This window comes from Gymnodraco acuticeps, unplaced genomic scaffold, assembly GCF_902827175.1.
Source record: "Gymnodraco acuticeps unplaced genomic scaffold, fGymAcu1.1, whole genome shotgun sequence".
NCBI lineage: Eukaryota > Metazoa > Chordata > Actinopteri > Perciformes > Bathydraconidae > Gymnodraco > Gymnodraco acuticeps.
In genome coordinates, this window is record NW_022989894.1 from 443294 (window position 1) to 515382 (window position 72089).

The 72089-nt window shown below is 41.2% G+C and overlaps 1 protein-coding gene and 1 long non-coding RNA gene across 3 annotated transcripts; one reads left to right on the forward strand and one right to left on the reverse strand.

Annotated features, from left to right (window-relative positions):
• Window positions 1-1553: 1553 nt before the first annotated feature.
• On the reverse strand, window positions 1554-53344 carry ctif (CBP80/20-dependent translation initiation factor). 2 transcript variants are annotated; one of them, XM_034204010.1, is made up of 14 exons: window positions 53165-53344; window positions 37449-37683; window positions 37162-37233; window positions 33747-33869; window positions 33456-33529; window positions 32283-32387; window positions 32059-32137; window positions 20177-20253; window positions 16749-16829; window positions 13246-13846; window positions 11861-12160; window positions 9692-9847; window positions 4932-4985; window positions 1554-4297 (listed from the first exon to the last, which is right to left on the reverse strand). In XM_034204010.1, the coding sequence occupies exons 2-14, from the start codon at window positions 37623-37625 to the stop codon at window positions 4073-4075; spliced, it is 2124 nt and encodes a 707-aa protein (XP_034059901.1). In that variant the 5' UTR covers window positions 37626-37683; window positions 53165-53344; the 3' UTR covers window positions 1554-4072. The 2 variants fall into 2 exon arrangements, with proteins under 2 accessions (XP_034059901.1, XP_034059910.1); XM_034204019.1 differs by lacking the exon at window positions 16749-16829 and having other exon boundaries at window positions 53165-53343.
• Window positions 12045-19983, forward strand: LOC117538385. The gene is made up of 2 exons (XR_004567844.1): window positions 12045-12182; window positions 19653-19983. It is a non-coding gene; the product is annotated as an uncharacterized LOC117538385 (long non-coding RNA).
• Window positions 53345-72089: the final 18745 nt, after the last annotated feature.

Below are 72089 nucleotides of genomic sequence, written 5' to 3' on the forward strand. Positions count from 1 at the left end.
TTTTCCGACATACTATACCATCTTGTTTTTCCTCATATTTTCGACAGCCTACTCACTTTGTATAACTTTTGTATAATATGCTGTTTTTATTTCTTCTGATATTTCTCTGATATTTTTGACTATACTTTGTCATTGTTTCTCGTATTTTCCACATTATAAACTAAGTATTTTTATTTTACATTTTTCAACATGTATCGGTGCGTTTCCTTATATTTTCGACATACTATACATCTGATATTTTTTACATAATTTACCATGCAATTTTTTTCTGATATTTTCGTCAAACTAAACTATGCTATTTGTTCTCATTTTATCAACATACTATACTATATCGATTGTTCTCATATTTTCGACATACTATACTATGTTGTAGTGTATGTCTTTTCCCAAAAAATCGACATAAATGAAAACATTCTACATCAATCCATATAGACTTGATCACTCAGACTCCTTTTTTGACTATTAATTTCCCCCTTATTGTGTCTCTTTTCTCTCAGACAAATAACATCATGCTGTTGTAATGTGATCTGATTTTATGCTGGCACCACGGCTACTGTCTCTCACCAGTTTGGGCTCCAGCAGCTCAGCCAGCGAGACTTTCCTCCTCAGGGCTAACGTTCAACTGTCTGTCCCCACTGCACAGAGCCAAATGAACCGTGATGCTAATTGTCAGTCGGGGCTGGCTGTCTTTCTTCCACTATTTGCCTTTATTCCTCAATAGGCTTCTCCCACACTGTCCCAAGATCCAGCCATTTCTGTATATATCTATATGTTCTCTCACTTCATCTCCTCCTACATTTATTCCACTATCCCTCCCTCTCTTCTTCCACTACAGCTGCTGAATCTTTCTTTACGCTCTTTTTGCTGCATGGGTTGCTCTTATACTGTATATACTTTAGTGACAATGGGGAATATCTTCCCTATTGTCCCTGTTTGTAGTGTGGTTAAAATAAGCTTATAATGATAGCCGAAACGAAACCATCATCATTAATCCATCTCTGTCAAGGGCACAACTAAGCAAAAGAAAACAAAGCTTCTCAGTGTTGATGGAGAATATTTAAAGTGTGGTTCATACTGTCAAATGGATTTAAATACTCTGACGCTTGGGATTATGTTGATTGATGTGGGCGAGTGATGAAGGACTTCCTATAGGTTCTAGAGACGGGGTCCTCAGTGGGATGGCAACCCCGGCACAGAGATCTTCCGTTGGGACGCCCCGCAGTCGGGGAGCCCCAGGCATGTGTCAGGCCAACCAAAGGCAAATCACCGGCCAAGGACGTGCTGCTGTTCAAATTCTGAAGTGTGCTCTGTTTAATGTGTGACCATGTAAAGGCGAGGACATGTAAATGAGCAGTTCCAGTGTGCACATGTATGAATTGTTAGTTTAATGGCCTACTGGGGTGCTAGCATTAGTTACGCAGTCAATCTGTTAATGGCAGAGGAAGCAGCGTGTGCACCATTGTTTCCTTTGCGATGTCTGAATATCTTTATGATGCCACGCCGACGGCCATGTGATGGTGCTGAAAGTGAGCAGACAGAAAAACACACCACAGTTTGATTCTTCACATCATTTTTTTCCTGTTAGTTTATTTTTTTCAGTTGCTTAGAAAAACAAACAAGAGTTCACAAGATGACCCACTATTGCCAATCTACAGCTTTTCAATATTCAGAGAATATGCAAATGAAGGGGTGTCTCATTCAATCGTCGAGTAAGTCATGTGACCCGAGCAGAGGGGTCTAAGGGCACGCGGGGTGGGACTCCAGAGCCACAGACGAGGGGGGCGATCCCCACCCGCCCCCATCTGCTGTGAGAGCCAGTCGCTCTTTGCATAATGAAAACTCACCGTGGGTCTTTTTTTCATTTGCTAAAACACGGTAATACCACACTTACACAGCAAGCTAGGTATCACAACGGTTTCATGTCTTGAAAAAACCCACCAGATGGGAAATATATATAAATGAGCTAAATATAATTTAAATAGAAACCTAGAAACAAAACAAAGACAATAAAACAAATAACTCCTTAAGCAGACACACACTTACAGACGATTAGGCTGCACCTCAGAAAAACATTTGTGAGCATTATTCACCTTTCATCTAACTCATCTTCTGGGTTGTGTTTCTACCACACAGGATCTTAATTCTTGATGCAAGACAGAGACAATTATATAAAAAACACTTAAAACTGCCCACAGAGATTCAATGGGAAACTAAGTATGGATGTGTGTGTGTGTGTGTGTGTGTGTGAGTGTGTGTGTGTGTGACGACTCCCAAAACAAAGAGCTATTTCCTGAAACAAATGCATGGAAATGCCAAACTCTAGCCACACAACCACAGTCTTCCTGTGTGTAACATCTCGGTTGCACTGTCCTCCTCGATCCCAATGGTTTTAAATACTTGTAAATATACTGTAAGCAGATTATATATAAAGCCCATTTACAAATGGTACATGATTGGCTTGGTACGTCGATATCATAATTTCCACAGTAGCTGGAATAAGGGTCACATAAGACTAGCTAATGAGGTCATACAACAACATTTCTTCTTTTCCTCAGTGTCATCTTCAAATACACGTTAAGTCATTTTCCTGGAAATCAAAGCAAATACAGTCAATGTTAAACACTTGCAAAATGTCCACTGCAAAGAATGGCTTGAGTAGGAGAATCTTTTTTGAAAGAAGCATTTCACTTCTCTTTGTGCCATGCTCTTTTTAGTGTAATTTGGACATCCTTTTTTGTTCTCTTCAACTGATTTTTTCTTCAGCAACATAACGGTTTATATAAGTCCAACATTTGTTCCCCTCTGCTGAACACGAGAGCTCCTATAAAGATGGATAAACGACAAGGCCACCAGTCCATTAAAACATACTACAATCCCTCACTATGCTGAACCCAGTCGTCTCTACTGAGATCTCAATATGAATCTGATCCCAATTCAAACTTTTGCCTCTTTTTGAATGAAAAAGTAAAACAGTGCAAACAAATCAAATCTGTGCAATAAGGCCTACCGCTACCATCTCATACATTTCATCGTAAAAACAAGACTTTACAAAAACACTAAATGATTAAAAAAATAATATAACAACAATATCAAAGATGTGGTGAACAAAGCATGTACATGCACAGCTACACAGAGTGGAAGAGGCCATTCTCTGTAGGACCAAACAAAAGAAATATCAGACAGCAGTGTTTTTGTTTTAATGCTTTTCTAATGCTCGCCCCCCTGGGGCTGGGGGGGGGGGGGGGGCAGGGTGCCAGAGGGGTGTGTCGTCTCACATGGGCTCAAGCAGCCATCTGCCACCCAGCTCCAGCCAGCCTGATCCTTATCCTCCGCCCAGCCAGGCCCAGCAGGCCCGCTGTCTCACCCCCACAGAAAGGCTTCCTGCTGGGGGGTGTGGGGCTGGGGGAGACAAAGGGGGGGAGGAGCTGTGGGAGCTCCACAGTGAGGCCCTTTGACCCGGTCCCAGACAGACAGCACCGTGTCTGCTCCCTGCCGCCTCCTCCTCCTCTCTCTCTCTTTTATCAGCCACACAGACCCCAGGGGCTGAGGGAGAGACAGAGGAGGGGGGGAGAATGAGACAGAGAAGGGGGAGGGCGGTGGGCAAATGAGCACAATGAAGAGACTGACACGGACTACCCTGACCCCCCTCTCCTCCATTCATCTTTGGGTACGAATCTCTCTATTCCCTACGGGCACGCTGCTGCTGCTGCCCTCTCCTCCTCTCCCCTGTGTGACCCCTCTGTTGTCTCCCCCCCCCCCTCGATATCCCTCAGTGGCCCCTACTGGCCACATATACGCTGCTGTTGTGTGTCAAATACGCTTTTCATTGTTTGAACGCCACGCCATGTAGTGTTGCCTTGATGGATCAGGGGTCCTGTTTAGTGATTGTTTTCTTTTTCGCGGTAGTGGTCACCCATCTTGGAGAAATTAGTGAAATGTATAAAAAAACGTAAAGCATGTATTTATTTAGAGTGTTAAATTCCTATGTTTTGGTAAAAGTGGAAGAGCACATTGATGCTCAAATGGAAAATGTTTCCGGGGGCAACAGAGGGGGGGTTCTCCTCTCTGGCACCTAGGCAGTGGAGGTGGTGAGCTTCTGGATGGTGCGGTTGTAGTATTGGGTGGTGAGGGCCTCCAGGGGGTTCCAGTGGTGCGCGTGCAGCTCGATGACCTCCATGAGGAGAGAGCGGGTCAGCGGCGACTCGCCCGGGCTCAGCATCTTGTCCCTGACGGCGGCCAGGAGCTCCGTCATCATCTCAGGGAGCTGCTCCTCCAGGAGGCGCCCCATACTCTGGAGCTGGTGGAGAGACGAGGAGAGGGAGGGAGGAGGTCAGAGGAAGTGTGTGTGTCGCTTACAGAGAGCAAAACACAACGTCTGGCACCTTGTTACTGTAGATGCAGTCAGACAGGAGAGTTCACACACCCTGTGGCCATGGAGAGTGTGTGTGTGTGAGAGTGTGAGAGAGAGAGAGAGCCATCAAAACTGCGAGGAATGTGTTTGTGAGCATCTGGGAATTGTTAGCCACCTATCTTTGCGCTTTCTGTTGTTTCGCCTCTTTTTATTGTTTTCTTATCATTGCTGCTGAGAGATTTCAGTTCTTCTACCACGACCCAAGTCTGATTAAATCCATAGTTCTACTTACATTCACCCACACTACTTTATTATTCATAACCCTCGGGAGACGACCATGGAATATCAAAGATATGGGTTTGAGATTGTGCATACTGTGGACCTCTGCAGCATGTACTGCGCATTAAAGGAACATTCAAATGAAACATGGGTTTCATATAGGCTGGATCTTTTCTTTTTCACATACATTTGTTCAGATGTTTTACTGCATTTCATTTCTTGCCTGGCACTTAAATTCAAATCAGCCTTTTGCTTGAAACAAAAACACGAGTAGTACCTGTGTGTGTGTGTGGAACCATACCTCCATTGAACAGCACAGCACTGCATCTTCCTTCACATCAGTGGACTCCAATAGCTATAAGGGACAAGAGCAGATCATATTTGAATATACTGGAACACTGCGAAGCAAAGAGCCGCACAGCAACAAGGCAGATTTATAAAAATGTGTATATATTTGGATGTAGGCCACAGTAGGAGATTAAGCAAATGCAAGTGTGTGTTCATCAGTTCACAAGAGAAGGAAAAAAGAAGACCTAATCGTAAATATTTTTCTACATTAACATTTGAAATCTTGGAAGACAACACGCCAGGCTTTCATCCTGGCAAGCTAGCTAACCGTCAGACATCAAGGCTGGCTCTGTGCACACTGTATATCCGCGTGCACACAAACAGCGCAGCCAAAAACAAACTGTGAAGCTGGTAAACATGCTAGCTGGCTTTCCACCCCCTCCTCTGGCCCCATGCACAGATGGGCATATAACTGGCACTTTCAAACAATGCAGGGAGCGATGGCCACAAAGGGAGACAGACCCACAGAGAGCCTCCTATAGACATCGAGAACGGAAGCCGTGCACATCTAGTGCCAGATGACTGTATACAGAATACTCCTCGTTTTACTCCTACCAGTCGGTTTAACAAAGTGCTACTTTGATTATCCTGAAGGAGGGAAAGGAAGTAACAGGGAGGGAGGGAGGGGATGTTTTTTTGTTGCTGTTTTGATATCTAAATAAACCTTTAATGAGTAGAACTGCTGCGCAATGAGCAAAATAAAGTATAAATGCAGGCACAGTTATGGGGAAACTAGTGAAAGAGAACTTGTTTCGAAGCAGTCTGTCGTTACTAGGGTTGGGAACCGAAACTCGGTTCCAGATGAGAACCGATAAGAAAATGCCGGGTACCGGGTACCCATACAAAATACACAATTTCGGTTCTGCTTAACGGTTCCTAAACGCGGTAGACCCTGTATTCCAGCGGGTCCGTCTGCTCCGCGGTGACCCGGTGGAATACAGCCAGGGTAAGGGCGGACTGGCCATCCGTGTGTTCTGGAGAATCACAGAACGGCCGGTCGTCAGCGGGCCGTTGACGGCCGGCTCGATTCGCTGACGGCCGGCACCGCCCTTCATTTTTTTTAAACGGCATCATGTAAGTTGCGGCGACAGAGGTCCACAGTTGCCCCGCAGCGAGGCTCCCCCCGCCCTCCCGTAGACAGTTCACGAGCTCAGTCACTTCATAACACCAAAGATGGGTCGCGGTAAACGCTCTGAAGTGAGGCTCCACTACACTAAAAAAGAAAAAGAAAAGGCAAAGTGTAATGCCTGTGAATAGCTGGCCACAGGCATAGCTCAGTTCAAATAAAGCACAGCTATTGTGCAATACATTTGTATTGCATGTATATTTTTTATTTGTAAAAATGTCAGTTAAAGCTTAAAATAATAAAGATATTTTTGTTATCTAAACGTTTGACCTCTTTCTTTTACAATTTTGGAATCGAAACAGGGAATCGATAAGAACCGGAATCGATAAGCAGAACCGGAATCGATACATTTCAAACGATACCCATCCCTAGTCATTACAAGGTGATTTTAAGTGGCTCTAATCAATATTTTTCATAATTATGTATAACAATCACAATGTAACAATGACTATGCATTAGGGCTGCTCGATTATGGCAAAAATCATAACCTCGATTATTTGGGTCAATAATTGATATCACGATTATTAAAAACGATTATCCATTTACTTTGAAAACATCAATTTATTGGAGAATTTTTTTTTTAACAGTATGTTTTTTAACAGTTGATTACCCTGAACTTTAAGTATAATTCAACTGAAAATCCAATAAAAAAAACAACTTGTTACGACAACTTGTAATCGTTGCAAGCCATAATCGTAATTGCGATTAAAATACGATTAATTGAGAAGCCCTACTATGCATGCACAAAATGTTCTTTAAATGTACTTATATGAAACTAAACTACAAGCTTGATTGATACAGACAAATAACCCATCCAATAGTTTCTGATTTGACCATTTGTACTTCATACTACTTAACTTTGATGATATGCATGCTTTGAGAGCAAAACAGATATGAAAACAAAGACATGGAAATTGTTTCTGATTCTTTGTAACTAAAAAAAGAAACAAGGATAGCCCATCTGATACTTCAATCCAAACTTAATGCGAGCTGGCTTTTATTTCCCCGCTGTAAGCTTAATGGTATTCCACCTATAATTCAGGCCCGGCAGTTGCATGGCGTGGTGACAGTATGGCTGTTTGATGTGGGAACTACAGTCTCGTCTTTCCCAGAGCAGGAGAGCCGTGTGACACGCAGGATAGGCTCATAATGAGTTCTCCAGGGAGCCCAGTGGGACGTTGTTACTCAACACGTTTAAAATGGACTAATCTATACTCATCTATAATCGGTTCTCCTAGCCATTGAGGTAGCTCTCTTTTCCCTCTTCTCTTTTTTTAAAAGTAGAAGAGGAACAGCTGCAGGAAAACAACTTCTCTGAGAGACTACTTAAAGCACAAAGTCTCTGTGCTGAAGCTGAAGCAGACAGATCTCTGGTTAGTTACATCACAGAGAAACAAAAACTCTGCAAGGGGAAGCGCTGGGAGTCTGTGTTCCATTTACAGTATTTTCATTCAAAACATATTTTATCTGGAAGATGAAAAGCTAGAAGAACTAGTACAGCCGTGATCATCTTGTAGCGCAGAATGGAAAATATAAATCCAACAACAACTTGAATGACTCAGTGAAGTCAGCTAGAACAACATTCATATTTATTTAAATATTCAGCGAAAGCTTCATTGTGCTTGAATTCACTCATGTATATTTTGAAATATGCTGGCTAAAAGAAAAGTAAATGATGGACGAGTGCTTAGACAAAAACATGTTTCATCAGAGTACTAATGACATGCAGAGCGCTCAAAGTTAGAATTATGACTACTTTAACTGCTTCCAATAGTTGCATAGCAACAGAAGCATCAGAAGGAGAAACTTCCCTTAGTAACATTACACATCACCCTAGTTATGTACTTCACTAACTGCTCGACAAAAAAACCACTACAAACTAAAACACTTACAATAACATGATGCTCAGTATTTACAGTTTATTTGAAGAATGATTGAAACATTTTAAGTTAATAGTCGAAAACCGTGAGGGCCCATGCTGACTTTAAGGAAGGATACCAAGAAACAATATAAATAGCCCTGTGGTCACCAGCAGACAGCAGCATGCTTTCTGCAGTGTGCACCTGCAAACCACTGTGCCACATGCTTCAGGAAAATCGTTTTTTATGTTAATGTGAGCGCCCTGCTACCTGCCTTCTGATGTGCCATGACTATTCGGCTGTTCAGGTCTGTTCCCCCTTAATAAAGGAATGTTGGATTACTCCTTTAGTAATTTTTATCATAAAAAGAAGCTGTAATCATTCATCTTGCCTTCCTACATACTTTACCACAATGGTCTGGGTAAATATCTATGCCAGTGTAGGTGTATCTAAACTCTATAATTGACATGTTTGCTTTGACACTTAGTAAAGGATTACCTTACTTAGTGCATCTATGTGGATTGTGCACATATAAAAAAACACTTTTGGCCTGTGAGTGTTGAATGGCTCAGATCACCGCTCACTGACCTGCCCCATCTATATGAACAGCTGTCATGTACACTTTAAACACTTTCTTACACACCTTAGCTGTTACCTAATCCTGTTCTGCAGGCTATAACTACACAGGACAGCTGCTGCAAAATGCACCGCCACACACACATACACACACATGAGTACTCTCATATGCACACATTATGGCACATAGCTTGTAACAGAATCTGACCTCTACATGTTACGACAGGAGAGACAAAAAAAACAGACGGCTAAAAATGGGTAACAATAGCTCATGGGCATGGAGATGTTATTAGAAATAATTTTGCCACATAGGTGTGACACCGCTGACGCTGGAATACGGAGGTGTGTTACACTGTACGTCCACACCCTCGGTCATGTTGTGGAGAGTCCTCTAACAAGCTGAGATAATGATTATTCTGGGCATACGCTCAGACAGGGTGTGGATGGCATTGGTTGTGTGTTGATTGTTTGTTAGCGAGACGCTGGGTGTGTGTTGCGTGCCAGACGGGCAGAGGTGTGGACGTGGGCGGTGAAACTACCTTGCACGTGTCTGAAAACCTGCCATTATCTCTTCTCTCTCTGAAAACTCCACATTAAAAATATTTTTCTCTCCCAGCCCCTGTCATGTCATCTCCCCTCTCCTTCTCCTCTCTCTGCTACCTGTCGTGCTGTCAGTGAACTTCCTCCGCAGTAACTGTCAACCTGACCACAGGCTTCTCAGCTTCCTCTTACCTCTTCTCTTTCTCCCTCCCCCCCATCCTCACTCGCTTCCCCTTTCAATATCCCATCTGCCTTTAACCACTTCTGTATCGCACCGCGTCTGCTGTGGCTCCCCATTTGGTTTCCATGGTCACCAAAGGAGTGTGTCTAAGTCAAGAGAACACGAGCAGCTGATGAGAAATGGACCTTGAGGCAAGCATTTTCTTGGAAGTGATGATGTCCTCTCTGTTTAAACCACTTACCAAACCCCACAGTGGTGTATCGAGTCTAGACAGGGTCTGGCCAAAAACAGGAAACTTGCTACATGTTCCGATCGCAACAGACAAGATAAACAGACACGGCTGGAAACGTTCCTCTTACTGGAACCAGCAGATGAGTTGATTAATTGGTAAATAAACATACTTGTAATAAATTACAGATCTGGATACAGACCTCTCGTAGGCAGGTGTAGATGGGACACACCAGCACTCTGAAAGGGTCCGCAGAGCTGCTCCTCATGGTGCCAAACACCTCACACAAGAAGGTGATGAAACCTAACCACCTCTCCACATCCGACTGCTGGAGCTCCTCTCGACGGGCAAAGTCCCTCTGAGGAGAAAGAAAAGACAGATGGATATAACATTTGAAAATACCCTGAAACTCTACAGGCTATGCAGCTTTTGTAGTAGCTGTAGAAGTAGGCCGCAGCAGGTAGGTGGATATTTAAGTGTCCCTTAAATTCATCAGCAGTGGTGATAATCACCATTAACATCTTTGTTATCTCCCTGATGGGGTTTTTTGTAGGTGGCACACATATTAACCTCGCAGCTTGAAGTACTTCAAGCCAAAAAGCGGTTGAAAAACACATTAAACAAATCCATGGATTTCATTTTCTGCCAGGAGTAGAGGAGAATATGTTAATTTGGTTTGAAAGTGAAGGGTAGTGAACTGTGTCAGTGCTGTAAAAGTGTTGGGGCTAATATGGGTTAATGCCTAATGCGCACTTTTAAAGATGTTATACGGCAGGTTAAACTGAAACTGTATTCACTCAGAGGAACTCACTCTGCTTTTCCAGAGTGTACTGCCCGTACTGAAGTGCACTAGAGAAACTGGCGGCTTGTACTCTCACATACTCGTACAACACCGCCGAAGGTCTGTTTGTACACAGACATACACAGAATATGCGTCCTTGAATGAACCAACAAAGGAAACGATGATGAGGAAGGTGACGGAAGCATCAGGGAACAAAAAAAGGCCAAATGCTCTCCTCAGCTTTACATAAATAGGATATTTCATAGGCAACAGACCATGTTTAATGAAAGCATCATCCCTGATGCCTTTTTTTCAAACACTTTTTATAGAGCCAGACTAATTGCCCCCATATTGAGATCCAGGGCTCTGGGAGCAACATCATTAATTATGGCCTTTATGAACCCACTTTTAAAATGTTTAAAAGCAAAAAGCCAAAATGTCAAAGACCAGGAGGGGGTCCAGGCTGCCTGGGAAGTGGGGATTAAAGTGAGAAATAAACAAAGAGGATCTGACCACAGAGCTGTGAAAAAGGGGGGGAAATAATAAAGCAGAGAAAGAGGGTAAAATAATTACGGTGGGATTTACTACTGCTGGGTCAGGGAAAACAATCACTACATCTAAAGAAATGGAAAAACTGAGGGAAGGAGAAAAAACAAGAGTGTGGGATAGCAGTCAAAAAGAGCATCTGCTGGAAATGAAACAGGAGTAGGAGTGAAAGAAGGGTAAAGGCAGCAGGTGGGTTAACATTTAGACCTCGGATGTTTTCTGAAAACAGCGTGTTCGTCTTGACTACTTTTACAGCGTCTACCACTCTGGCAGCTTTCGTCTGACTCGTGACAGAGGAAGGGGCGAAAAGGAGGAGAATGCTAAGAAAGAGAGAGTGGAAGTGTGCAGGGAGAAGTAGAGAGGCACTGGCCCGTGTGGTTCTGGGTGAGGGGAGGCGATAAGACGGGGGAGCGCGGTAATAGAGAGCTCATGAGGGACGAGGAGGGGGAGAGAGGCATGGAAATATATAACGGCTGAGAGGATGTTTTCATCATGGGTGCAAGACTGGAACTGTGCAGTTGAGTGGAAGGACGAAGGGCGGACGGTGAAGGGATGGGGGGGGGCTGTCTCTCTCCCCTGGGTGTTTAGATTAGAAACTTTGCCCACTGACATTTACAACATCACACACACAGTTGGCTTCCACCTGAAAGTGCTTCCTCATAAAACTAAGTGGGTATGAGGCTACTGAACAAGACTATGGCAGACTTACTGAAAAATGGATGGGAGTAGGTCTAAAAGACACAACAATCTGTATTTTGGGCTTTTAATTACTCACTCATGGACAAATACCATGGTACCGTTAAACTAATTTGTCCTAGCGTCTTTTTTATCGTACAGCTATCTTTGTCAAACTGCATCTTTGTGAAAGGTAACTAAGCTAGTTTAATAACTACTTCAAAGAAAATTGCATCGACTAAATCGAGCTAAATTAGTTATGGGTGATCATTGAAGAAAATCAAGTCAGGTCCATGAAATGAATGAGTAAGTTATTCTGAAATATCTAACAGAAAAGCTTGAGCAGCTAACCCATTCCCTCCCTCTCACCTGCAGCATGTTGAGCAGCAGAGATCTGAACTTGGTCCCCTCCACCATGAACAGCGCCATCTTGTCACAGAGCTTGGCGGCTGTGGCGGCGAAGCTCCTGTCCGACACAGCTTTGGAGTAGAGGGTGCTGACCACCTGAGCCAGGGTCTCCTCGCACCGCGCCGAATTCTGCGCCTCCTCCATGAAGGAGGCCAGCTGCTGCTCCACCCCGCTGCTGTTGCTCCTCATGCTGTTGAGGAGCTCCACCAGCCGGTCCATGCTCTGTGAGCCGGGGCCCGACGCCTCCACACCAGCCTCTTCCTGAGGGGGAGATGGAAAAGTCGTGAGTGGCAAGTTTCAATTTCAATTTACTGTTGGTTTGACCACAAGCTAGGAACATTTATTTAGTGATTTCATTATATGCCGACTTGAAATGAATATTTACAGTGGGTAGATAAGATGAGAAGTACTTTATTGATTCCAATTTGGGAAATGTTTCGCGTTGTACATTAGAGGAATTAAAAGACTAGAAAGAAACAATCCAAAATGTAAATATCTCATAGAATTTAAAATAGCATTAAAAAAGTAGAAAATATACATCTTGAAATACAAATTTAAAGTAACAAAATATAAAGCAGGATATTATATATACACTAAGTGTGTAAGGAATGTAATATTAAATATCAAATGGAATATATATGTAAAATGTACAGTGTGAGTTTAAGTCCAGTTATCCAAGGCTGATATTTGTGCTGATGAAAAGTACTTCAACATTAGTTACGATTAGCTTATTTAAACATTTGTTGTGTATACTTTAGTGTCTCTGGTGCACAGCTAACATGTTTTGATATATTGTGGAAGAGAACCCCCATTTTATAATTTTGTTTCTAGCCTAGTTTCTAGGTCTTTTGTTGCCTATCATTCCGACATTAGATTCATTGTATCACTGACACCACTGCTTGTTCATTCTTTCCTCTCCTCCCTGCTGTGTGGTGCCGCGCTGTCAAATCAAACCACCCCTGGTAGTAATGAGTGAGAGGAGGGAGACGGAGCTGAGGGCAGCAACACAGTTGGCTGACTCGCCAGTTTAGTTCACACATCAGAAACTGTTACGCTAATGCTGCTTTTGTTTCTTCACCTCCTTAGCGAGAACATGTTCACCCCTCCCTGACAGTCTGGGTGTGTCATCATGAATGCTTAATAACCAAGCAGACGAATGACTAAAGCAAGGCAGTGCAACAAAACTATGCGTCTACTGTACTGTCTATCCATAAATGACAGTGTATGCGTGTGTGTGGACATAATGAAAGTAATTATACAACTAAATGGTGGCGTGTGTGTGCACGGATACATTAGTCCTGATTGCCCTAAGACTGACTGACAGGGCCTAAGCAGCTTTTCCGTACCTTGTCCTTTAGTCTCCTCCTCAGCCTCTCCTTTGACGACTGCAGCAAGTCGATTTTGGGCCGCTCCGACTGGCCCTCGCTTGCCTTTCTACTTCCTGGTGGGTTGGGAGATTCCTTTTTAACTGTCGGTTGTGGGAAAGCATTTGTGTTTGGTGCGGACTCAGGTCTGGGGGATTCAGTGGGACTTCTGAAGTCTTGAGGTGCACTGATCTGCTCCTCACCTGGTTTTACATTCTCAGTCTGTTTGTCTTTGGTTGTTCTCGGGGGTACTCCTTTGTCCCCTGTAACGTTCGTCTGTCCGTATCCCTGAACTTTCTGATTGTGGTGCCAGCGCCTGTTCTGGCTGTATCCGTGGTGCGGGGGTCCTCCCTGGCGCTGCCCATGCCCCCCCTGGTACTGGCGCGGCGGCCGACCGGCACTACAGTTTCTGTTATCTCCCTGTTCCGGTATATTCTGCTGCTGTTGGTTTTGACATTGTTGTTGGGTTAGATCCCTCTGATGCTGTGGGGACTGTTGTTGTATCAGCTGAGGTTGGTTCTTCACTCCTCCGCCCCCTCCACCTCCTCCTACTCCTCCTCCTCCTTGAGGTCGCTGCTGTCTCCTGGATTGAGAGAAGGTATAAGAAAGCTTAATTGTGATGTAGAAGAAGCTTGAACGCCCGTCTATGTCACACTGGCCCCAAAATGGCCTACAGCCTCCACCCTTCCCCTCTGTTCTCCCAAAAACACATCTTTAGTTTGATAAAAAAATGCACTGTTTCTCCTGTTCTGGTCCCGGTGACTTGCCACACTCTTCTGTAAATACTATGACTGTTCACAACTAGACACAAACAGTAACCCATCATCTACTGATATAACATTTACTCAACTAAACATCCAAAAGCCCAATGCCTGCTTACATGTGGATGCACAGTATGTCTGTGTATTCCTGTCCTGCATAGCTCTGTCCTTTTGCTGTGCTGGCTCTGGGCTCCACGAGCTGCTGACATATGGTCCAGGGGATTAGTCGCCCTGGCACCGTGGAGGCAACCTATTATCTGCCTCAGCCAGTGAACCTTTGCTCCCTAACCCCCCTCAACTCTTTCAATGCTTTTTACATCAGGAAATTGTGCAGGTGGACGTGATTTGCAAAGGAAATAAATCTTGGCCCTTTTCAACAATAAAATAAAGAACTTCTAGTGATGGGATCAAACCGGCCACAATGCCAATCAGTACAGGCCAATGGCACCTTCCCCACCTCCCGAGTCTTTACTTTTGGTGCTCTTGCGGGTACCAAACACCTCCTAATTTTGAATCTTATGTGTTGGCAGACAATTTTTTTTTACCAAAACAATGAACAAGAACTCAAGAGTACTTTTCTTAGAAAAGGCCATAAGTGCATCTACTTGAGTGAGAATCAAAGAAAACGTAGATATTGGACTATTTAGTACAGCTTCTCAAGAGCAGAGAAAATGGTGAGAGTATTATGACATGCAACAAAGGTTCCAAGGCTGGAATCTAACCTGGGATGGTGCAGTTATATATTATGAGCTCTCACCACTCCAATAGCGAAACGCTCCAGGGACAAGGTTTCTTTAATAAAGACATTTAGAAAAAGAATCACAAAAGTAATATGTGACATCCATCAGGCTTTGTAAGTCTAGTGGAGGCTAGATTGACGTGCAAAGAAAGGCAACTTTCCAAAACTTTGAAATGCCAAGACTGCAATGGGGGTTTTCATCAAGCGTTTCCTTGCACTTAATCATTAAAGAAACTTTCAAAAGCGTGATTTTAGTTTCAGGCAATTATTACACCTTGTGAAAGAGAACTGTGTGTCACTATCCCACTCGTTTTGCAAAGAAATACCACTAAAAATGAATTAACATATGAACAACGTTTGAATGACTATGTTTTTGTTCTAAAAGAAGTTAAACAAATCTGTATGAACAACTTCTGGGAGAAAGAGACAAGGCAGAGATACTGGATTCTATCATGTCTGCTAAAGTTATATAACGGAACTTCTAAAATCTTGAAAAGAATATTCAAAAAGTGGTAAACATTATAGTCGCTGCGTTTAAGCCCTGATGAAAATGATTTAAGCGACCAGCAGCCTGTGTATGTGATGTGTGTAAAGTATTTAGGTACAATTCATACAGAACTTCTCATCCGTTGTCATCAACATACGGAATTATATTATTATTGGCATAATTGTAGTGCTCCAATGATTATTTGAAGAATACAAAAATGAATCAGCAGCCACTTATTCATAATAATGCTAGTAGTTTTGAAGCAATAAAAACTCGATGGTTCCAATTTCCACTTTTATTTGTCTTGTATTATCTGATGATCAACTCACCACTGTAATGCGCATTTTGTAAAGCTTAATTAGCAGATTTATCAAGAAAGACAACTGTATAAAAAAACAGATGAACTACTCCTTGCAACCGCGACTGCTACTTCTGTGTCAGCAGGAAATGTTGTTGGTTTGATGAATTCGACACTGAAGGGAAGGAACGTGAAGGTGTTTAAGTGTATTCATGGTTATTTTTTGTGTGTGTGGTTCATTCGCTTTATGTCCCGTCTGGCCCCTCTGCTCCACTCTCTCAGGGAGGTTGGCAGACAGTTCATCTTCTGCCTGTCTCCTCTACCCAACATCCTGCCTCAGACTTAATGCCACTCTTTCCGGCGCTATGCAAATATCATCAGTGCCTTTCGTAGACTAAAATAGAGCTCTTCTATCGTACACAATGATCAGGAAAAACACTTGTCACGCACATCAGCATCATTCAATGTCTGTTTTTTCTCTTTTTAACAGCAAACTTAAATAAAAAAAAACTACTTGGCATTATAACCCATGTTTTACTTAATCATAGAATAAAGTCTAACACCTTAACAATGATTGACAGAAATCTTGAGATCTCATTAAATAAGAGGTGAGATTATATAATCTTTTGCAAAGCTTTAGAGTTCTCCGAGACACCCTGAGTCTCACACATTCTCTCATCTGACGATCAATTTGATCTTTACACTAGCTGTTAGTTTAGGCTAATAAGCTCTTCTCCTGGTGATGCGTAGAGGTGATTGGGAGACATGTTTAATGACTGAGAGCTCTGCAGAGTGAGGAAGTGGTGAGCCGTCCGGGGAGGTGTTTGCTTTAAGGATAAATGATGAGGCCACTGAAATGTCATGTCAGAATTTCTTGTGACTTAGAGGCAGAACTTTTCATCAAATACAAAACTAAAACATTTTTTGTTTGAGGTGATGAATAGGTAACATTACGGTATAATCAGATTGAAATTAGTGTTTAGTGCCTCGCTATGCCCCCTATTTTACAATACTTCTAAGATTTCCTTTCCAGTTCAAGTATTAAATGTAAAAAAACCCGATACTGGTCCCACCAATTACCATCTGACCTTTTGATGCCGAGGCTTTGTCGAGTACAATAAATCAAATCACTGTTTCAAATGTCAGACATTTATTCAGGTCCCACTTGGTGCGCAGGATCTGGCTCATGTTGTCACTAACCTGGCTGAGACATGCCGCCTTCCCCCAGGGCCGTGAGGCAGGAGTATGGTTAACTGGTCTCTGGTGAACTGATCAAGCGCTCTACAAGCAGGAGAGGAGGTCAATGCAGGCGAGTGGAAGGATGACGAGTGGAGTAAGAGTAAAGTAGCAGAACAATTTGTGGAAAACGGCGGTGAAATTTGTAGAAGGAGTAAAGGGGAAGACAAGAGGTTAAAGAAGATAGAGGGGGGGGGGGGGGGGGGAGCAGCGAAGCAAAGAGAAAAAAAAAACTACAGGTTGATAACTATGTCAATCAAACAACATGCATAGAACTACAGGAAGTGGTGGCTAAAAAGATGAAATGATTTGGCAGATATGATCATGGGAGGAGGTAGGATACAGAGGATCGATCATTAATGTTGCTGCGGATGATTGTGGATGGAGGACTCGTGGAACCATTGGTTGACCCAGACGAGCAAATTGATCGGCCTGGGGGAAGAGGAGCCTGCAGGCCAGACAGTCAATAACTCGGCCAGAGTCCATGCGGGCCGCAGCTCACGGGTTTAATGGACTGTGGGGAGACAGCTTTCTGCTGCCTGACTGAACATTTGCATTACTTACTGTTTTTCACAGGTTTTAGGATTCAAAGTCTCAGGAACATACTGAACGTGTGCACACACACATGCAGGCAGGCAGGCATACATCGGAGAGAGGTCACAGTCAACAACTTTGAGTAATCGTGAGCAGAAGCTGAAAACAGGCGTTTCAAAGGAGGTGCAGAAAATACACGCAGACCTGCTGTGTGGTTTTACTCAAGTGCATGAATACGAGATCATTTGGAATTGTTACTTAATGGGGCGACTGTTAGTGCCTTTTCTTTCTTTGAGTTCACATTTACATCAAGACTACCAAAAATATGTCTAGATGTGAAAACACTGCCTCAATAACAAGCACATCTTCATCAGCAAAGATCTAAAAGGGAAGGAGAAGGAGCATTTTAGATTCTCCTTTGCTCCTTTTCTGTTTTGGAGCAGAGAGCGGTAAGCAGCACATTCCAGTAAATCACAACTAATTTCAGCCCTGCTTGACGCGCATACTAAAGTAGAAACACATGCACTACCTCCCCTTCTTTTCCTTCCTGCCGCAGCCAGCCTACACTTTTCCTTTACTCAATCTCACAGCCTCACTCCGTTTCTCTTTCTTGTGCTTTATACAATACAACCCTTAAGCTTTGCACGTAGACACATGATCAATATGTATCTCTATGTTTTTATTTTATTCCCATTTTGGACACACCACATACAACACTTATATAACATTATATGTGTGGTTCCTCATTACGATGACAATTCTTTGTCAGGGAACTTGAACTCAAATCAATATCAACATAAGAGGATTAGCATGTTTGATGGATAAACAGGCAGTTGATGTATTTAATGAGCAAATATGCTCAGCTTCATAAAGGTTGTTGTATCAGCTGAGGTTGGTGGAGGCCATATTCTGAGCAAACTGGAAATTCTATACAACAATAACCTGTTATAAGACTTTCAGAGCTCTTATGGTCTGGTGCAGGGTCGCCTTGCTCATTGTGTTGAGTCTTTCACATCCCATTTTTTTATTTATTTCGAGTCTTTGTAAATGTGTATAAAAACCTTCGAACTATGATAAAATTCTTGCTAGCTTTGCTAACATTCCACACAAGAAAAACCTTTTTTAAAGCCCAGAATGTCTTGTAAACTCTAGTAGGAGCTTTTTCTCCCTCTAGCTACAAGGAACCTCTAAGAAAGTGATTTATCCCGCAGGCAATCAGCGAGGCTTTATTACCTTAAAGGTGTTTTTCACTTATTGTGTATTTAGTTTATTACTTTTTGGACAATAAAGTTGTATAAAATCCTATTCTACAGACTTCTGTCATTCCCTGTCTCTCTTTCTAATTGTTGCGTTCTATAAAATCTCCCGCTGAGTTTGTAAAACAATCTCGTTGATGAATCACTTGGCCAGTTGCTGACATCTGCAACTCTTTTTTCGTCCTGCTTTCTCCATCTCTGCAGTGCAAATATATTTGGCCAACCTATAAAATACTTCTTTAGTTAAAGGAGGAATGGGTTTCACTCGGCTCAGAGGCAAATTCTAAGTTTGCAGGAAAATATTCTTAAGCTAATCAATAAAAAGTAATGAACTAATAACATTATTAGTGAAATGATACTGAATCTGCTTTGTGCTTGAAAGCTTTAGAACTGCTGCCTTCGAGCTTAACATTTCACATTACATTCAGAAAGCTTTAGTCACAGGTTTAACTTGTTGTGCCATTAGTTATAAACATTTTGCAGTATTTAAGAGTCTGTATCTTCCTGCTGTGTTTAAGCATGCAAGGCACTGTTTTGTTATGTTTTATATGCTTCACATTTTTCTCTTTTAATTGTTCTCAATGATACAAAAAGGACAGGAGTGTCTCTGGAGGGAAAGTGGTTGTTAAAAGCAACATCTCTGATCAATCTTGTAGCTGAGCTTGTGCAAGTCACCAACCCTTTGAAATATAAAGCTTCCACATGATGCATTTCCATCACCCTGTTGTTCTGCTTGGTGTTCCATCACAGTTTCAGTTCATAGAACATGATAAACACAGAGCAGCCACAGACTTTAAGGCCACATAAGCATACACAAACATATGCATTTAAAACAGGATGACCTCTTAATCTAAGCAAACTGTTGTTGTCCCACGTTTATATTATTCTTTTATTTTATTTGCCAGGCCTTCGCTGTGCCCATTGCACATAAAAAACAATAGCTCTGCACAGTTCCAATTACTCTCTGTACTTTAAAAACAACGATGAAAGTGCTTTTGTCCATTTGATATAGTTAAAATGTCCTCTTTTTTCAAACCACAAATACAACCCAAATATTTTCTCTTTCCCCGTCTCTTAGCAACTGAAGAACGGTTTTCCAGTGACATCAGGGCATGGAGCGAGAGAACGAGAGCGATGTTTTCTTTTTCTCTTCAGGACATGGTTTCATGAAGTCAGACTTTGGAGAAATAAGATTTCAGAGTGTGTACAATTAGAGCAGATGTGCCGGTATGACATTTTGTGGCAGATTTAGGAGTTTAGAAATGGGATCAAAGGTTAAATGTTGCAAACCATGGCAAGAAAATCCATAATCAGATAAAGAAAGAAAGCTAGAGTATTGAGTGCAAACAAGGGTGACTGAATAACTGGCTTAAATTTGAGTGAGTAACCTATTAAACATGAAAAACCTTGAATGTCTCCGCAGTTTTTTTTTTCTGTCTGCAGTGAAGTGTGGAGCCTGCATTCCTGTCTTGACATAGCTTTGGCTGCGGAGAGATGTTAAGGCTATAGGGCTGGCTGTGCACTGACATCAACAGAAAAAACATTCCCTCTCACTGAGGTAGGTTAGTGTGTGTGTGTATGTGTGCTTGCATGCGTCATTACCGTCGGTCATTCCTCCTGCGTCGGAACAGCTTTTTGGTTTGTGCGATCTCAGCCTCATTAGGAAGGGGAGGGAAGACCTGTTGAGGACAAACCCAAAAATAAGAGACAGCTCCTTTCAAGAACAGCATTTCAGATCACTTCTTGGAAAGTAGGTACAGAATCCTTAATCCTCGCTGTTCCATCAAAAGTACACAAAGGGCTAGATTTCTAATACATCAGACAAACTCTAGGCTTTTTCTTTAGAAAGCTGTTTTTCAACCTCTTAGGGCGACTGTGGCTGTGAGGGAGTGCGGTCGTCTTTCAACCAGAAGGTTGTGGGTTCGATCCCAGCCCATGCAGTCAACATGTCGGTGTATCCTTGGGCAAGATACTTAACCCTGAGTTGCTCGCGATGGCATGGCCAACGGTGTGTGAATGTTAGGTCCTAGAGTAAGGTACACTGCTCTGTATGAATCAAATCAAATCAGGTTTTATTTATATAGCACATTTTTAAAACGATTTTTGGTCGAGCCAAAGTGCTGTACATATAATATTTACCTTACAGTAAGAACACTATACAGTAAATACAACCGCACAATTTGTGCAGAATATCAGTATGAGAAAACGACACCCTCTGACCTTAGACCCTCACATCGTACAAGGAAAAACTTCCGGAGGAAAACCCACAGTTTAAAGGGAAAAATGGGAGAAACCTCAGGGAGAGCAACAGAGAGAATGGGTGTGAATGGGTGAATGACATGTAGTATGTAAAGTGCTTTGAGGGGTCTTAAAGACTGGATAAAGCGCTATATAAGTGCAGTCCATTTAATATCAATACACTCATTTGAATGTGTTTACTGCACAGAAAGTCAAGAGATTAGGTAAATGGTGCAATGCCACTTTCTTTTCAAGACTTCGAGGAATTAGTGAAATGGCTTTTTCTTCTGAATATTATATATATATTCATAATACTCCTGGCACAGGCTTGGGTTCGTAGGTGCAAGGACTATAACTTGCATATTTTAAAACAAAAAAAGTGAGAATATTTTCTCAGTTAACAACTGGTAGGTTATGCTATTAGATTACATATAGTTGATGTTGGCACGTGCCTGTAAAATATGATTTTATCATATATTTACGTTTCTTCACTGATGATAGTACCCCTTAGCTGATCGCCGTAGTGACGACACATCAAACTGCCATGCATCGTTTCATCAGCACCCAAACAAAGCAATCTCTGCACTTTGTCAGATGTATGGCACAGTTTTTATCTGTGTTTATTTAATTAAAAACACTGCAGCTGCTATAAACTAGTACCACTAAAGATACATGTACTGTGAAAAATAAATGGTGGTTCTAAAAACTTCCTGTGAAATCAAAGATATAAGCATCCATCATCAATTAAACATCTGCCCTGTCAATCAAACAGCATTCGGCTCCTTCACTCAACATCACTTTGTGCAGCTGTTACCATGGTTACAATTGGTCTAGCACCAGCGCTGTTATGTACAGTGTGCAGTTGGAGCATAGATGTGTGTGACTGTACAGTATCGAGTCAGAGCAGATAACGTGCGTTGCATAAGTAGCTGATGTTAGATGATGTTGATTAGCATTAATGGTTAATAGAGCTCAAGGATTCATGTGTGATATTTTGTGTGTTGCAAATAGTTGCAGGCTGATGCATACAAATTAATTCCCCATATTTCCCCAAACTCCGATGCGTTGTGCAAGAAGGTGACCACAGTCTGCAAAGAGGGAGGCTCTGTGCACTGTTTTTACTCTCGGAACAGTTCACTTCTTCCTTTTGGTTTTCTTGATAAAAGTATGACCAAAAATAAATAGTGTGATATCAGTGCATCTAGTCTCATGATCAGCATATCAAGTATCACCACATAGATGATATACTTGTCTGATCCTCTTTTCATTGGATCTATAAGCAGGTACAATGTGGAATATGCGTATCTTTTCATACCCCTACAGCATTCTACTTTTTGTTACATTTTTGGCTCGCGTTCGTGGTTTCCATTGGTAGAGATATGAGAGGTTGTGGTGGGTTTTGTACAATCGAGACAAGAAAGAGTCTGATTTATTTTCAGCGAGGCTTACATTTATATATAGGAAGGAAAGAAAGAAAGACAAAACAAGGGAAGAGAGTCATAGTAAAGGTTTGTTGCCTGGTCTGTATCTGACTTGTAATGACTTAAGGCGGTGTTTTACTAATCCACAAGGACATTATGTACATATACACTATAGCTGTAGAGCATCAGCTACCTTTTGCATTGCCAAGTAGGAATTCTACTTACATATTTTGTGTCTGTTTTGTTGTTGTTGCACAAACATACTGTACATCCAGCCTTTCAGAAACATACTGTAGATGTTCTAATGAGTTTAAAATGTAACACTGCTGCTCCAACCTACTTCTCTCTTAGAGAGGCTGCTGGGGGATCGTAAGATTCTGATTGAATCCAGATGTGAGAGTCAGAAAGTGTCTGTCTGTATGTGTGTGTGTGTGTGTGTGTGTGTGTGTGTGTGTGTGTGTGTGTGTGTGTGTGTGTGTGTGTGCTGGGGGCACTGTATTCCTGTGGCACAGTAACATCCACAAAAAGGCAGACAAACACACTCTTTAACCGTCGGTTGGTACAAAGCTTTTCTTTGACCAGAGACTTTACATATAAACCCAAAAGTATTAACATCCACAGAATGAATCTGCTTTTTTCCAGACTCTGACTCCTAGAGCGGTCTGACAGGGAGGAAAAGTAGGTGGAGGAAGAAAAAAAGAAAGAAATGGAGGAACTGTTGCATGTTTAGCTACTGTAGTTTTCCTCTAGGATATCATTAGCTGTAATTCTGCCTTCAAATGGTAACCAGATGACAGTAAGCGCACACACACACACAAAGGGTGAAATTATACACGCAATACACTTAACTTCAAGTATTTTACCATCACTATTTCTCAGATCTTTGGCAAAAAAAAAAAATGGCTCTTTGAATCGTCAATTTTAATTTAAGAAAAAATAAAAAGAAGCATATTTTGGACCAGTGCATTAGAGAGAAGCTCAGTTTGGAAAGCTTTCGACAGGAACGGAGAAGGAGGAAGCGAGAGACGAGAGATGTAGAGTTGTCTCTGTGGTTAAAAGGGAGAGCTTTGTGTGCGTGTGTGTGCGCCAGTGTGTGTGTGTGTGTGTGAATATGCTATCTGCAGGTAGCAGCCAGCACGGGGAAGATCAAAGAGAGGTGTGTGCTGTCCTGCCAGAAGAACCCTCACCTCGCAGCAGGCAGCGCAAGCCCTGTGGACGTGACAGGGGGGGGGGGGTGTGAGTGGGAGAGCAGATAGAAACGGACAAAGGGATTATTTCTGTGGTTTGGTTTATATACGCAAGATTATCAAGAGATCGGTAAAGGGCTATTCTAAATATTTTCTTAAACAAATAGAGTTTTGATGAGAGGGATCCAGGAGGTGGGGGCGGCGAGGCAGGAGCACGCTTCTTTACCGATAACAGTCTTATGTAGCATTTAGACTGAAAAGGAGCAGTTTGTTCTAATGATTTGCTACAGCTACTGAGATTATAAAGATGTTATGCAAGGGCGTTCAGCTTTATTAATAGAGCCACAATCGCCCATCAGACAGGATTTCATAAAGCCTAGAAAGTTGTCACAGTCACTATTGTTATCCTCCATCTCGACAATAACAAGGTAAACACTAGAATTACCCTGTTGTCGCTACAAAGTCTTCTAGCATCAATGAGTGTTCAAACGCATTTGATTGGCTATCCCCAAGCAGGATCCTGGAGGAGCCAGGAAGAAAGACCACAGAGGAGATACATGGGTAGATGAAAGCTGTAGGAAAGGGAAAGGATGGATGAGGATGTTTCTTTCATGGGGGAAAAAGTTTCGACAATGCGATTCATGTAAAGTTTGATGGAAATAACAGACTGAAAAGCAAGAAGAAAAATGAATGGAGCCATCAACATAGAGGGAGAAGCTTTGCATTTGTTCATCGAGGGATTTAGGACATTTACTATGACAGTTTAATATGTGGACAAGTTTCTATCCAGGTCATTATATCCTTGAGACGGTTGGGATAAAAGAGTGGGTGGTGTTAGTTTGATTCTTGGTGGTAGCGAATGGATTTGTTAGACTAAAACAACACATTTGTTTAAATAGCTTCAAATTAAAACGTCAACTGAGTCAACTAAAAATGCTCATCTCTACAGAAAAAGAAGAAGACAAGGTGTACTCTTGTAAAAAATACAATCCTGATTGCGGTGTGTTTTTTACGTGTGCATTGTTTTAAGTGCCTGGATGTCTGCCTTGAGAGGAAGTTGACACACCGTGTAGCATTGCAGGGAAAAGCACAGGTCACTGGGAGAGGCTACCTGGGATGCTAGCTGAGAGGATGTGTCCTTTTTACAACCACTCAACATCGCCACGTAGCTCCCAAGCAATAACAGCACATCTTCTTTGAAAGTATTGCATGATTTAACCTTTAAAAGACACATTTTACGACGTACTCCCAGTAGTATCTAAAAAGGTTTTTGATTTTTCCGAGGGTTTTGCCATAAGGGTCATTGACCTGGGTCAGAGAGCACTGTCGATCCATTCATAACAATGACGTGGCTTGAGTGTGAAAGGAGTATAAGTAACGAGGAAGGAAATGAGAGCGAACGGGGATGGAAATGTGAAGAATAGAAACGGAGAATAGCGATTATAGGACTTTCTCTGCAGCGGCATGGAAAGTGAAGTGCACGTCTTCCTGCGCTTTCTAGTGTGTAACAATTCTGGTATGATGGTCATTCAGTCCGTCCATTGTTTCCCTCGGCTTATTTATGTTACGAGGGCCCTTGGCCAAAAGCAATACATTTAAAACTGCCCCAGGGGTGGCATTACAGGACAGGTTGTTGAGAGCAGAGGAGAGAGAGAGAGAGAGAGCAAGTAAGAAAACAAGAGGGACTGTAAATACAAGATAGCAAGCATTTCAGATACAGAGAGGAGCTGAAGTAAATAGCTGAAATTATTTGGACATTTTGCCCATATTAAAAGCAAGGATGAATAATGTGTCGTTTTTGTGACTTGTTTTATTTGATGTGCCCATATGAAAATTAGCTTTGGCTATCTTTATATGTTGTGAATTGGAGTTTTACAACTATAATAACATGCTGTTCATTTATCATGACACAGCCACATAAATGTAACAATAAATATAACTATTAAAACACCATTCAAATCTGCACCAGGTGGAAACCTTTTTAAACTGCATAGATGATAATGCCCCTGTCTATATTAAGAAAAATGATATCTAATTAATAAGAAACACAGTGTGCTACAGAACCGATTATATAGTTAATATCGCCACCATGCATGGGTAGTGGAATTTAGCTTCGAGTTACACTTAGATATTGTGCCAAATAATGCGAACGTGTGAACTGTTTCGAGTGTGAACGTTGTAAAATTAAAAATTAAATATGTTAAGTGACATTTTAGGTTTCATAAGCACTACAAGGACGGTAACAAAATCAATTATTTTTGGCAATAATATTCATAATCTTTAGTATAATCGTGGATTCCTGCATATCAATAAGCAAGAGGAAAAGCTACACAACTTGATATTGGCACTGACATTGTCGCCATCATAGATGTGTCCAGCTGTCTCATGTCAGGAATGACATTTCTGATTTGGAATTGTTTTTCTGTTAAATTCCTGGAGGAAAGGATTTGCTCCGTGTTTCATGATCCCTCCTTTAGGCCTTTCATGTAACTTACTCTGCAGCTGATGCCTGCCAACCGGGCCAAAAGGAAGAGATTCAAAGCTGCCACAGTCAGGTGTGGTGGGTGATCGGTGATAAGAGGGAAAGATGTGAGGTCCTGACATCCGTGTCTCATTTAATAAGTGATCTGAGGCCGGAGCCACAGCAGAGCACCGACAGATCGACAGGCACATCAAAGAACTCGGGGGTCTAGCTACAGGAGGAGATGGAGCCATTGTGTGATCAAAGTGTCAGAGAAAAAGAGGAACAAAACCTGTAGTACCCTAAAGAAATATAATCACTCGACAGCCAATGGTACAGCAGCAGGTTTCACGTGGCTGGTAAGAGAAAAAAAGACTTCAGTCATGTGTATCCTTTGTGTTACATTACACTCTCCTCGTTTTTCTTGTAGAATCAAACCTGATGCTTTGTGTGCGGTCGAGTTAACATTGTGAAGACCAATTATTAATGACCCTTATTCTTCTGGGGGCATTTTGGTTGCTCGGTACAGCGCTGATTTTACTACTTTATTATCAGGATCATAAATTGACACCGTGGGCAGCACTCAACCCATCACGAACACATACTAGAGATAGAAATTAATTTAATCATGGCGCAGGCTGGAGGTTATCTTGTTTCTTGGGATTTAGCACAGCAGTAATATGTCAAGTATATAAATCAGTTCAAAGAGGGGAGGGGGAAAGAAAAAAAAGGGGCATGAAATCAAGTTATCCGCCTTTTTGGCCTTGTTCTTTCCCCAACTGCTTTACAATGCACATTTCATTATTATGCACATGTGATAAATAAATTAGGTTAATCTTGTTTGTGTACATATTTACTGTCATTCAGACGTGATGCATTTAACAGTCACTCGTGCACTATTTAATACCTCTGTGGAATTAATTACAATTTTCCCAAGGTAACCCGCTTTCATGTGTTCTCAAGTCTCCAGTGTTTCTCGCAGGCCAGAACTGAGCGCTGTGCAGCGGTGATTAAGCCAGTGTGTGTGCGGTTAATGGAGTGTAGGAGCAGCAGTGGGATCAGGAACAATAGCAGGAAGAGACCACAGGGAGGGGGCTGCCGGTCACCATGACCCCCTGGATATTGTTCTGCTGCCCACCAGCATTTGAAGGATCGAGGGGAGGATTACATTGATGACATAAGGAGAGGTAGGAGTGGGGGAGAACGGAGCATAGTTAGAAGAGAAAAGGAAAAAGGAAACAGCAGATAGGAAGAAGCAAAGGGAGACGAGGCAAAAGATGATAGAAGAGATGTGCAGTGTGTTCAAGGTAATCAAAAACATACAGGAGCAGTAAATGTGTGGGGGTTGATAGTATGAGAGGAATGCAGGTCTCAGACAAAGTGACAGCTGACAGACAGACCGCCCAATAAGCCCACCCCGCCCCACCAATGTCCCTTCTCAACTGGAGCCCTGCTCTGCGGCACGTACACTTCCAGACGGAGGGGCCAACCAGTCTGTGATATCTCAGCTCCAGACTCCTGCTTTGTTCCCCCGTTGGACGGCTTTGTTCACGGCCCAGAGACCGGATGTCTCCTAAATGACTCGCCGCTTTCTCCCCCTCTGACCATAAACTTCTCTTCCTCCTCTGGTGACCTCCATTCTTAAAGATATTTGGAATGTTATCACTGACTGCAAGGAAGCAAAACACTTCTTTGTTTAGTATACACTCAAGTTTATTTGTGTAGTATATGCGGTAATCCTGCTTATAATACATCAAAGAAAAAGTGGTTTGCTATGGCCATAGTTATACATTTCGGGCAATAATATTTACACTTTTCAAATGAGAGTTAGGAAGAGAAGATGCCATGCTCATGTCTGTAAATACGAAGCTACAGTCAGGCTAAGGCTGGCTTAGCCTAAAGAAGCAAAGAGAAACAACTAGTCCTACTCCTACCTTTTCTTTCTTCTTAAATCCACCTACCGCCTATCATCAAACCAGTTTTAAAGCTCACTACTGGACACTCTATTTTGTGTTGGTTTCATCCGTACAATAACTGAAGTGTAAAGCAGCTATTTTTTTAGATCTTTGAACAAAGTTAGGCTAACTCTTTCAGGCTTTATTCTAAGCTCAACTACCAAGTGGCTGTCTAAAGCTTAACATCATACATACATGCAGACATGATAGAGGTATTCCATTTGGAATCTAACTCTTGGCAAGAAAGCAAAAAAGAGTTATTCCCAAAGTGTTAAACTATTACACCATATGCTGTTAATAACATAGCTTTCAGCTATAACCAAGCTGAGGCTGACCGTCATGGACACTGCCTGGAATCCTGGTAACACTGAGCTGACATTATCTTGGCAGCCAATAAATTACCTCATGGGAAAGAACATCGGGTCACAACAGTCATACCATTTGCACAGAAACAGAAGCACCCACTCCACTCTATTTCAGATGAAAAACACCCACAGGTAAGAGAGTAATGCCGTTAAATAATAACAAAATTACACTAAAATCGGTCTAGGAAAATGTGTGTGCATGGATGTAACACACACTGACACAAAAAGCTGTTGATGTCTGGCCAAGCAGACGTTTGCTGATCTTATTTCAGGTACAGTAGCACCCTCATGAACACACACACATGCACACGGGCTGAGGCTGTCACAACACTGAGGATCATTCTGACATGATCATGTTGATGATGCCAAACACCCTGTGAGGGAGATCAGGTGTCCATGCTGCCGTACAGTATGCGTCATGAAGGAGGGAAGGGGGTAAGACATATTACTGTCTCGAAGGGGCTTGTTTCACTTTGTATTTTGGAGTAGGTGGATAGTTCTTGATAAATTGTAAGTCATTTTTCAGATTAAAACACAATTAATAATTAGATTTATGTCCCTTTGGATTTAGGAAAGCCATATACGCATTTTCTTACAAGTCCTTGATGTTTAATAGACTAAACAAATGAATCCGTTAATTCAGTGGTTCCCAAACTTTTTCAGTCGGGCCCCCCTTGGGTAATTGGAAATATTTTCGGGACCCCCCCCAACCCGGTTCCCATCTATATTGGTAGGATTTATTGTATATTGTTGTAAAAACATTACATTTTCTCTACTAATAATAATAAGATACAAAGATCCAACTATAATTGTATATTTTATTATGGATTACACATGAACAAAAGTGCTTGTAATAGATACTGTGAATTAATTTGGCCTAATTAAAACTAGCAGGCTTTCTTCCCAGAGTAGTAGATTTTTAAATTCAAATTTCTTTAAGGAAAATATATTAATGAACTACTATTTCTACTGCAGGTTGCAAACAATCACATCACTTTACCATTCCTATTCCACACATAGCTTATCAATGACTTGTGTGTGCTTGCTTTCCCTCGCAGATCTTCTCAAACCGGGGCTGTTGTTTTGAGACTGCCCCTCTCAGTTCATTCTCAATGTTCAGCTTTGATCTGTATTTCGTTTTGATGGCAGCAAGAAAAGCCCATCTCACACAAGTAGGATGTTGCAAAAGGCAGCAGTATGCCCACAGCTCTCTGACCAATGAGATATTTTCGAGCAGTGTTTGTTTACAATTGAATAATAATAATATTAATAATAATACATTTGATTTATATAGCACACTTTAAAAACAACGTCATCTCAAGGTGCTTCACAAAGTTAAAAGGATAACATAATAAAATCAAATAACCTTCCCGCGCCCCCCCTGCAGTACCTCCGCGACCCACCAGGGGTCGCGACCCACACTTTGAAAACCACTGCGTTAATTGATCGGCAAATGGTTCAAATATTAAAAGAATCTTTTAAACTCATGTCTATATAGTAAAATATATTAGTTTTTTTATCCTTGATCCCAAAATGTTTTTATGATCATCTTAGATTTTAAATGATTAACATCTGTTCTTACTATTTTTACTGTGCTGTATGTTTTAATTCTTGATTTCTTTCCCCAAAGCATTTTGAACCTATTGTTTTTACAAATTGCCATACAATTAACAATTGTTTTAGTTATTCAATAATTAAAAAATTGGTTGGAATTTGTTTTAGAATCCATGCAATAGCCGGTATGAATGCACAGATGAAATCCTCTCTCTGAAGCCTGAATGCTTCCGTCGTTGCGACCTGGCGGGACGTGAAGGCAGCGGTATTGTATGAACTGGTTGACAATCTGAGGGCAAGAGGAGGAAGCCCTTTCTATCAGAGTCATTCACACGCCCACACACACAAACAAGATGTTTTCCACATCCCAGGGCGATTAGTAAGTCTAATCCGACTCCTGGAAAGGGGAGGTGAATGTTGGCAGGAAGTGTGGACCGTAGACGGTGAGTTTGGATGAGCCCTGCCATGTAGTAGCTGGAGGAGGTGACGTGTTGTCGTTTCTGCCTAGATAATAATGTTGATGATAAAGAAATGCTGAAAACAATATAAAAAAAACAATACAAAGAGTCACTTGGATGCTTTACAATTACATAAACAAAAATTGGAAAATAATGTCCTATGCGATTGATATCTTATGATGCATCGGTGTGTAAGTATGATTTTGCTATGTTTCACATTCTGATTAAACTAATTATTTCTGCACAGATGCAGTTAATGATTAGGCTACAGTTATATTTCTATAAGTGGACTTCAGTTTCAGTAATTTATGTAACGTATTATTCTTTTTAAAGTAACTGGCCCTGGACAATAACATGGATACTTAGGTGCTCTCACATTGATGGCCTTATTAGAGTATAAACTGGGCATCAGTGGCCTGGCATCACTGCTGCATGACTCCGCCTGACAGAGCTTTCGGACAAACTACATCACAGCAGCAAAGACCAAAAGTGAAAGAGAGAGTAAAAGTGAAGGCAAAAACTGCAAAAGAATGTGAGCGAGAGAAAATGGCAGTATTCCCGAATCCGTGTCTCTGACCTTGCTGTATCCCAGTGCCCACATATATCCGATCCCGAGCTCACTAGAGAAACACAGTTAATCCCCTCTTTCAATTGGCCCTAACTGAAAGAACGGAAACAGCAATCTTGGCTTGGGAACTATACAATGAGGAAGCCATGTTCGTAGGCCCATCTTGGCTGAAACACTATGAGAGGCGAATTGCAACTCGACTACAGAAGCCAAGAGGGGAAGGAGAGAGGAAGACTCTGTGGCTCTAACGCTCTGAAAGATGGAAGACATATTGGCTCAGAGAGCAGAGGAAGGAAGAGAGAAGGGTAACACCAGCGTTGGGTGAATTCTGCCGTGCCACAGATTCACAAATCACTTTAGAAAAAACAATGGTCAAAACCCTTAAAAATGGTATACACAGCTGCTAAAACAATCAGACATATTTGTCTTCCCTTTGGTGGCATCAGAAATGTCCTATTCAGGAAAACCTTTTCTAATGAATGACAATAGGAAACTGTTATATAAGGCTTTAGACTATAAGATATCAACAGACAGGGGTTTATCTCCTCTCAAGGGAAGCCTTCTGCAACTTTATTGCAAAGACAACCTATTGAAGTCTGAGTAAGCCCAATTAGTTAGATATTCTTCCTAAGTTACAGAAGTTTTAGTTGTCTTACAATGGAGATATAAGTATTGTTTTATGAGATCAAAAGCTGTTGAAAAGGTTTCAAACTCATAAAGAAACATCCTTTGAAACAAATAACCTACTTTACTTTTTTGTAAAAAAAATTGGGTTGTTTAAATGCTGTACATACATTTAACCACCAGGGGTCAGTACAACATTTTCATGCACCTTTAAGTCAGTTACAGCGTTTGACCAGCAGGTGTCACCAAATGTTAAATTATAATCAAACAGTGTCCTTTATAACACAAGTATGACTCTATCGAGATTGATCTAGCATATATGAATTGTTCTGGAAGAATAAAATGCTTCTAAATAAATGTTCTTCTTTTTTTATGTTAAACATTCTGGTGATTTTAGTATGGACCTAACTACAGCAGGTAGTCTGGTAAATACACCTATTATTTGTCCATTACGCCACCAGGGGTCACCCTCTGACTACTAATGGGTTGTTGGGTTATCATCTTAGTAGTGAGTGGCTTACTGGCTGTTCACATGAGTGCAAAACCACAGGATGTTGCATGTGCAGTTCAAAGATATGCATATTAAGACATAGTGCTTATCAGAGTAAGTAGGAGAAATTACAGTCACAAAAAGAGAGAAAAATGTGACTTACAGAGTGCAGATGGGGCAGGAACCTCTCTATGTCATTCATGTCTATGCCGTCATCTTCCTCAAACTTGTTTTTATTCATCCTGGAAGAGAGAAAATAACTATCAGCGATTGACAGAAATGAATTGGCTTAGTGACAGAGAACAATCCTAAAGCCATATCTTAAATAATATGGAATGATCAATACAATGCTGAGTCAGAGCAGCATCAGCAGAACCAAGGTCTTACCCCTCTCTGTCGATGTGTGGCAGGTGCTTTGGCGTTCCTCTGAAGTGTTTCCTGTGGAAATGGCTGAAGTCCAGCTTCTCTGGCTGCACGTCCCAACCGGCACCGCTACAACCCAGAGACATATTGAAAGTTAGAGAAATCCAGCGTCCATTTATACACACAAGTCCTATTACAAGCGACTGGTGGTGAGGTGTGGAGAAACAGCTGCATCTTATAAAAGGCTCTGTCAATCACTGACCAAATGGGGCTACCATGGACTTGTGTCAGCACTAGGGGAGTCTGGATACACTATTCTTTTTTGGGTCTATTGTCTTACTCAAAAACGTAAATTATTTCAAACTTTAACTTTAAACAACATATTATGTTTCGAAACTCTAAGCCACAGAAAACCTGTTCAAGCAGCTTTTACTAATGTGAAGAAATGTCTCCTAAATGTTTTTATTCAATACTCAATCCATGCTCTGTCATCTCTGTCAGCATGGAGGGAGAGTTGCTCCTTCACCGTGTGCTCAGATGTGTCACCGTGGCCGGAAGTTAGGTAGCTGATGCTGCTGAGCAGCTGTTTCCATGGCAACCAGAACTCCCACCAGTAAAGATGTATGTCTCACACATTTCCTTTTTTACGTCCTGTAGTTACAGGTCAAGCTCTTGTTTGAAAGGATTTTCACTCGGGTGTAACGTCACGTGTAAGAAAATCATACAAGATTTCAAGCATTAATTCACATTTTTCGAAGACAGCAGTGGAGCCTTCAGTGGCAGAAACACTGAACCTAGATATAACTAGATTAAATTAAATTCGTTTGGGCATGGTGACAGAAATAACTTTTTGAATATTGATGACCCTTGTTGCATTTCATGTGAACATCTATTGTTCGATACTCATAATTAATGCTGTCTTTGGCTTACCAGGAGAAAACTAATAATTATTTACAAAAGAGCATACCTTAAACTTAAGAGAAAATAGGACAATCTCAATCAAGCTGTACATCAGACTAGCAAAGTCCATTCGAGAGGAAGTCAAAAACAGTGAGACTGTCACAGAGCAAAGTAGTCCGAAGCTCCAAGACTTGGGAGTGTGTTAATCAGGCGTGTGACCCTCCAGGAACTATGGCTGGAATTCAGAATCAGTAGACTGTTCAACATATGAGGTTTGTGAATCAGAAAGGCACCTACCCGCGTGAGTCCATTGTGTTGGCAGCCCATATGTCTGTCCCCAGGATGTCCAGGGAGCCTTCTCTGTTCCCGTTCTGTTCCAACAGCCAGGAAAATATTTCAGTACGACTACAAAACACTTCTTAACAAACCATCACATATCAAGCTCCCTTAGATTTTTTTAAACATCATAAACAGAAGCACCACTTGATCTACTAAAGCCAGTGGAGACAAACATACATATATGTTGTGACAGTAAGAGACATATGAGAAAGCAGACAAAGACACACGAGCACGCAGGTGTATCTTTACCTTGGCAGGGCATGTGAATTGGTTGTTTCTGCCTCTGCTGCCGGAGCGGGAGCCAGATCCTGGTCTGGAACCTGAACTGGGCCTGGAACCTGTGCTGCCGTTACTGCTGTGATCCCACTCATCCTGCAGGGGTGAAAGAGGAGGTGGAAGCAGAGGACTGAGTATTCTGTGTCTGTCAAAACTCTTGTTCCATTGCCAAGTCTTGAACATGTTTACTTTCAGAAGCTGCGTGCAAACAAGCATAAAAGTCCTTATTTTCTCAGCACTGAATATATATTGACAAGAACTTGATGTATTGATATAAATACTGACATTTCAATTCCAATCCCTCTCTTTACCTTCTTCATATTTTAGAACACTCTGCACTCTCTGAACCTCTCACTCGCTCTGCTTCACCACTCACGTCCTGAGGCCTGTACTACGAATCCAGTTCAACATAACCTGGATATAAATTGCAGTTAGCTGGCTTACCTAATCCAAAACAAATGCGCTCTCGCTAAACTGTCCTACGACGCTGGTTATCAACTCTGTAACTCAAATCCGGCTGAGTGCGCGTTCACATGAAAGGGGCGGGGCTAGCAACATTTCACCAATCACAAACATGGAGAAGTGTACTGACAGTGCAGCGTCATACTTCCTGAATGAAAAGTAAACTATAACATTAGACATATGAAGAAGTTAAACTTTAAACATCCATGACTTAAACACTTTATCCAGGATAAAAGCAACATAGTTGCAGCTGCTAGATGAATACAGCTGGTACAAGAAAAAGTGTTTATGATATCACTGCCCCGGCTAAGACACGAGTGGATCTGACTTTAATTATATTTGACTTGAGTGTTTCATCAACTTAATGTGTTGCTTAAAATAATACTTCTGCATACAGTATGTGACACTGTGAGTGTTGCACGGCCAGATACGGCTCAGCTGATTCAGATATGGAAATATATGATACATTATGATGTGATGTGATATGAATGATAATGGGACACATCGACGTCTGCACTCACAGTGCCGCGGACTGCATGTAATGTACTTTGATCCGGTTACTTATGTTGTGGAAGATATTTAAGTAAGCTTTCATAACGCTAATGTTATAATAGTCAGATTGCTCTGAAGATGGGAGGTGATATTCTATTAATGTTCACGTTCACACAGTCAGTTGATTTTTGCCGGCCGTCTTTCCTGCAACGGCAGCTTTTCTGTATTTCCTTTCTCCTGTAATATGACTTGATCGCTTTAAACTCCGCACACTGAGCTCTGATTGGTCAGCAGGCAGTGCTTTCACTGAGTTGAGCTCTTAGCCTGCAACCTAACCTGGTCCGGAGCAGGTTAGCCGTTCAGCATAAATTACCATGGAGATCTAGCCCGCTAAAAAGTGAACCAGCGTCGTAGGACCGGAAACCCAGAGTTTTCCCTGAAGTTAGCCGGCTAAGCGAAAATCCGGCTTCGTAGTACAGGCCTCTGGTGAATCATACCTCTAAATCTCTGATGAGCAATAATACTCTGAATCCCAGAGACTGTACTGTCTGAGCAGAGCAGCACACACACGCTCAGATATTAAGAGGACTAACTGACTGATAATTCATTTAAGATGATTAAATTACTGGCACAGGCCGCACAGTATCTCATGTTAGTTAAGAGCGTACTTTCTACACCAACCACAGGCTAGCAGAGTGTGCAGAGCTGTGTATTTGTTGTGCAGTCACTTCTAGCCAAACATTTGAGCTGACGGATTGGAAAAGACTAACCAGCACATACAGAGCTGAGAGCTGAGCAAACCTACGCTTTAATCAATGAGATGCTCCAGTGACCAGAGGGAGGATGACGACAACATGGAGGTAGCAGTAGAATCAGGGTAAAACATACAGGTACTACTCTCACAGTTACTGCAGACTAGCAACATAGATTCATGGGTCACAAAGAGAATCGGACATGTGCTACATTAAAGGTCCCCTATTATACTGTTTTTCATCAATATATTTTAGGTCTCAATCAGATATATACAAAACATGTTTCTGAAGTGTTTGGCTCCAAATACAGATCATGCATTGTAGCATCCCATAATCCCCTCTGTTTAAGCCCCGTTTCAAAAGTGCTGATTCTGTGTCTGTAGCTTTAGATTAAAATAAGGAGCCACTCCCCACACCTCTCGGAGATATTTGGTTAAAAAGAAAACAGGAATCCTGAAGTCAAATGTATTTTTCTTATATTTTATTTATCGCCACTTTGAGTTTTAACCGGTTACATTGGCGACACACTTTACCTCACATTTACTATATACAGTATTGATTGTCCTTTCTGCTTATCTTCCAACCATTTGGACGCAAACTTGCATTTCCCCATAACGATGTTGCTTAACAACCAGCGTAAACGGACCTTCGTGCGCTATCAAGCAGTGAGCGTGCGATGTCCTGTTCAGATGACGTCTAATCCAACGGGATGCCATAAATAAACTACACAGAATCACACTACACACCTACGCAATGATTACATTCAGGCACACTGTAGAATACAACCTCTTTGGACAATTGATATACTTATTGAAAACAAGCTACTAAATGTAATACCTTGGAAAATGCCGTTTAATAGCCTTCATTTTTGCTAAATTGATTTATCAACTTGTAATACTTTTTAAGACCCCGCGGACACCCTGTAGGAGGAGATTCAGGTGATAAGGTGGGGGAGGGGGTTACCTTGGTTGGTTATGGGCTACTGGTTACACAAGCCAAAACATCGTTATGACATCATAAAGTGGCCAACATCTGATCAGCTCATTTTCAGACAGGTTTTTATAGAAATGGATCAGGAGAAAAAGTAAGCGAATCTTTTTTGCTGAACTTTCAGAATCTCTTTACACAGAGGGGACACATGTGTATGTATAAAAGACATGAAAAAGTGGATTTTGCATAATAGGACCCCTTTAAATAAGTCGTTTGACTGTGTTGTGACTAAAACACAGGTCAGAGCTTTGTGTTTTAATTTCATAAAATCTTTATTCCCTCCCCATTGTTTTAGCTTTATTTACACTATAAAAGTTAGAGTCTTGCTTTGTGTGCTGTCAGACTTTAAATATATTTATACATCTTCAAAAAGTAAAGGGGATGCATGATGCAACAGTTATGAACTCATGAATATGCTGCAGCATGTGTTATTGCTTCATTATTGATCTGATCCAAAATAAAGACCAACCATATATTTTTTGAGATGGACATTGATAGGTCCTTCTTCCCATTCACTACACTCCTTGAGATGGACAGCAGGGTACAGCTGATCCAAGAATGTTTGCCGGTACAGCCCTTTAGTGGGATCATGACTATGCTTTGCAAAGCTAAACTGTGACTGATTATTGAATGCATAATTAATGGTCACCTCCAAAGCTGTGAAATAAGCAGAACCCAGCAGAAACACTTACTGGCTTGGTTGAGCCTCTTCCCCGTGAAGACGTCCAGCTGCCATCTTTCTTGTTGTTACAGTCATCTGTCCACTGGAGGAGAGAAATGGGAGGGAGAAGGTGCCTTATTAAATAAAGTGGGTTTATTTTTGTGTAGAAAATAATGTAAATGCCATTAGGGGCAGCGGTTTTGATGCAGGCTGTACCCCACAATTATATATTTGAATGACAGAAACCAGAGAAACCACCAGTCTGTACTAAGAAAACAAATGTCTGCATGTTATCCAGTGAAATAATAAGACTCTGACCTGTGGCACCTTGCCACCATTGTCCAGGTCCAAGTCCCCATCCGCCTTGTCTCCCAGAAGCCCCTGCACCTGGTACTCCAGCACATAGCTGTCGATGAAGCGCTCCAGCTCCTCTATCTCCTGCGAGCGTGTGCTCCCAGCCTCAGACGATGCTGACGCCACTGAAGAGTTCTCCATGACAACCAGCGCTGTGACGGATGCTAGGGGAGCAGGGGGAGGGAAGGAGGAAAGTGACCTGTGGAGGGAGGAAGAAAATACATGACTAAGAGTTTACAAGGTAGTGCATTAATCTCCTGTGAGGCTGGCCTGTGTTTATAACAAGAACATTAAAAGATATGAATGAACAGAGATAAGGCGAGTTCAAGTCCCAGGTGAGTGGGATAGATGTGCACATTCAAATCAACAGTCTGATGGCATTTTATGACACACAAGTATCACCCCTTCCTTTTTAACCCATTTGTACTACAATGTATTTGTTCTTTCTTCATAAGCACCAACCGGAGTAGGCTTGCCCTCATACTTGCATGAATGAGCTTGTCACCGCTCAATCTAAAAGCCATAGAGCAAGGAAGATACATTACAGACACTGCTTATGGCAAGAAAAGCCAAACATTCACGGGCAGCCATATTCAGAGTCAAACCGGTCCAACAAAATGTGCCTGTCCATCTTTGTTATGATGGTGTCTGACAAAGCTCAGTATAGACCAGGGGTGGGGAACCTTTTTCCTCTCAAAGGCCATTTACATTTTTACAACATCGTCCGAGGAAGTGTTTCCGCCAGACCAGGGCTGAGAGGGCGTCCACCCGAGAGCGGGTTTAGATACTGTATTTTTACGTTAGTGAGCCGGATCATTTGGCTCGGCTCTCTTAAAGCGCCGGCTGTTTCGGCTCCCAAACGGCTCTTCATGTTACCACAGTTTACCACGGAGCCTCAGCTTCGCCGCTGCTCCACTAAAACCCCTCCCGCTCATCGCGTCCAAATCGCGCACGTTCCGTGTTGTCCTGTAGCAGGCACCTTCGATGTCGGGGAAACGATCTTCAATACTCCGAAAATAATCCCACCAGACTCCTTTGCCCCTCCAACAGAGGGATGTCCTTGTCCCTTTGCGTAATTTCATTAATATTAATATTTCTCAATAATAATATTTTTGGACGCCCTCGCCTCGCGTTCAGGGCGTCCCGAGCTGAATAAGGGCGTCAAATGACGGCAAGACGCCCCCCTGGCGGAAACGCTGCTCCGAGGGCCGTACAAATTATTGACCTCTGCTTAAAAATACTAAAATCACAGCCCATTCATTTGGCCTTTCTTTCATGTGTGCAAAGAAAAAGCAACCTCTTAATCCAGATATCTTACCATGACTCGCGTATGCATTCACGTGCACGGTTGTGGCATGACCACAACCATGACCATGACCAAAACAGAAAGATATGGACACAAGATGTGTGCAAATATATTTAGTTTCCTATCCATGTGAACATGATTTAAGTGAGGGGGGGACCTAACCTCATCTAGAGGGGTCCGGGGGCATGCTCCCACGAGAAGTTTTTTTTTTTGCATCAATGTGGTGCACTTTGAGAGCAACACTAGGAGATCTATGGATACATCTCTCAACACCCATATGAAACAGAACTGTAAGCAGATTTTCTTTACGGATATTTTACAAATCACTCGTCTGTGATTTCAAACTGTATTCTTGTTTATTAATAATAACTTTTATTTTACTGTCATATAGTATTTTATACCCGTTTACTTTATTCGCTTGTTTTTTATAACTATAATGATAATATAAAGATGTGCCTTTACCTCACTGGTTGTAGAAAAAGCTTCTTATATTCGTTAGCATAGCTAGCTAACCAGATGCTAATAACAACAAAGTTATTGACTGTATGATCAGTATGACAGATCGCCACTGGGCTTTCAACTAAAGACACAGCCACGCAAAAACTGAGGCATGTGTACGGCTCCTTATGGGTATGCCTACGGCATTTCTGAAGTGCCGGAGCGTCGTTCTGGTGCTCTCGGTCAGCACTGCACCCCTGTCATACGAGACATATACCACGTGATGACACGTTAGGCTCGTGTTGTGTTCAAGGACCCTGACCGTGGCTAGGAAAAACAGGCACTCGCTTGTTTAATTATTTTGCGGTCTAGATTTCTTTAATTCTTTGCGTGTGTTTATAAATTACCTCGAGGGCCGTGCCAAATGGTCTCGTGGTCCGTATACGGCCGGAGGCCGAAGGTTCCCCACCCCTGGTATAGACAGACGTGCCCAGAATAAGCTCTCCCCCATTTGCTACAGTGACCTCACCAGTGCTCAGAAAAAAGACAAAGGGTGACGCTACATAAGCTATCTACTCATGCTGCCAAAATAATGATGACAGCAAAAAGCAGTTGAGTGCCTTACCAATGCTAATTAGTTGATTAATCCACTTTTTGATTGAAATAAATACATTTAGATAATAGATTGATCATTTAAATCAATTCTCAAGCAAATATGACACAGATTCTCTAGTTATATCTTCAGAAAATGTGATGATCTTTTGCTTTCATTTAAAAACATCTCCCAATGTGTTTTTTCTGATATTTCATAGACAAAATAAAAACAATTGTAAAATACCTATAGGCATTTCTTTCACCATGTTACCTCTCAAATGCTAACACTCAAAGACGGTACATAACCTTACTGCTGCCAGAAAACATCCATATATGCAGCACCTGCTTTCAAATAACACTGTGGGGAAGCAGGAGGCCCAGGTTGTGTTTTCACTCAGAAAACCTCAGATTCGTCTCTACTTGGTTCTCTGTCGAAAACACTCTGTTGTCACCATTAATTTACCTCTCCATGTCCATGTCCCTCTTTGTTTTTCCACCTCTCCTCTGCTGTCTCTCTCTCCCGTGTGTGTTGTGGGTGTAATCACCTGACACACGGCCAACAGGAGAACAGCTCCATGCTTGTGTCTGTCTATTGCCACTAAGCTCCTTTACATCATGGCTTGATCACCAGCCATGCAAAGAGGATTTATGGCCCTGGAGCACGCAGCATAGTATCTGCTAAGCCCTGGGGACTCGCTGGGGAGCCCTGTGCATGTGTCGGTTGCACAAAGTTTGAACACTTTGTTTTGGTTCTGGGCTTTCTAACACCCTGAGTGTAGTGCTATACTTCTTTCATCTATTTTTGTATCATCACATTTTAACTCACCCACTGCTGCACTGGGTAGTATGGCATCAAACAAAACAACAAGGAAAATACTAAAATCCCACCAACTATTACACAGAACAAAAACAACTATTTTACTTATTGTTGTGTACAAGACTAAAAAGCATGTTTACAATGTCTGAGTTAATAGTATTACTATGAGAGAAATGCCCCATTGGAGGATCAGACTTTAGGTCAGATAAAGGACTGGATCCTGATAAAGTCTCTTCCTCGAGGACAGGGACTAACCCCCCTCATCCCCACCCTGCTGCTTTAATTGATGTATTTAGGAATAATGCTTTAATCTCCGTATACGATGTAACTGAGTCAACATGTCCTAATCTGGCCTACTGTAGTTTCAGACGTATCATTTATACATTATCAACATAATCCATCTGTACACTTATACCAGGCTTTGAGTAACTGAGTGAGTGGCAGCTAGCAGGGCACAGAAGCAACAGTGCTTGGACCAGCTACTTGAAGACTTTGTTATCCTTTAGAAATAAAAACAAACATGATGCATAAATCTTTTCGGTTACGGTACACATTTGTACTGTATGAATGTGCAAACTTATGTATGCTTCAAACATTATGTATGTATGGGTGACTAAACACATGCACTCTCACTTCCCCTACAAAACATGCTATGTGTACTGTTTTATTAAGACTAAAATATACTCACACACTCTTTCATAACATTTAAATTATCTTAGACCATAAGGAAACGTGGCACTACAGGAACAGTTTTTATCTCTTATTCCTGCTATCACTTGCAACCCTAAAACCACACACTAGAGATGTCCCGATCCGATCACGCGATCGGAGCCGATCACGTGATTTTCAAAAGATCGGAAGAAAAAAAATCGGGGATCGGGAATTTTTTATTATAAAAATATTTGTATTATTTTATTTAATGTTACAAAACAAAAATGACCATGTTCACGTCTTAAAGTCATCCTGAGGACTTAGTTTTGGTTTAAAATGACACAACATCATGTATGTGTTGCTTTCTTTGGGCTTGTTTTCAGACCTGGTTGCTTTTTCTCTCAAATCTAGCAACAGAGTGGGCGCAGTGTCTAATAGTAGCAGCAAGCTAACGAGAGGCTACGTTCAGCCGGTGACTCGGGAGTCGGGACAGAGTAAATGTCAGGAGTTTGGAAGTATTATAAAATTGAAAGCGAAGGCAGTGTAACAGCCAGATGCAATGTTTGCAAGGCGGAGGTTCCGCGTGGTGGAAAGAACAGAGCTACGTTCAACACGACCAATCTAATACGCCACCTGAGAAACAAACACCAACAACAACACGACGAGTACACAGCGGCCACTCAGGGAACGGCACTGTAACCGACACTTTTAAAAGGAAAGAGAAACTGCCCCAGAACAGTGAAAAGGCCAAACAAATAACAGCCAAGATAGCTGAATTCATCGCGTTGGATGACCAGCCGTTATCTGTTACCTTTTTGTTCTCTTAATGCATTGCATAAAGATCGGAAAAAATCGGTATCGGCAGATTGTCAAAATCAAATGATCAGAATCGGATCGGGAGCAAAAAAAGGTGATCGGGACATCCCTACCACACACAACATCTGTCAGATCTCAGCTCAAAAAAGACGTTTCTCTTGTATGATGTGTCCACTCCAATTTACATATAGGAGGTTGTAGAGGCATGAAAAACACAATGTGGCAGTGAATTCTAATCCAAATTCACAATTCCAAAAGTTCTAACAACAACACAGTTGAACTTAATGTAGAAGCATCCAGTAGTCTTGCGTTTTGCATCACTAGCTCTGATGCATACTGGCGGGGGGGTGGGGGGCAGTTAGATGTCCTACTCTTGTCCTTGACATAGTATAGAGTTACGGTCTGAGGGGAAGCTGCTGCCAACAGCTATTGACCCGTCTGTTAGTACAACTCATCGAGTTCTCCATCATTTTATCCTGGTTTACATGATTCCTTTGTATTTCAACATTTGAATACTTTCAGAGTAAAGTACATCATAGTTTATGATCTATCTGTGCAGCAGGACAATACAAATCACAAGCGCTGTAAATGCTTTATAGTCAACCCGGATAACACCATCATCCATCCAAAGTAAACACTGGTTCTGCGTCTTTATCATAGACAGGATTCAAAGTCCTGTCTATGCTGCTGTCTTTCATAGCACAGCACTCCAAAAGTGGTGGTGACATTTGCTTTGCTTCCACACTAGGCTTAATCTTTCTCAATCTTTGTCAGTGCTCTTCTGATGGAGGAGAACAATATGCTCCTGTGAGAGTCAACAACCCAAACTACCGTCATCCCTGTGGGCTACAAGACAGAGAAGGGAAGTTATCAGAGCTAGGCAAAGAAAGGGCTACTGTATTTAGCAAAGAAAACACTTAAAGGGAAAGCTTCTCTTTGACTAAAAATGGAGAAACTGACTCTGCAAGGTCAGGAGCACAAATAGCATCGCAGGGCATCTCACATTTACACAAGAAGAACTGGTATGGGCTCTCACATTGCCAGATACCGATGCAAATGATGAGGGAGAGCATAAGCATTCATAGAAAATGTGACCACCTTAGCCTTTTCCTTCAGGCTCAAACTAGAAGAGAGAATGAGTTTTTCCATCAATTACAATAATGTCATACCTGTTTAAAGATCTTCGGGGGTACTACGGCATATGTTAAAGATTTTGATATAAAGTCCTTACTGTGAGGTAAAGGAGACAGCGTCAGATGGGGCTGAAGATTATTAGTTTGAAAAGTAAACAAGTAGAGTTAGATACAGTAATCACGCCTCTAACCCGCTTCTCATCACCCTATCATAATTTCTAAATTCCTTGTTCAGACAAAAGATATTTGTTTAATATTAAAGAAGAACAAGAAAGCCATCAAATATTCACAAATTAGGAGCCGGAACCAGTAAATGTCGGTGCTTTAGCTTAAGCTCGATGAGTGGGAAGACCAAAAGAGTCAGTCAGACGGACAAAGAGAATGTCTGATTGGGCAGTTTGTTGCACTGTGACCTTTTTCATGTGGGTTCTAGCATTCTAGCATGTAACAGTGGGACAGCGCGAGGGCCCACTCTCCTCCCCCTTCCTCTTCTGAAACTACATTTCATCAGATCCTTGACTCCTCCACTGCTCCTTCCTGTCTCTACCTTTTTGTTCTCGCTCCCTCAGGTCTACCAGCTGTTCCGTCAAAGATCTGCCTGCCACACCACCGCCGCAACGCTTCTAGCTTCTCAAAGAACGGCCCCTTCCAAAATATCTTCAGGCAACAACACCGGGCAGGACCACTGTTTAACGCAGTATAATTAAACAGCACTATACCTGTCACAATGAGCATACATTTGAGTCAACACCTCTCTATAACAGTTTCAACAGAGACTGAACATTACTAACTTCATGAAGGTAGGATGTAATGCAGGGCTGTTGCATCAGACTCCATTCATTTTAGGTATGTGCACATAATAAACTGGTAACTGAGAGTATTTGAGCCACTCAACTATTCAGAGACGTTTGCAGTGACTCAGAGGTCTAAAAACCAGGAAAAGAAAATGTCGAATGAATGGTGCACTAAAACGAGGTGCTAGGATACCTGTCACTGACACTACAGAGCAGCCGAGAAAGATTGGCTGTGAAAAGGCAGAGCAACATGAAATACAACCGAGCTGAAGACTGTGCCCGGAGCCCAGCACCCTCCAGACTGATTCTGAAGTGTCCAGACAGACACAGCATGGCACCGGGCAGCACACTGTTGCCTTGTTTGGGAGGAAGAGACAACTGCTAATCACCGTACATCACGACAGAGAGATTGATTACTTGCAACAAAAGAAACAAGTGTTATCACGTTTTATTAGGCAAAATCCCAAAACATTTGACAGTGACACAAAGTCTGGTGCGTGCATACAAATTGGAGGGAAAGCTTTTGAATAATGCAGTTTTCTCCACTTTTGTTTGAAAGAAACTAAAGTTCAGAAGGCATAAGGTGGTGAATACATGTCTTTGCCCACTGACTGAGAAGTGTTGAATATCATCATGTGTTAGAGCAATAGCAATGTGCAATAATTTTCTCAGACTTACTTGTTATTGACCTTTTCCTACGTTGCTTAATTATTTCTATTCTAGTCGTTCTTTACATTATAGATCCTTAATCGCTGAAATAAGGTCAGATCATTTAAAAACGTACTCCTTTGAGGAAGATATCAGAAGAAGAATCTGAAGTTTCATAACAATAAAGAAGTATATCCTGCAATAAACTGCAACATAATAACTTTGTCAAACACTTTCCCATGGGTTCCATAAGCACAATACCACTACAGTAGAGCAATACATAGTCTGCTAGCAAATCATACTGGCTGCATCGTGGCATAGTAAAACAACCTAACATGTACCATAAACAAAGTCAAACAAGTTCTGAGCAGCCTAATTTGAAGCCTTTTATAATGTTACACAACAGTAAGAACCATAATCCACACAACCCACACAAAGCAGAACATGAGACCCAGTCTACACAGTGGGAGTCTGAATCAAAGTTCTCACCCCATGGAGCGAGATCCTCTAAATCGTCTAATCTGGTCTACTACCGACTGGATGGCTTAACAAACTCACACTTGGGTTTACATATAACTTGGATTACTCTATTTCATGGTGGTGAGATTAGATGCTGTACGATTGTGATTGTTTTTCCAACTGTCTTCGTTTATATAATGTATAACATGTGTATACATTACAACATAGGTATATAAAAGATTTCCATGGTTTTCCATAGTGTTAGCGAGTTTTTAGCACGTCCTCAATACTATGCTACCCTGATTTTCACAGCACATAATCTATGAGCAATGCATATGTGACAAATACAATGATTGAATCATGTTTTGTATGGTGCCCTTGAGAATGTTGTACATCATTATCCAGGGTATATGCAGGAATCCTGAAGTCAAATTTAATACCTTTTTAAGACCTTTTTTAAGACCCTTTCCATACATTTTAAGACCACTTCTAAACGGTTACATTGGCGACACATTTACTATATACAGTATTGATTGTCCTTCCTCCTTATCTTCCAACCATTTGGACGCAAACTTGCATTTCCCCATAACGATGTTGCTTAATCGCGCGCTATCAAGCAGTGAGCGTGCGATGTCCTGTTCAGATGACGTCAAATCCAACGGGATGCCATAAATAAACTACACAGAATCACACTACACACCTAGAAAAACAGTCCCGTAGAAGATAGCCTGCATATGCCAAAGAGGGGGGATAGATATGGGTATGGCTATACCTAAAACAATAGCCCCATTGTCCCCTTATGCCCCCGTAGTGACCTAATGCAGGGCTCGACATTATAAATGGCCCGCTGGCCCGGAAGCACTATTTAGACCCCCCGGTCCAGCATAACGTACTTTCCACTTTCCCGCTCGGGCCATTACAAATATTGCTTTCAAAAATAAAAGAATAAAACAGTAAGACATACAATCACATTGTCCTGTGGTATTGGTATTTTTGACAAGCAATTTTGTTAAATAGTTTTGTTTCTTAACGCTACAACATAGCGTTTCGTGAGGCGGTTGCCTTTGTTGGATGAAAAGCAAACAGCTGTTTGTTGCGGAGCCTTCACTACAGACATTGGCGCCACCTAACCATTCGCCAATTTTTTTTTAATACCACCGGTAACCGGCCAAGCGCCGGGCAAAAAACAATCTTCAAATAAAAGAAAGTCACCGGAGGAGTTAAAGGAAAGTGACGGGGAGTATGGGAAGAAGAGGGAGAGAAAGTTTCAGCCACACTGGCTTGATCGATGGAGTTGGCTTCAATATGATGCCAATATAAACAAGACCTTATGTCTGCTCTGTACATCAATGCCGACCTGCTGACAAGTAAGTGAAGAGTAGAAAATATAAAGGTATATTCCAGCGACGTGCAGTCAGGGGAGGCAGGGGAGGCAGAGCCTCACCTGTGATACTCCAATGTAACGGAAAAACAACTAAAGAAAAACTAAATATTAATAATAATAACATGTCTCCACTGATCTGTGTTGTAAGTGTGATTTCTGTTTGATTCCAATCGCTTTTTATAGTCAAAATCAGCAAATTAGCCGAGCTCCGCTACAACTACATGGGAGCGATGAGGAGTGAGGCAGGGACGAGCTCTGCCTCACGTAAACCCACAGTACTGGCTGGAGCGCGGGCACTAATGTATCGTGGGCACTTATTTTGTGAGCGCGCTCAAGCCAGTTACTGTGGGGTGAGGTGAGGCACAGATGAGCTCTGCCTCACCTCAGAATGCGTCACCCCACAGAAACTGTCTGGAAAGCGGGCCCTAAGCGCATGCCTGCACCATCTCACTGTATGTCACCAATGTAATGTTTGTAGATCCCTTTATTACATTTATCCTCGCCATCCATAGTCTCTAAATAACTTATTTAACGTGTATGATATTTAGGCTCGCTGGTCTCATCATACAACGGCAATGAAAAAAGCACCAGGGGAGGCAGCCATAACCTCTGCCGCACTGAAGGGGGCAAACGTGAGCCCACAGGTTCTTGTTGCTACTGTTATTCTACGTAGAGACGGGGTAGACGCAAACAACAAACTAGACTTTTTAAACTAGAGGAAGATAAGGAGGACTTTTACAAAAAAGTAAGAGATTGTTGTCCAGAAGGATAGCATGGACTTCATCTTCAAGTCAAGGTAAGACCACAATTGTAATGAACATGGGATCTTACTAAGAAAGAACAATCCAATATTTAGATGTTGGGTATCCTTTTGTTGAACAGTCTGTTTAAAATGAATCGAAGCATCAGACTAAAAAAGCTTTTGAAAATAACCGAACATTTCGATTAAGGTCAAAATATAATATTTGTAAATCTGACTCTGAAAGAGTCAGTGCCTCACCAACCATGAACCTCACCGCACGTCACTGGTATATTCGCTATAGAGAACCGCAGTTACTTCCTAAAACCCGGAAGTAAGTTAGCATTTTTACCACTTCCGGTTGCTTCGACAAAAAGCAATGCAATTTCTCCATAGGATTTTGGAAAATATCTGGAAATAAGGTCTGTGTTTGACACACATTGAAGAGACGGATCACGTTTTGTTCTACGACATTAAATACATCAGCAGTGACCCCGCTGGTGATTTTTGAAGAGTTTACGTGTCTGAAAAACGATGGTTGTTAACATGTGGCTGAATAGGACTACAGAAGTTGTGGAGGCCGTTTTACGTCATTACACCGAACACGTAAAACACTCCCGCTAAGTTTGTTTGCCCTGTTCTGCTTGAAAGCAAGTACCTGCGCTCGTGCAAACTGTTAAAACAAAAGCTTCAAATTGTACAATTTTGAATCTGTAGTTTTGAATATGGATCTTAAGTCGGCGTGACGTTGAAGCAGCGACCCTGCTGTAGTTCGTTTATAGCATAACATTAGCATTTTGCTTCTGGCGACTAGATTTATGATACGAAAATTATAAAAGTAGGATAGACATGTGGATATTATCTGGCTGAACAAAACGTGATCCGTTTCTTAAATGTGTCTCAACCACAGACCTGATTTCCAGCTATTTTCCAAAATCCTATGGAGAAATTGCATTGCCTATTTGTCGAAGGAACTGGAAGGAGTTTACTTCCGGGTTTTAGGATGCGTCACTGCGGTTCTCTATAGGGAAATGTCCCAGACGTTTAGGAGAATGAAGGTTCTAATCTATTACATAACCATTACATTTCTAACTCCTAATGACAGGAAGGCAGAAAGTGTATTATAACAATAATAATACTCATAGCAGAAATGTCACCATCCTTTTTTTCTTTAACAATGACCACAATATCATAATTTTAATAAGCCAAATATGAACAATTGAGGAAAATGAGGAATAATTGATGATTCAAATGCTGTAGTACAAGTAGTAATGTAGTTTGTGCATAAATGACTATTGCAACAAATTTGTTCATTTTCTTCATTATTAGAGTCGATTTTTTTGGACGAATGCTCTTGGGCCAGTGGTTACAATGGTGGGGCCAGTGATAATGAAAGTCTACTGGCCCGGAGGGCATTGAGCATGTGCAGTACTGTGGGACTGTAGCCCAACAATGCTTTTCTGTACGGGTTGACATACACACAAATGCAGAGGCCTGGCAAACAAGTGAGTGAGTGTGATTCAGCTCAAAGGCTCTACAAAATGTATGGAACTTAAATAGAAGTTCTGAGGCCTCAAAGCTGAAAAGAGAGGCAACAAAGGTTAGTGTTCGCCATCATTGGTCAGGGATGAACACATGAGATGATAGAAACAAAACAAGTAACTCTGAGAACAAAAGGTTGGCCATAGAAAGACTGTGACAACAGTTCGGCACATATTGCTTATTTTCTAAATAAAAGGTCAGTCATTTGCACACAGGCACTAAGCTAATGGCCTTCTGCTCTCAGCTTTGAGCCACCTCTCTCTCTCTCTTAGTGTTTTTCTCAATCATGAACCATGTGACCTCCCTCTTGTCATTGTGTCTTCCCACTCACTCATCCATACACTTCAGGGAAAGTAATGAGCAGCCGTTCCCACTGAAATGAGCTAGATTTGTGCTACGCAGGCTGCCCCACTTTACAGCAGGCTCCTGTGACCTGTCACTCTCTCCATAAGACGCTGCTGTGTGCGCTCCCCCTCCACATGCTTTAAAACACTGCATGCATGTGCCTGGGTGTGTGTCGCAGCAATAAAAACGACTACGTTGTGTCTTAGTGTTAGTAACTCTCTCATGTTTGAGGCAGTTATTCAAAAGTACTTACATGAAACCCTGGCATCATTACTTGCTAACATTACTGAGGGCTAAATTCATCACATCAATGCATCAGTCATATATGTGCTGGGACTGTGGATCATCGGGGTGATGACGACACTGCACTTACTCTGCTAACATGGTCTTATTTAATATAAATTGTATTTCAGGCTGAGTTTAAACATCAACAATGCTCAGTTATTCATCATAGTCGTTGTATTTATATGTCAATATTTAACTTTCAATAGTGAAATGAACAGTTGCATTAAGGTAATGTAAGGTTAAATGATAAGGCTTGGAGTTATTGATCAAACACCAGAGAGCCTAAGAAGATAGATTAGATCAGATTAATAGGAGAGGACCCTCATGCCATCTTTGTTCAGTCATCAGGCAAACATCAAGCACCTACAACGTGTAATTACAAGGTTCAGATCCAAACCTATTCAATCGAGGCAAAGGTTACATCTAGGGCTGTGCAATTAATCGTATTTTAATCGCGATTACGATTATGGCTTGCGACGATTATGAAAACGGCATAATTGACAAAATACGATTATTTTGCTGGGTGCACTTTCGCCCCACCCTAAAAGCCCACTCGGCCACGTGAGAGTGACATGTGTTGTGAGTGTTCAGCGCGAGCGAAGATGTCAGAACAAGAGCAACTCGTTAAAAAGAAGGGTACAACTATTTCCACTATTTGCAAGTACTTTGGCTTTCAGGAGTCCGACGTGGAGCAAAATAAAGTACAGTGCAGGATTTGTTACCAGGTTGTGTTGGCACCACACGCTAACACAACCAATCTCTTTAATCACCTGAAATACAACCACAAAGTGCAATACGACCGGGCAGTAATACAACAAAAAGCAGATGCCCGCTCGACTTCATCCACCACATCATCACAGTCATCGATTCAGGACGCATTGTACAGAGCAACGGCCTACGCGACGAGCTCGCAGAGACACAGAGATATTACAGGTGCCAGTACATTTCACATCGCTAAAGATATGTGCCCAGTTAGCACTGTTAGCAACCAGGGCTTTAAGCAACTTGTCAACACGTTGGACAAGCGTTACGCGATGCCGTCTCGGTATTATTTCAGCAGGTCTGCGCTGCCTGCACTATATGACAAATGCCGTGGGGAAGTTGAGAGAGATGTGGCTTCAGCTGACTACTTTGCTACCACAACAGACCTATGGTCTAGCCCAGGGGTGCCCAACCAGTCGATCGCGAGATGTGTCTAAAAATAGAACAACAATATTCTGTTTTATCGTTAATGTCCTGTAACATAATCTTCCTGTGCCAGAATAATGCACTTGAACGCATCAAAGCTTTGTGATTGGTCGGCGTCACCCCATGTGTCGGGGCGTGGCTGAGGGTCTTCAGTACAGGTGGCAATATTGTCACCTGCCTGCGCTCATCTCTGAAACCAGACCATGTAAACAGCCTGGTGTTTCTTGCAAAAAATCTTTAAGATATGAAATTAGCAGCCCTACCAGCATTTGTCATGGTGGCCAAAACATTTTTATTTGGTCTTAAATTGTAGTTCAACATTTATTTCCTGTTACTTCTGGACCATGACGGTTGGCCAGCCTTCAACGTTTAACTGAGTGGAATAATGAATATGTTTTACCAAAATGTTGGCTATATGTTAAGGAGTGTTCAGTAGGTTGTGACAGTGCACTGCAACATGTTTGATTTAATTTATTTTGGTCTAATTTATTTTTATTTATCATATTAATAATATATGTTTAGTATGGTTTTGGAAGTGCGCTCCAACATATTTGTTGATCTTGTTTATTGGTAAAATATTATTTGTTTTAAAGTTCAATAAATAATCGTGATATCAATTATTGACCCAAATAATCGTGATTATGATTTTTGCCATAATCGCACAGCCCTAGTTACATCATTATTATTGTGCAGCCTCGAGAGCATCTATACAATTCATCAAAGTCGGGATGAATGCAGTGTTTCATGTGAACCTGAATGAGACCTAGAACATCTTAAAGTCAAAATGACTTACAGTATATATAGCAGGTCAAGAGCTGCCTCACAAGATGCATACTTGTGTATTATTTCCATATATACACTTATATACTTACAGTAACATGTCCTGCAAGCGCAGGGCTACATTCAAGCACTGTTTTATTTTATCACAAGGATGTCAATCTCCATCTTGCAAATTTGGACAACTATATGTCTTCACCCATATAATGTCAATATAGGGTTATGATAACATTATAACTACTCATTTTCAATTCATAAATATATGTTTTGGTTAGCTATACATGTTTAAAAATAAATGAGTTGATCAGCCTGGCTACATTTCAGATAACAGGCACTAAGTCAAGTCACTTACAACAAATACAGACACTGGCTGAACCGGACTTACTACTTGCTGACATATCATTAGCATATGGCTCTAGCTGAGAGATGCAATGGACAAGTTAGTCAGAGATACGCTGAGAAGATATCATTCATTCAAAAGGAACACATTTTCCTCTCAGCAGGTTCAGATACATGTTATTATTCTGTAACCCTATCTACACTGCAAAAAAGCTGTTTGTGTAAAATGGGCATAAATCATGTTGCCATTGTTTTATGCATCAAAGTCTTACAAATCCTGTCACCTTCAAGTCAGGAGGGTCTCACTTGTGTGACTTGTGGTAGCATGCGGACATTCCTTTACCTCACTAAAGTCACTCGGATCCAATCAGCCTGTGAACAGCAGGCATCTCAGGAATGTTATGAGCAAACTGAAGTTTCAAGACTCCTACAGGATATACTTTACAGTTTGTTCACTTTCAAAATGTGAGTAAAGATTTACACATACAGCTGTATTGATTTTTAAGTGACAATGAGAAGATGATTTCAGCACATATTCAACATAGTTCTGGTTTGTCTCATCTGGTGCTTAATTTACTTCATTAAATTAACATTATCCAAACTTAACACATCATATAATCCCTTTGTGCACTTGCTTCAGTTTTCACAAGACATGACAGATCCTTCGTTACATGAGTTCAAGGTAAATGAGTGCCTTCCCTCTCTCCTGCCACAGACTAGACTAGCAGCTGTGACCCCTCTCTTTGTTGTTACAGTCAACTGCTGAGACCCGGGCTGCTGATCTGCAGCCAGCTCAGCTGCTTTCCAGACACACTGACTTCTAACTATTTGAATGGATATGCATGTCATTTCTGTCCTGCAAGTATACCGGTATTGATACCAAACTGGTTGCAAAGGTGACCCCAAGAACTGACCGAACCGAGACCATCAGTACCTAGGGTTGTGTTTATTAATGTGCACTACTATAACCACGCCCATGCTGTCTGGTATGCTAGCACGGTATGCACACGTTAGCCAAAGTGTTGCATGTTGACAGGATGTTTATGATAAGTCACTGCACCCTTAATGTCGATTTCACAGCAACAAAGAAACATCTGGAGGCTCCTCCACACCCCGGCGTGCCCGCCCGCGTTTAACCGGTAACAATGGTGACGCAAGCTATGCAGCTAACCAGCCGGTTGCTACACGTTAGCTAGCTATTGAGTACAAGAGTAAACAGCAGGCCACACATTACTTATTAAAAGCACTATACGTCAACTGTGCTGTATCAACAGGTCTGCCAGTTGGGGCCATACCATGACCAGGCCACTCACAGCCACAACTCTCAGCTAATGCAGCACATCTTATAAAACTGTTATCTCTGGTTACCACAGTTATAGCAACCGACAGACACCTCCAGCGGCTTATAAAGAGATAATTCCTCACCCGAAGAGAGACTCTGACTCCTGGTGAACCCGGGATCACCTCCTGAGATCAAATTAGCCGTGTCATGGGTGTGTTTTATCACAAAGAAAAGTGGGGAAGAGGATTAGCTATCTTGTGGTCGCTATTACTCCGACGTCCTGGGAACTGAGGAAAAAGGGAATGCAGGAATGTGACGTTCAGTCCGGCTTGCGGGCAGCGTTGACACGTGCACTCAGTGAGGCATTGTGGGAAACGTAGTTCGATAAGAATTGCATGAGAATTAACATAGGAATTAACTGATTAATAACCGGTTTGACATGTCACACTGCCCCCTCCCTTATGGGAACACAGTTTCGATACAGTACCATGCAGAACGGATCATGGCTTTATAGTTTGTAGTTACTTTGAGATTTAGGTTCTCTCAAGTGCTGTTTACTGTTCTTTTAATGTTTTAGTTTTTTTATCAGTGTTTACATTTCAGTTTTATTTGTATGTGTGTATGCACCAAGACAAATTCCTAGTACTTATGTGTTAACCTACTTGGCAATAAACCGGTTTCTGAATCTGAATCTTAATTTTCTTAAGTTTAAGAATCTAAGAATCTTAAGTTAAGAATTTAAGAATCTTAAGAATCTTAAGTTTTCTCTTATTACTAAAGCCAACAGCCACTATTATCGGTATAATTTGATCAGTAACTTGTGATGAAACTTTCCTTTGCCACTAGCTTCTTTGCAGTGCTTGTAATATGTGTGTTTGTGTGTTAATATATTCCTTTTTGTAGGTCAATTTTGGAATAAGGCCATTTTTTTATGAGTAGATATGGAATTAAGAGTGATCATAGGCTATTACTTCACAGTCGATACGTAATCTGAGCTGTGCATAAAGATTACATTTATCAATTAACAAATTAAATAAACAATAGATTAAATACACACTCATACACATTATGATGTTCAAAAAACAATGTACAGAAAACAAAATGTAACACTAGGTGAATACAATAAAATAAAAATAAAAGATCCAATTGAACTAATAACAAAAAATAGATAGGTACAATAAAATTAAAATAAAAACAAAGAGATAAACTTTGCAGCTACTCTGTCTTTTTTCTTACACCCAATTAATTGCACATGAAATCCATGGTTTGAAGAAACCACCAAACCCAGATGACTGCAGATCACAGTAAAAACCTGCTGAAGAATAATTTCATTGTAACCATGACCCCTTGTGGACGATGAGAGAAAAGCAGTAAAGCCAAAGATGCTCTACTGTTTGTGTGATTCTGTGGATGAGTACATATTATGAATATATTATAATACCACAGGGATTAATCAGGGTCCTTATTCAATATGTTAGACAGCTGGAAGATATCACTAAGACAGATGGACTGACAGATAGACCTGTATATAAACATGACACATAGAAAACAGACAGAATGACACGCAATCCATACAGAAGAACTACAGACAGGCGGAGCTGTCTAAAAGTGGAAAGGTAGACAGTCCCCCTGCTCCAGATGGCTACAGAATATGTTTGCCACCACAGCAGAGGCTAATTAACTATCATGGCGTGATGGAGACTCCAGCAGCACAGCACCCCCACCCGCTTATTCTCCTCCTTCCCAGTCTCCCTTTCCCAGTTCTATATCTATCCTTAGTCGTCCCATAATTACTTTGTTGTCGTCTCCACATCACCCGCAGCACCGCAAGCCATTCATCCCTCCATGTCCACTCCCAAACTGCTGTACGTTTTCTCTCTACATATGCTCCTATCATCTGTTCTAATGCAAGCTCACCTTTAGGTTTATTCTTTTGATATAAGTCTTGTCCTAAAATATGCCCTCACCATTTATGAGCAGAGCAAAACAGAGGTGTATTATGTTTTAAAAGCTTTTACTGCCCATGTCTGTGTCATGCTTATGGCTGTCTGGGTTTTACTTTTACTGAAATTGATATGCCTCACTTCATGATTATTGTTTCAAACTTTTTTCTTGACTTTAGGATAACATCGTCAGTTACTATGGTTAAAAAATAGCTTCCAGGCTAACTCTGGCATTGTAACAGTACAGTTTATAAGTATGCAGTTTCCCTGGTGAACCTACTGATCTGCAGATTTGAGGCGTGTGTGAAGCTTACAGTAGGTGTAAAAGTTGGTAAGAGTACTTTGCACTGTTGCCAAGGAAACCATAATGTTGAACTGCTGTGTAATTTCAGTGTTCTAAAAATGTAAACACTTGTTGAAGCGCTTGCGGTCCTTTGAAAGGGTTTTCACAACAACTTAACCATAATCATAATTTCTTTCTTCAAGGTCTTAACATAGAGGGATTTAAAAATATTAAAGCCTCCCACGAAAGGAACAATGGTTTAAATATTTTCTGTGATAAATAACCCAAAACGTTTAAGATGTGAGCAAGAAAAAGGTTACGAATCTTAAAGTATAATGATCTTAGTCACATTTGTTCACAGGCAGTTTATATGAATTTACATATAAACACAAGTCTTTTTTTAATTGAGTCTTGCTCCATTTTAATGTGGGTTTGACGGATGTGCAGTGAATGCTGTTGAGCAAAAGAAAGAGAAAAGGCTGTTTAGGTTCGCCTTGCATAAAGCTGCTCCTCACCAGAGGATGGTACCAAGGCACCAATTAGCAGTGGAGAGGGCGCATGATGATATTTCCATGTGCTTGTGGCCGGGGCAGCTCCGTCTGTGTGTGTTATAAAAGGCAAAACCATAAACATGGAATTAGACAGTGCAGGACCCGCAGCTCTTAAGGTCACAGACTTTCCCCTCCTGCGGCTTGTGAGAGCAACGGTGTGATATAAACAACACTGGTCTGCAAACTGTTATTACTCCCCTTGCGTTTTTTTATAACAGGGCGGCTGATTATTTGTGCTTGTCAGTATGTGAAGTTCATTAGGCCGACGACCTCGATGCAGCGGCCCCCTGCGGTTCTGCTCTTAGGTCGAAATGGGTGCAAGAGAAGTGTGGGAGAGAGATCAGTGTGAACCAGATAGAGAGAAACTAAGTGGGTGGAAGTGACTGAACATCTCTTTGTGTAAAACACACACAGGCGCACACACACACTAAGCCTCAGACAAATAAACACACAGAGATTGGCCACAGTTCAATTTGTTGAGTAACAAAAACATGATTTCTAACCAGCAGGTGGGGGCAGTAGACAGATCATACTGTTGCACACTGAGCATTATACTGTTCTGTAAGAGCTACTGTAACCTACCTTTACAGGGGGCGGAAAGAAAATCATAAAATACATAATCTAATCTAACACATTTTGTTGTGACCACCAGCCATGTATTTAAGTGGTAAAAAATAATAAAACATTGATATAGATGTGTTCATCATCTGTTTCTTTTCAAATGTGTCCACAAATCTTATCAACAAGCACGTAACTGCATTCTTTATTTGTGATTATTCCTTATTCAACCTTGAAAAGCAATACTCCTCACAAGTCCTTTTAATCTTTGTTAACAGTATGTCATTTTCCTACAGAATAGTACAACATAAGAGGTGCGGGTTACAGTAATAAAGTGTTACATGTATGGCATCAATTAACATTATTTTCACTATTGATTAATAGGCTGGTTATTTTCTTTGTTGTTTTTTGAAATTATAGAAAAAGACGATGGATATACATAAATCCCAGAGCACAAAAAGGACATTGGTAAATGTCTGGTTTAAATTATGTCCATTTTCTGCAGATGTATGTCAAGACATTTAGTAAATTCCCACATATAAACATCCAACAATAAAATGTTAGGCTTTTTTGCTTAAATATAGATTTATATGATCAAAATGATCGGATAATTTTTCTTCATATTGATCAGTTCAATATATGTGGCAGCTCTACATACATGTCATACAAATATTTAAGAACTGTAACCGTTTTATTGTGTCTCTTTCCTTTACAGGCTCATGCTGAAAAGATTTCGCCATAAAAACATTGTTATTCAATATCCATGAAACTTTAGTTTTAAATAACTCGGTAACCAAATAGATAAAACTAATTTGCTCTTTGCTTTGTCCTTCAGCATCCCTCCTCAGGGGCTTGCTCTCAACCCCCTCGTCCTCCCCCCCCCTCCCCTCCTCTCTGCCGCCTCACACTCCCCCTGCTGTTGAACTGCAGTAGAGCGTCTGAGGAGTGCGTTGACAGCTCCGGGCCGAGTGTGTGCCCGCCTGCCTGTATGCTGAGCACCCGTTGAGTAGGTGGGTCTGCTGGAAGGGAGTGGGAGAGGTGGGAAAAGGGCAGATGGAACACAGAAGGAAGTTCACCAGCAACACATCGAGTGTCAGAAAGTAGAGAGGGGACAAAGAGGGAGGGGTTCAGAGGGAGCCGCAGGGACCGTGATAGGTAGAGGAGTCAAAAACGGAGAGAATGAGGGGACAGATATGCAGAGAGAAAGGACCACAGGTGGTAAAGGGATGAGGGAGAGCAAGGGGGTAAAGGATGGAGAGGTGAGAGATGTGTCAGGTACCACAGGGAGAGGTGATGGGCAGCGGGGGTGGAGGGAGGGTGGAGGAGTTGGAGTTTGGGGGGTGATAATGATGTCAGGTGCAGGAGGGTACTGGGTGGGTGGGTGGTGGAAGGATGGGAGAGAGGGGCATACTTTTGTGACCTTCAACAATAGTTTGAGGGTGGAAACTTGGCAGAAATATATTATTATAATATAATATATATTTGTAGTGGTCCTTATCCTATGTCATGTGGTTGGAGGAACAGCCCAAAACTCCAACAGTTTTGACAAAATATTTTTTTTTTTAAAGGGGCAAACTGAACTTTGGTATACATTTGACTTTGAACCGAACAGTTCAAGTCCTCCTCCCTGAAATCATACCAAATGTTAAGGAATTTACCTTTGAAACAAAAAGAAAATCATCCTCCTGGTTAATGCCACAGTCTTCAAATATTGTGCCGAGCAGAGGAAGGATTTATAGCTTATTTCACAGAAAAGCTGCAACTGAAAACAGCCGCCTTTAGGAAGAACTTGTGAGTTTTGTCTTGAGTTGATGCAAGAGTTTCAAATGTTTTCTTTTCCTCATTGAAAGTAAACCAATGTAATATTAATGGAAGCATATTGAAAAACCCTTTAATAAAAAAGCATGGCTACCCTTCAGGCCATCAAAACTGATACTTGAAACTGTTTTTATTGTGTGCTCTTCAGTTGATTTATGTTTACATGAGTACATAAACCCCTTCTACCTCATTGAAAAAAATAAATAATAATAATAATACTGCAGTGTCGGTGCACTGTAGATGCCCTTTATTATTATTGTTATATACAAAAAACCTTAAGACCTGTATTCTCATGTGATCACTTTTGAAAAACAAACTCTACCCAAGTCGATGTAATGTGTTTGTTTAAATGTATTGCACTCACTTTTTAGTCTGAGCACTTTGGACAGATGCCTACAACATGTTTCCTGTTCATTACGTCAAACTTTCCTTTTCATTTATGAGCTATGTCGTGGCATTATTGCTGTCTGGACATGAGTAAGTGCTGGTGTAATTTAAGCCATTTGGAGACAAAAGGAAAAAAACATGTGAGGAATTACTCCTCCATGTAGCAATACTCCAATTTAAAAGTGTAATTGACGTCCTTAGGAAAAGCGCGCTATACTATTTATTAATTTTGCTTAAACCTAATACAAGTTCACATTGTTGTTTCCAAACTCTATATAACCTGGTCTCACACACTGTCTTGTATGCTTGTTTTCTGGGTTGCCCACTTCCTGTTTACTGATATGAGTGAGGTCTGGTATGCTGCTGTCTTCTGATTCGATAAAAAATGTAGCATTTAAACAGCCAGTAACCTGTTTTCCCAGGCATATTACCTTGCTTAATTTGGCTACATGGTTTCATATCAACTCCTTTCCCTGTATAGATAGGTGTGCCCGTGTGCATGAGGACACTCGGTTGTGTATGTGTGTGTGTGTTTGCGTGTATTGAGTAGGAGGACTAGGGATGTTAAAACCGAAATCTCAGCCCACTAACTGACCTTGTCTGAACTGTACAGTGCACAGAGTGATAGCATGAGGTGCCTTCAGGTCAGAGTGGGGTGTTAAAATATCCAACATAACATCTGTGTGAATGTGTGTGTGTTTTCTTAGTGTCTTGTCTGGGAGGGGGTAATGAAAGGAGTGTGTCTGGTTACACTGTGTTCAGCCCAGCCAAACTACATCCCACACAAGGCTGAGAGACTGTGGCCTCCTCTGGACCTTTTTTTAATTAAAAGTCCTCCTCGCTTTAATGTGTGTGTGTGTGTGTGTGTGTGTGTGCGTGCGTGCGTGCGTGCGTGCGTGCGTGCGTGTGTGTGTGTGTGTGTGTGTCATGCTTGCAAACACTTTAATGCATTGAGTAGAACATTACACAAAGGTTTAATTAAATATCATGACATCTTCCCAAAAAAAATCGATGTACAATATTCTGCATTTAGCAACATTTAAATGATTGAATGTATTATTTAGTTTCAAATTCTGTGGATCCTGTAAGTCGATGCCTAGAAGAGGAACAGTTTTACACTTAGTTGATATTTTATTATGGCTAAACTTTTGAGCTAAAGCAATTTAAAGTTATAAATAAAGCATTGTCAAGAAGGTTCACTTGCACATTGAACCTGTTCAGGTGAGCTGTTAAATCTAAGAGTTGCTATGGTATTCACTTTCATATCTCATTATTTAATGACATTTGAGTTATTTTTAAAACATGTGTTTCTTCTAAAGCAATATGTATCTCAGAGTTTTAATTTCAGTAAAAAAAAAACACATCTATTTTCAATATGCATGTTGAAATCCTTAAAAATAGAAGGCAGCACCAGATGCTTGGTTAACGAAACACAGATATACAGCTAAAAGTTGGAGTGTTCAACAACACATATTAAGGATCATATGAATACACTAATAATATAAACACAGTGTGTAAACATATATGAAAGCACCAAGAACCACAAGCACAAACTAGTGAAATAGATTATTTTAAAATAATTTTCATAATAAAGTCAGTAATATAGGTTTTATTTCAAGAGCTAGTTAGCAGTTGTCAAGCTTGCTTACATTATGGAATAAAAAGGGATATTAAAATAAAAGTATAATTTGGTGAAAATGCCATTATGTAATAAAAGCAACCTTTAACTTATTAAACAATTATTTAATATTGACACTTACAAACAACACCCATGGCTGCTATTATCAGCATCTGGACACATTTTGAAACTAAGTATTCAAGCACCTGTGGGGCGTCACCCGCATCCAGACCCCTAATGACAGAAGAAGTGTGCAAAAAGTATGTATTTCGTGTGTGCATGTACGTGTGTGCGTGTGTGTCTGTGGTCTGCCCATGGTCGTCATGGTGAAAGGAGGTTGGGGGCTGTGCTGTGAAGATGTGATCAAGAGCCGTTTTTCTGTTCTTATACACGTGTGTGTGTGTGTGTGTGTGTGTGTGTGTGTGTGTGTGTGTGTGTGTGTGTGTGCGTGTGCGTGTGGTGGCTTCAGCAAACCACCCTCATACAGAAAGGCATGGTGCTTTATGGGTAGTGTGTGCTGTGCAGCAGGGATGGGGTGTGGGTTTCTTTTCATCATGAACAAATGTTACAAAAAGACGCACAATGTGAAAGGAGACAGCAATTTACATTTATGTTTTATAGAGGAAGCATAAAGGGAAGGAATACACACTGTATAGGAATACACACTGACACAATGCACAAGCAAAACCTATGGTGATTATTGCCAATAATCGCTGGTGTGTATGTGTGTGTGTGTGCGTGTGTGTGTGTTTGTGTGTGTTTCATTCACATCCTATCTTGAACTATGTGACTCAGTATTGGGTTTTTGTGGTCACATAATCGGGATGCCCCAGGACATAAACCATAATCATCTCCCTTTCCATCCCTCAACATTAAAGGACGCTCATTTTTTTCTGCCATGTAATAATAGGGAACTTCCAATTCATGTCTTACAACAGCTTGTAACTTTGTACAAATCACATGCCCATCTAAAAGCTGGCACTTCCCTGTTGCTGTTTATTTCACTTGCTCTGGAAGCTCCAAAAAGAAGAAGAAAAAGAAGAAGATAAAAACTTGAACAGAATTCTAAAAGATTGTCCATACATTTGGTTTGTTGAGTCAGTGAGTTTGCGTGGATATCAAAAGGAAGTGAAATTTAAATTGAGAGGGAGAAGCAGATAACAACAGAGACAGTGAAGGTCAGTGTTGTAGACAGAAGGAGTGACAGGACACGAAATCTATGAGAAACATTCCAAATACAGCTGCAAGAGGGGGGGGGAGGAGGGAGTAATCTCTGCCTCTGGAGAGGAGGGTGGGGAGAGCTTGGACCTCAATACACACACACACAGACGCGTTTCCATGCAAACAACTTGGCCATGCCGGGCGGTTAGGTGGGAGGATGTAAGGGAGAGGGCTACACCCTTGTGCAAAGCTTTGTTGTGTGACACACAGACAGCCCACCCCAGCATTCTCACCCCTATATTTGGCCTTGAATACAATTGCAGGTTTGAGAGTGACAAATTGGACTGCAGCAAGCAGACTCAGACAACGACAAGGGCAAAATTACACGAGTAGAATGGGGAGCCGCTATGGTGGAGTGACTGTTTGGCACTGATATTATAGATGAGAAATGTATTGTGCAGCACGCACAGTGAAAACTCGTTCACAGGTTATTTATTACATTTTCAAAATTATAAACATGGAGGTTCTTCCTGTGTGGAGTTTGTAATCAATAGGAGTGCATGGGAGAGATTTCTGAGTTTTTTTTTCCTGTCCATTCTGTCAACCTGCTATCCACCCAGTGCATGCTGGGAAAGGCTACAATAGCTTGGACACTCAGAAATTGTAAAAGTTAGTTGAGAAAAATAATGCAGATTTGATCAACCATTTATCTCTGAGTGTTCAGTATTTATTTGGTTATTTCTGGGTCTTTGATGTCCAAGATGTTCATATTATATTTGTTGTGCCCACACAACTTCATTATGTGGCTTGATTTGCTATTTTTAGGTCAGGAATCAATTGATTTGAAAGCTTAAATACCATTTTGGAGTATTGGACACTTGCACACAAATTTGAGGAAATAAAATAAATTGGAAAACTAAAACCACATCAATTTAGATTCATAATGAAATATTTCAATGTTACATTGTCCTAATATTATATTTGGATTCTGAATATGTCCATGTGCTCCAATTATTTGTTAAAACATATACAAACAACATTTTCTATTTAGTCAGATTAACTCAAATAAAAGGGCTGAAAATGTAAAACGGTTGAGCTCTCTGCTTTGCATGTACACATACAGCAATAGTTATAAAACCCTGTATTCAAAATTAAAGCACATGCACACCAAGGATTTGTTTGATGCAGAACTGTTTTATCATGCATTGTTTTTTGTTTATTTTACTACACTTGTGTTACACGTTTTATCCATGTGTGTACATATGAGTGTACAGTAAGTGCGTGCTTGTGCTTTGTGACTGTGTGATTATGTGTGTATAATTCTGTGCGTATGTGTGTGTGTGTGTTTGCTGGTGTGTGCGTCAGGGTAATTATACAGTAGTGGATTGGTGGTGGGACAGTAAATCAACTGTAGAATGACTTGGATTGGTCTGCTTTGCCGGCAGCACTACTCGTCCTAACCGGTCATCAGGGAGGGATATACTCTTAGAATAAATACTGTGTGTGTGTGTGTGTGTGTGTGTGTGTGTGTGTGTGTGTGTGTGTGTGTGTGTGTGTGTGTGTGTGTGTGTGTGTGTGTGTGTGTGTGTGTGTGTGTGTGTGTGTGTGTGTGTGTGTGTGTGTGTGTGTGTGTGTGTTTCGGCTGATGTGTTGATCTGCATCAATGTAAAGGTTGAATTTAGTGTATGTTTTTTGGTGCACATTTACGCACATGTTATGTCAGTATAAAGGGGTGTACCCGCTTGTGTGTGTGTGTGTGTGTGTGTGTGTGTGTGTGTGTGTGTGTGTGTGTGTGTGTGTGTGCGCGCACATGCAGTATGGGCATGTCAGTGCATGAGTGTGTATGTGGGGTGTGTGTCAGCAGAGTTCCTCACCCAAACAGGTCATGAAAAAAGGACTCTTGACTGCTGCCTTTGCACCACAGTGGCCACTCAGCCTGCAGCCGCATAGCTAGCTGCAATTTAAAACACTCTCCACAAACCCAAGCCTGAAAGAAATATTTCAGGGCATCACTCACAATCTAAAAGCATTTCTTACATTTTATGAGACAGCACTGCATATAGAAGGGTCATTTGATACAGTATATATTTTTTGGTTGAATTCTAAAATGGCTACAAAGTTATAAATTACAAAGGGGTGCAGGTAATGCACACTCTTCATAGTGTGTTTTTATGATACGTTGTACATTGAGAAGTACACATGCGGCCTTATTCAAACCCAATGACTCTGTATGTTTGTTGGTGTGTATTCGTGATGATGAAACTGCCACTCCTGCCAAAACACAGAACGTGACTGACCAAAAAAACGAAGAAATCTGAAACACAGGCATGTTCCAGCATGAGTCACCCACGCACACGAGCATTTTCCTTTCAAAACATAAAAGTGTAATATTTTAGTTTTTTCTCATGATTTACATTATTTCACTTGAATCTTTCCAGTTTTTGTAAACAATGTGCACATTTCCATTAAAAGCAGCATGATGCTTTTGCACATGCCCTGTCATCACGACCAACAGGTCTTACTTCTATGCTTAATTCCAGTCAACACTCCCTACTTCACACAATGAAACATCAGAATCATTTGTCCGACCAACGAGGAGGCACATGGCGCGCCCCTCCCCCCCATGATGATACTCCTAAAATATGCAGTGTGTGTGACAGCGGCTACACCTGTGACTCACCTGTGCATGTCCACACCCCTGAGATATCCCTCCACCCCCAAACCCATCCTCCACACACACACATCTACACAGGCCACCAACACCACCAAGGGCAAGGGAGGGAGTTGAGTCTGGGCCGAGGTGCAAGACGCCGCCCGCAAGCTTTAATTTTCACCTCCCCCACTATGACCCTCTGCAACTGGTGACACAAGTGGCCTCCTGCTGCACGTCTCGTTTTTTTTTCTCTACCGTCTGCACATTTCTTACTTTTCTCGGCAATAGATTTCATCTTGTCTTCAGTGAAAAGAAAAAAAAAACTTGTCTTTAGCGAGTGTGTACATAAAACAAGACACAACAAGTCCTCATTCAGGATTTAATTAATTGGCAGCAAACATTTAAAGTATTAGACACAAAGGAACGATCCTTGGCTCGTTTATCTCCGCCTCTCCTTTCCCCTCCTCCCATCTCATCCACTGGCAAGGTAACTGTTGCAAATATGCAGATCATTTTTAATACACAGTGTTTCAATGCTGATCAACGCAAGTTTGTAATACCTTTTACATGCACACTTAAAAATGTGCATTTCTGCATGCCTACACATACACATAATTGAAGCGTGTGTTTTCCAGTGTCACAATCATCATACTATGTGAATCTTGTGTGTGTGTGTGTGTGTGTCTCATCAGCTGATGAGGTGTTTACTAGGTTCTGTCTCTAGCCTGGAGGGAGCCCAAGCACACTGTAGTCCCAGCCACCACACACTACAGTAATTGGCCTTTTCACACTGCATAAGCTTCATTATCTAAACCCCCATTTGCGATGCATAATATAATGTGCCACAGAGTGTATGGAGTGAATGCATAAACAGATTTGGTTTAATTCATTTTTTAGGGGGATTGGGGTTTGGGGCTCACAATGAATGATTTAGGGGGCCTGCTAACTGCGGCAACATTTCTCACCTGCATTGGTTCCTTCGGAGACTTGACTTTATAATGGTTCAGTTTCAAATCATTATGTATTCATTTATTGCATGTATGTAGATATTTGTTGTATTTGCCAGTCAGTTATTTTAAGGGGTAACAGTGAGTTTCTTAATCTAAACTGCCATGCAGTTAGAAAAAGAACTGCAGCAAAAAAATCAGATTTACCATCTGCACAGGAAGTTAATGAATCAAAGGATGACTGCATTATGAGTAAAACTCCTAGGTGCACAAGTGAGAGGATGCCTTTGATAACAAAATGTACCTTGATGAAGTTTCTGCTGATTTTCTTTGTCTGCTCAGTTTAACTATTAGGTTTTTTCTCTCAAAACAAACGGCTGTTTGCTTCTGAAAGCATAAAAACAGCGAGGGGTTAGAACGACAGCTACTTCATTCCTAAAATGTGAGGAATGAAGCCTCTGTAATAAACACATTTTTTAACTCTCACAGCTGACTGACTCTTTCTGCGGCGTCTGTGCAGTGAACCTTTACGCTGACATGCTCCGGCCCTGTAAGGGGACTTGATAATGAAACTCTGGACACCCCTCCTCCCTGCTCATAGCACAGCATCTTCACCACCTGCGGCTTCCATACAGCATCCTCCTCTTCACAGATGCTGTAGGCGCACACATTCATAAAGGGTTCTGTCACATTGTGCTGAAAATATCTTTGGACAACCAGCTGAAATGGTTGCTTCAGATCACAAACCTGCCCTTTCCCACAAGACTACCCTAACCAACGTTGAAATACATCTTGACAACAAAGATCTTCATCTCTTTCAGATTTACCAACAATTCTCTTTCTCTTTGACGATAGTCTCATAAGGTTTCCTGAAACACACGAGATGTCCCAAAACCTTAAGAACCTCATCACATTGACAGATTTGATATCTGCAATATTTCAGAGTTTACAGTAAAAATAAATAAATGTTGTGCTTCCCTGTTCCCATGTCACTCCATAACATCATCCTCCCCTCCAGTTATATTGAACCGTCCAGGGGCGACAGATAATCTGATCTCAGACCCTGAGGTGACCTCAGTCCACCGCTTCAGTGCCAACAGTGATTTCAACACAGTATTGCATTATTGCATGTTAGACCCTGTAGTGTAAAGTACGTTTAAGGCAAGGCAAGGCAAGTTTATTTATATAGCACTTTTCAACACAAGGCAATTCAAAGTGTGCTTTACAAAAAATGAAAGACATTAAGAAAATGGCATTTAAAATCAGTCATTAAAAAGAAAAGCTAATAAAATAAACATTAAAAGAAAAAATACATGGATAAAAGTTACAGTACAGAACATTAAAACATTTTTTAAGTACTTTAGCCCTTGCACTTGCTAATTTTAACTTCTAGTCCACCCGCATTTTAGAGGGAATTTTGTATTCCCCTACATTAATATGACAGATATCCTTATTTTTGTGATTTACATAAATAATGCATAACTTAATTACATACAACCTACTGCTAAATGTGAAGATTCGTGACTGAAACAATATGTTTTTTGGGATGGATCGAGATGTATATGAGCTGTTCCGCTAAGGAGACATTTCACCTTTGAAATGTTCACATTGTTTGAGTTAGATAGAAAAAAAGGTTAAAACGTATAAAACCACGAGAAAAAAATACAGCTTTGTTCCTACGCAATTTTTCTGTGGCCGCGTCACGGCAAATTTGAGTGTCATTTCTAATCTTTCCTGATCCTGCTTGATTATTGATTAAAACTTTATGTAAAGCCTGTGTTGTCACTACGCTCTACAACCAACCGCCGCATCAAAAATAATGACAGGGACAGTGTTACGGGCAATATGTGGGCAATGTGTGCTAATAGGCAGAGGATGTGAAGCTGAGATGCTATTTTAGTCCGAACACAGATAACTGGCTGGACTGTGAGACAGTAATGGTCAGGGTCTCCTAGGGGTCTCAGGGTGAACGCCCCCGGGCCCAGCCTCTGCTTCTCAGGCGGGCAGGAAAGGCGTCGGAAGGGGAGGGGTGGAGGGATGAGGACATGGAAAGAGTAAAAGGGAAACTGGTGAGAGGCTGCCATGGACACACGTGCATGAGCACACACACTCACATGCACGCGCACACACACACACACACGTATCAGTTACGTACTGTGAGTGACACACACACACACCAGTTATGTATGTGAGCTTTCATCCTACAGGACACCAAGGGAAAGCCCTTTTGTGTCACCATGGCGATAACAGTGATCAGATCTCAGTTATATGTGAACCATGACAGAGTGACATGTGTGAAATCAGATATACTTAATACACTTCCCAGTATTATTCAGAGTGGTGGACAGGGGAAGAACTGAGTGTACCTATGTTGTAACCAAAAATGCTGTGTATCAATGGAAATAAATATAAAAAGAAAATGAAAAAAAAAATGTATTACTATTTTCAAGTAAATACACAAAATACATACCGTGCATAGTGATTTCTTAGCAAAAAGAACAAGATTCAGGTCGACCCAAAAAATAAAGAAAGTACACACAAACACACAATGCAAAGTACATGTTCTCTAATCTAAAGGGGTCATCAAGCAACCTTTACCTCTTTGTTATTAGTGTGTGAGTCAGACTCAGAGTGGAGAGGCCAACCTCAGGATGGCCTGATACTGACCCAGAAACTTTAGTCGTCTCTCATGCATCTACAAACACGCAACAGATAGCAAATCTCATGCTGGGTATTCTACTGATCTTCTGAGAAAAAGAACTAACGCTATCTTGGTTTTCTGAAGACTTCAAAATCTGCAGGTAGTTTTTGGACTTGATAAAAGCGTCAGCAGGATGTGAAGGTCATAAAGTACTGTAGCTGTCAGACCTAGTATCCTTGTTTTTTCGAAGAACAATGTAGGCGTAGGCTACTGACTCATGACTTTAACTTTTGGAATAACCGACCATTAATAAAAATGTTACTAACAACGAGGCTTTATAAAAAAAATGTTGCCTCAAACAATTTGAAATGTATACAAAAAACACAACACGAATGAAATCCCTTTAAATAAGAAAATGTTAGAGATAAATGAAATGAAAAAGTAAACTAAGAAGAAGATAAAACTAAAGAGAAGAAACATTAATTTACTAAAGATAGTGAAAGACATAAACAGAATTTTGTTTTACCAAAAATATTTAAAGCACAGTTAAAACATTTAAAAAGAGGATAAAGTATAATATGCTTCTATACAACCTCCAAATAAGTCATTTAGAAATGATGTGACCTTGACCCGTCAAAATCTAGATCAGGTAGTGTGCAATACTAATAAGTGTCTGTGTGTGTGAAAGTGTTTGTCTGTGTGTGTCGGTTGATGTGTTTTTGTGGTATTTAATGGGGCAGTGAGAGACCCAGGAAGGATATGGTGGTCCCAGTGTGGCCTTTTATGCCGTCGGCCAGAGGCTGATGCCCAAGGAAGTAAAAGCTGATTAGAGCTTGTTCGTGTCACCCAATGCAGCAGCTCCCACCAGAGCGGGCACTGAGGAAATGTGAGGACTGGATACAGCATGCAAAATACACATTAAGATGCTGTTTTTGTATTATCTTAAACAAATGATTATTTTTTAAACACTTCTTAGGCTGCTGTATATTTGAAATGTATCAAAGAAAGTATGTATCAGGAACATATCCTATCTTCAGTACAATTCCACATACTGTATAGCCAACTGGTTCTCTTTGTCCCTATAGTTATTCTTCACAGCCTTCCACCGCTCGTTCCTTCCTTTCTTCCCTTCCTCTCCCCTCAGATGTTTCGTGTTCTTCATTCTCCACACACAAGAACATACAAACACAGATCCTGTGCCAACTCCTCCAGAAAAACACAGCTTTTCTCATATTATGCTTCAATCATTACCTCTATCCAATACATGACACTCGTTGCTACACAGCTTGCTTCAACTAATGCAGTCTATTCAAAGGAATAAAATAGCTTGATCAAGCAAGACAAAGTATGTTGCTGTCCTGCATCCTGCATCCTTATCAGAGGAAATAACGTACCAGGAAATCAAAAAACAGTAATACATCCACGTCATTGTTGATAATGACATCGTCATAGTTTTCCGATGTCACATCCTCAAAAACACCATCATGTTCTCCCCTCATTTGTTATTCAAGATGCTGACACCTGATATGAGCTCTTTTTTTAACAGCGTGTCTGTGTTTTTTTTAAATTGCTTTCAACATTCACAGCATGTTCATGACATAATCATTTGTAACTTATTACTACATAAATGAAGAGGATTACAAGTGAAATATACATACAAATGTACTTTTTTACTTTCTACATCTGCAAGGGGGTCTAGTTGAATCTAAACCTGAAGCTTTATAAAAATATATTTTACACAATAGAACAATACTGCTTTCCTGTTTGATCAAATGGACACTAAAGTTGGAGCCTATTATCCTTGAGCCAACGTTTAAGAGAAGGTGTTAGACACATAGCCCCTGCTGAGTCTCATCTGTTCATTGTGACTCTTGTTTGACATTTCTGAACATTTCTTATCTACAGTATATGTCCGTCAAGCCAAGTACCGAGCCACCTCTGTCACCAACGTTACACCACTTGCAGTAATTAAACTTGGTTGAGAAATCTAACAGAGCCAAAAATGAATTGGACAGATGATTCAGAGAATACATATTCACCTTTATATTTTACTGTTACGAATTAAGTGTAATTAACTTTACATTTTAAAGCTTTTTTAGCCAATTCCAGGTTTAATTAAAGGTCAGGCTCAGTTACAGAGCTGCCATCACTGAGGCTTGTTGAGTTCTGCTGCTCTGGTTGAAGGATCATCACTGAGCCCCCCTGCTGAGTGCCAGTGTTGTGATTAGCGTGAAATACCAGAACCATCTGTGCTACTGCGAAGCTACCTGACTGCGCTGACATCTTTAGGCATCTCGTCGATGATTACACGCATGTCTGGGACCTACGACAGACGGTTGACCGTCCAGTGCATCATGGGAGACGATCTAGCTCCTTGATGCACAGTTAATGTGTCACTTTAAATCTGCTTTACTGATGGATAAGGATTACTTTTCACTGTACTTATTGCATGTTTTTCAACCATGTTCCCTGTGTAAAACACAAAGGAATGTTAAAGTAAACTGTCAAATGTACATTTGTGCACAGGGTATCACCGCAAAAAACAGCTAAGTAATAACTCTCACTGCAAAAACTATAATATTTTGGCTAAGTACAGTATTACAGTATGTTTGAGTCAATTATGAATGTAACTACCTTCTCTGTGTTGATGTAGCTCCCTGAACTACACCTGATAATGTCAGATAGTCATTACATTTGACTATTATGAATACAATTTATATCAAGAGACTTCCAATTTGGATATTGTGTGGGCAACATGCTACTTGTATTGAGCTGCTGAATATTAAAACTGAATTCTCATGTGAAGCCCACTATGTGAAAAAACAAAATCCTACATGATTCTAAATGTGCTTCTCAGACACCACAAACCATAAGGTTAAATGTGATATACTCCAACAAGCCATAATGTCATGTCCTCTCCCTCGTAACATCATCATGTAAAAATTGATAACAAGCCCAGAAGGTGAGTAAACTGTTGAGTATTCAAGAAACACAACAACCATCTGCGATGCAGTTTCCTCTCCACCTCCCCCAGTTCACACACGTCTTGCAACTTCCTTCTGTATATGTGAAAATGAGGGCGATCGATTGAGCTGGAGCTGAGCGCAGGGAGATGTTGATGGTGTGCAACTGGGCCCTGAGCGAGTTGCTGTTAGGTCATAGGGTCACACACCCACCCACTCCTCATTTCCCATACTGCACTGCTGACACTGGCACTGCATGGCAGAGCTCAAACCAGTGGTGGGCGTCTCTTTTCAATGTGAGGTTTGGGGTTAAAACGTATCTTCATCATCGGCAACTTATAGGTTTCAGTTTTTTATATACAGTATATATACAGTATATATATATACGCGCATTTATGCTGTTGTTGTTTTCCAAATATGTCAGCACCACCTGGGTTCTAAGAAAGTGGAGGGACAAATGTTTTTTGAGTGTAGAGTGGAGTGTTTGTGGGCATTCATTTGCTAAATAATGAACTCATGCCATGTGCAGTAAAAACTCAGGTCTTATTCAGGCTTTGAAGCATACAGTACCACACACTGTTTGAGCCACACAGTGTATCATCACATAAGTCATGAGTACATTTTATAAATTGTGCATTTAGTTGTATTTTTGCCCTTATCTCTTGGCCTACCTGTAATCAAATACTTCACTCGAGTACGTTTTTGAGGTACTTGTAGTTTGCTTAAATATTTCGATTACGTGCTTACATTTAGTTTGTAAAACTCTCCAATATTTCATATACTAATTTTTATTTGAACAGCACAGTCAATAATGTAGTTTACAGTAAAAACTAATATCAGAAAGTTAGACTAAATCAGCAACTACCTATTATATTTCACTGACTGAAAAATACAATAACATTAAACTCCATTTAAACATTTAATTGGCCCTAGTGTGTCTGCATGTGTGTGTGTGTGTGTGTGTATGTGTATGTGTATGTGTGTGTGTGTGTGTGTGTGTGTGTGTGTGTGGTGTGTGTGTGTGTGTGTGTGTGCGTGCGTGCGTGCGTGCGTGCGTGCGTGCGTGCGTGCGTGCGTGCGCGTGCATGTGCGTGAGTGTGTAGGTTGAAGGGCAGTGAAGCTTATTTTTAAATGACGAAAATTGCTTTAAGGGCACACAACAAAATTGGCCCCCTCACTATCACCACAATTGTTCTTGCCATATCTAAAAAAGAGCCAATTTGGTCAATTATGTTTGGCAGCTTCAGGAGGACAAGCCGCTTCTTCATGGACATTTATTATGAAGCTGATGGGAAGAATTAAAGCTGCGTCAGCAGATGGAGTTTGGGGAGTCTCAGAGAAAACGTTCATAACTTTAAGAGCAAGCTCCTCTTTTGTTCAATGAAAGAGTGATCGTGATAACACTGTGTAGCTTCTGGTTAAGTAGTCCCTGATAAACAGAGCACAAACACTGAGTTGGTTTGTACGAGCTGTTGTTGTGTGACTCAAGTCCTCTGTTCTTGTGGAAGATTTTTTCTTTTGTCGCTGAGTCATCTTTTCGCACAA

Excerpts from the sequence above, each read along its gene's own strand:
- ctif (XM_034204010.1), bottom strand. The coding sequence starts at position 37,625 with ATGGAGAACTCTTCAGTGGCGTCAGCATCGTCTGAGGCTGGGAGCACA. Across the intron at positions 33,870-37,161 it reads GAAGAGGCTCAACCAAGCCA|GATGAGTGGGATCACAGCAG; the intron begins GTAAGTGTTTCT and ends TCACCCCTGCAG. Across the intron at positions 4,986-9,691 it reads TCTACACCTGCCTACGAGAG|CTATTGGAGTCCACTGATGT; the intron begins GTCTGTATCCAG and ends TGTCCCTTATAG.